Consider the following 72089-nt stretch of genomic DNA (forward strand, 5'->3'; position numbering starts at 1 on the left):
TTTTATAATTGAGAAAAATTAGTTCTTCTGGACACTTGAGAATTGGGAGTGAATCACACACTTATGTAAGAACTCAAAAATAAGCAATGTTGAATGGGGAGATCTGTTCCACTGGTTTCTGCCCCCACTTAAAATAGCGGCTATGTGAGTGTGGGATAGAACTGAGCAGGATCAAACTAGCAGTACATAGCAAAGGAAGGATTAGTAGCTTTAGCGTTTTACAATGGTTTCTTGCAGCAAGATTTGTTTTTTGGATGCAGATGCTTGCTTTCTGTATTGCCTTTAAAAAGCTCAAACACTTGGGGAAAGACAAGGACTTTCCTAATATTGGGGGATTATAAGAAGGATAGACTTAGTGGACACTAAGAATAAGTTTATGCTGCATGAATCTCAGTGACCAGTTAGGTCCCACAGAGTTGGCCTTCTCTGGGTCCCGTCAGCTAGACAATGCTGTCTGGTGGGGCCCAGGAGCCTTCTCTGTGGTGGCCCTGGCCCTCTGGAATCAGCTCCCTCCAGAGATTCTCACTGCCCCCACCCTCCTTGCCTTTCGCAAGAGCCTCAAAACTAATTCATGTCTCTAGGCATGGGGCAATTAGGTCAAGCCCCCTTCCTCTGTTTACAAGATGTAATGTGTGGTTGTAAATGAATTGGCTGACTGATTTTATTATATATGGGATTTTAGTAGTAATTTTTTATTATTAGATTTGTTGTGTTGTTTTATATCCGAGTCTTCGGAGAAGGGCGGCATACAAATCTAAATAATAATAATAATAATAATAATAATAATAATAATAGATAAATAGATAAAATAATAATAATAATAATTATTATTATTATTTTATCTATTTATCTATTTATCTATTTATCTATTTACTTATTTACTTATTTACTTACTTACTTACTTACTTACTTACTTACTTACTTACTTACTTACTTACTTACTTATTTAAAAGATCTTTGGTATTAGAAATGATAATACTGGCCCTTCAGGTGATGACCAGAACTTCTAACATTAGTAAGCACTGGCTATGCTGGTTGTGGCTGATGGAGATTGAAGACCACTAAAATCTATAGAATTTCAGGTTATTGACCTTCTCAGGTTATCTACCTTTCTAGTTCCATGATGACGAACCTATGGCAAGGATTCCATAGGTGGCTAGCGGCGCCCTCTATTGCCTCAATTCAACTCTGCCTCAATTCAACTCAACTCTCAGGATGATGGAGAAGAACAACAGAGAGGTTAGCGTAGAAATGTGTGATCAGTAGCTGCATATAGCTTTCTGATTTGCCACTGTTTATCATCCTTCTGTCCATTTTATTGTATAGTTACTAGATTAGATGAAATAATACCTGCATGTGTGCCTCCCACTGGTTGACTAGTCATTGGGTCTCTGCTGTGTGTCTGTGTGAGGGGCATGTGCAGGGGGTCACACATTCATGCATGGGGGGGGATGTGTGCAGGGGAGGTCACTAGTAATGGGCAGCCATAATTTTTACTGCCACGCTGTGGGTGTGGCTTATTTTGTGGGCGTGGCTTAATGATCATGTGACTGAGTGGGGAGTGGCTTGCCGGCCATGTGACCAGGTGGGAGTGGCTTGAACGATCATCATCGTTCAAGTGAACTGTTAAGTCCTCTACTTACAACCTCACCAGTGTCGCTCGCTGGGGTGACAATTTGCTTTACGTTTCCTGTGCTCTCCTTCCTGGGTCGCTACCCTGCCTCAGGCTGGGTAGCTAGGCGAACGGGTGCTACCAGAAGCATAAATGCTGCCAGCGCGGCTTCCACCCACGTCTTCTGCTTGCACTTCAGGCGGGAGGTGGCCGCGTGAGGCTGGAAGGGAGCCAGGCAGGAGAGAGGGAAGCTTGTCCAAGGCCAGGAAGGAGGAAAGAGGAAAAAAGCAAGGAGCGCAGACACAGCAGTAGCAGCAGCACAGAAAAAAAGCACCAGTAATCCAGGAAGTAACAACCGCCAATCAGCTGGAGCTGTGCAGGCAGCTTCATTCCCGCCGGTGGAACTGTGTTCCACCTCGTCCTGTCTGTTGCTCACCCCTGGAGGTCACACACACATTTGGGTGGGGCACATGCAGAGGTCACACACACATGCATGGGGGATGGGGCATGTGTAGGGGTGAGTGTACATTGCAATTTGGAGATTCGGGCATGCACAGGCACTCCATCCAGAAAAGGTTAGCCATCATTACCTAGTCATTACCCAAGGAATGAAGTAGGTGGCAATATAAATCATAAGGGTCTGAATGTTGAGTGATGCCTACATTTGAATTTTGAATTGTCCTCATATGGGAACCTAAAAGAACTAAAGCTCCTCGTTGCTTTGAATTTTGGAGTTGAAAAAGCAACTGTGTTTTTGACATACAAGAAATGTTTAAAGAAAACCAGCACAGGGGGCCAGATTAGCCCTCTCACTGAATTACAGTGAATTAATTTTTATCTTTGGGGATAAAGTAGACTAATCAGCGGGCAATTCATGAACCGATCGCCCTAATTTTAGTTTGAAAAGGGAAATGTAGGCATGCTAGCAATTGCCCTGGGGGAAAAAAATAATGTAGTGAAGAAAGCCTCCGTAGGAAGCAGATGCTGAGATGGTAGAGGGCAATTCATCATCAGCCCCTAGCTGTGAGAGATGAAGTTGGATTCAAAAGGGTCTGAACTTGCAAGATGGAAAGTTTTAATTAACGTTGCAGGGGAGTTTTGCTAAGCGGGATGCACTTCGAAGTGAGCATTGTAGATCAAATAAAGCACAAGGAAATGGATAGTAAAGCACTATAATACGTTCCATGCAAAATCACCCGTGTATTTCCACTTTCAGCTAATTATGAGGAAAGCAAATCCTTTAGAACAGTGTTTCCCAATCTTGGCAACTTGAAGATATCCCTATGTTGGAAATGCAAGAAGAATCAGGGAACATACTATCATTTATGGTGGACTTGTACATACGCCCAAAAATTTTGGACACAAATTAAAAGAATAATGGACCAAGTCATATCGACAAAGATCACAATCAAACCAGAACTGTTCCTCCTAGGCATTTTTAGGCAGAAATTAAACAAAGAAGACAGATACCTTATTATCCAAATACTGACGGCCGCCAGGCTAACACACGCACAATACAGTTTTCCCTCGATTTTCGCGGGTTCGAACTTCGCGGAATGTCTATACCACGGTTTTTCAAAAATATTAATTTAAAAATACTTTGTGGGGTTTTTCCCTATACCACGGTTTTTCCTGCCTGATGATGTCATATGTCATCGCCAAACTTTCGTCTGCCTTTAATAAATATTTTTTTTAATAAACTTTAATAAATAAACATGGTGAGTAATAATCTAAATGGTTGCTAAGGGAATGGAAAATTGCAATTTAGGGGTTTAAAGTGTTAAGGGAAGGCTTGTGATACTGTTCATAGCCAAAAATGGTGTATTTACTTCCGCATCTCTACTTTGCGGAAATTCGACTTTCGCGGGCGGTCTCGGAACGCATCCCCCGCGAAAATCGAGGGAACACTGTATTGGAAAAAAGAAGACACCCCGACAAACTTAACCATTATTAGTAAAATCATGGAATGCGCTGAATTATCAAAAATAACAACGGAAATACAAAACAAAAACGATTCAGAGTTCTACAAGGCCTGGGAGAAATGGTACAGATGGTTATCTAATTTTAAAAACAATAAAACAAAAACCAATCAAAATTTCTCAACATAAATTAAAAGAAAGATATTATTAACAGAAATTCTGACCAAAATCAATACAATCCCTGTCTGAGTTCAATCCACTCGATAACTACTAACAACTTACCAATATCATAACTCACAAATATCCCCTACTTATAAAACTAACAAACATAACCAAACTAAGTCGTCACAATACATATTCCTGCTAGTTTGCAAGTAATACCCCCCCTTCCTTTTTTTCTTCTTTTTTTTCCTTTTTCTCTTTCTTTTCTTTCCTATCTCACCTCCTAAACTACTTTTCTTCCCTACGTTGCTCCTAAACTACTATATTTTATAGATATAAGATTATGCAAATACAAATATTGAATACAAAACAATTATCTATAGACAAATGTTTGAAATGAATATACAACAACATATATATGCTGCTGTATAAAAAGATTGTTTACCCCATCTCCCTCCTATTTCTCCTTTTGTACTCCCATCCCTCTTTCCCATTCTTAATAAATTAATAAAGTATATTTTTAAAAAAAGAAGAAGATATCTGGACTTCAACTCCCAGAATTCCCCAGCCAGCATTCGCTGGCTGGGGAATTCTGGGAGTTGAAGTCCAGATATCTTCAAGTTGCCAAGGTTGGGAAACACTGCTTTAGAACCATTCCCTACTAGGGAAGCAACTGCCTTGCAGAGGGGTTTTTTTTCTTCTTCTTCCAAGATTTATTTCTCAGTCGAACGTGAGTTCTCTCCCTCTTCCTTTCCCCTCTTTGGACAGTGCTAACGTCACCAGGCATGTCAGAAAGAGAAACAAGAGAATAGATATTTGGCTACTTGAGGCAGGATATACTGTTCATCATTTAAAGTAGCACGAAAGCAACACGATCCAGTGTTGCAGTTTCTCCCTCCCTCTCTCCATTTTACCTTCATGATTCCCAAGAGCTTTTTCAAGAAGACAGGTGATGCTGTTACTTTCCACAGATCTACGTCAGCAATCACACAGCACGTGGCCTGCTTGTCTGCTTTTTCATGTACAGTACTTCATTTTGCTTCACCACTGTGGTAGATGCCGGGATCAGCACATCACAGAAGAAAAGGGCACATATTTAACAAGCACATCTAGATTAAAAAGTTTGAGTAGTCATTCTCAGTCCACTGCCCTCCAGCTACCTTTGACTCCATTTGAGGCCAGGATGCTGCAACAATGGAAAGATAAGATTCCTATCTCATCATTCCTATCATCCTTTTCCTCCCACTTAGGACTGTATGACTGTAACTTGTTGCTTGCATCCTAAGATTTTTATTAATATTGATTGTTTCTTCATTGCTTATTTGTTTTTTGTTTTGTTTTTTAAAATATTTTTATTGAATATATACATTAAAAACAGGGTACAGAAAAGCAAAGGGAATATATATAAGGTACATTCTAACATTTATAATTTACTTATATAGTACTCGTAGGTGGGGAAGGAGAAAAGAAGAAAGGGAGGGGGTTGGGGAAGAAGGGAAAGAGATATAAACGGAAGGGGGATAGGAAATTGGAGCAAAAGAGGAGTAGTAAGAAGAGTGTAGAGGGCCAGCGTTAGAGCTGGGGCTTTCATGCTTTGCGGCCTGTGGTTTAAGCACATTGGTGGTGTAGATTTCCCTAAAGTTTTTATCCATATGTTTTTAATGTAATTGTTAGTGCCAACACGTATCAGTGGTTTAAGGGTTTGTTCATTCAGTTTCTTTGTAATTTAAAGTTCGTGTCAATCGATGTTTACAGTTTGTCATTTCAATTTGATATTATGATTTGTGACATAGATTGCTAGTTTTACAAGTTGTTTTTGTTGGATATTTTTCTTGATGAATAATTTTTAAGTAATTTCTTTTTTTTAACAATGGCTTATTTGACCCCTATGACAATCATTAAGTGTTGTACCACATGATTCTTGACAAATGTAAATTTTTCTTTTATGTACACTGAGAGCATATGCACCAAGATAAATTCCTTGTGTGCCCAATCACACTTGGCCAATAAAATTCTATTCTATTCTATTCATAACAATTGGGCAATTTGACTTAAAATTGAGTGGGGAGTAGGAAACTACAGTATATTAACATGAATGGTCTGCTGTATGCATTCAGTGTAATTGTTCTGTGACCGAAAATATGGACGAGCAAAGAAAGGTTAAAAAAAACATTCTTGGAAGACATTTATTCCTTGTTGGGGTCATCGGATGGGGTCAAAACCTGTTATTTCTGGCCATAATCTCTCTGTGTGTTTTCAGTTCCCAGCTAACTTAGCATTTGAAGGATGGATACCGAAGTAGGAGGGTGGTAAAAAAGATTCCAGGACTTAAATAAATCAAGTCATGTCTTTTAAAATTGTTTGCATTCATTTCTTGCATTGCCAGGGTTCCTTCCCCAAACTGGGGCAGTGAGCCCACAATGGTGAGAATGGTGTTCCATGGACTTCAACTCACATGAGTGTTGTACCTCATGATTCTTGACAAATGTATATTTTCTTTTATGTACACTGAGAGCATATGCACCAAAGAAAAATTCCTTGGGTGTCCAATCACACTTGGCCCATAAAGAATAAAGAAAAGGAAGAATTCAAAGGGGTTGCTTTCATTAGCCCTTCAGTATCTCTCCCCCCTCCTCTTCCAACCCCCATGGAGTTTCCTTAGTTGTAGGCATCAGCAAGGAAAGGTTACATATTCATGGGGATTAAATGTCTAGCAGGTATTGGCCACCTGCTGTGACAAAAGAGGGAAATAATTACAGTGATACCTTGTCTTACAAACTTAATTGGTTCCGGGACAAGGTTCTTAAGGTGAAAAGTTTGTAAGACGAAACAATGTTTCCTATAGGAATCAATGGAAAAGCGATTAATGCGTGCAAGCCCAAAATTCACCCCTTTTGCCAGCCGAAGCGCCCGTTTTTGTGCTGATGGGATTTCCCTGAGGCTCCCCTCCATAGGAAACCCCATCTCTGGACTTCTGTGTTTTTGCAATGCTGCAGGGGAATCCCAGCAGGGGAATCCCAGCATCGCAAAAACAAGTGCTTCGCTGTCAACGGAAGCCCGGAGGTGGGGTTTCCCATGGAGAGGAGCCTCAGAGGAATCCCAGCAGTGCAAAAACGGGTGCTTCGCTGGCAACGGAAGTCCGGAGGTGGGTCATCCCAGCAGCGGCGGTGGGTTTGTAAGGGGAAAATAGTTTGTAAGAAGAGGCAAAAAAATCTTAAACCCCGGGTTTGTATCTCAAAAAGTTTGTATGACGAGGCGTTTGTAAGATGAGGTATTACTGTACTTAATTGGGGTTAGAGCAGAAAGCCTGTCACCTCACAACTGCAAGAGTTAGCTTATTTAAGCAGCCTCTCTTCCAGATGTTGATGAAACAATACAGGTTAATCACAGGACATCCTGAAAGCAAACTCCTCAGAAGTTGTTTTTAAGGTGACAAAAGCCAGCAACCCTTTGGGGTTTCTAGGGAAAGAAGGATGGACTGAAGACATCTCTGCAAAAGTAGAGACAACAATTGCAGTGAAGAACCTGTGAGTAGACCATCTCTTTGTAATTCCTCTTGGGACAAAGAACAGATCACCCAACAGTGAGATCACCCTCTCAGGTTGTTTTGTGATAGAATCCAATGAGGCTGTTCTGTGTAGAACAAAGGGATTTTGTTATGATCTAATCTTCCTAGCTCCTTGCTCTAATGAACACTATATTCAACCTGCCAATTTTCCTGAGATTGAAATAATGAGTAAATACATCTTTGATTCTTTGAAAAGAGCAACATGTTCTGGGGTTCAAGAAAGGCATCCTGACAGTGAGGAGCAATTCTGGTCTCAGCTAGCATTCTCTCTTCTTCTTTCCTTCTTTATTTCACAGTGTTTAGATTAAATACCGGGTTTTTCTAAAGTCTACAGAGTGTTTAAATCACTGCCTATTATAGCTTGTGATCTAGATTTCCATGCATATACATATATCAGTGTTGAACTGAACATAGAGTACAAATCAGAGGTGGGTTCCTCCAGGTTTGGACCAATTTGCCCAAACTGGTAGGGACCTGCTGGTGTTGTCACGATGATGTCATGGAACCAATTCAGTAGATGCCAGTCTGTGGGCTCTGCCATCTTTCTTTCTTTTTTTTAAAAAAAATTCAGATTTCTTTTTTAAGAATTATTATTTTGGGCGGAATTTTTTTCTGGTTTTTTTTTCTTCTGCACATGTGTAGAAGCCGAATTTTCAGCACTGTACATGTTGTGGTTGTTCTGTTTCATAGGCTTCTGATAAATTCCAATATCCGGAAAACTGCTTCTTATTAATAAAACTCACTCTTTATTAAAAACTCAAGCAAAATACAGTAGTACCTCTAGATACGAGCTGCTCCACATGTGAGTATTCCAAGATACGAGCCACGAGGGGAGAGAAATTTCTTTTCGAGACCCGAGCTCAAATTCGGGATACGAGCCAAGCGTCCACTAGGTGGCGCAAGAATCCTTGCTTCTGGTTATCTCGGAGGGGAAAAACAAAGTCTAAAGCCATTTGTTCCAGATACGAGTTGTTCAACATACAAGCTCCCTTCTGGAACAAATTAAACTCGTATCTAGAGGTACTACTATATATGAATGCAAATGCAGGGTTAAAAGTAGCATAGGAGCAGAATTCTATCTCATTTAGAGCCAGCTTTGATCTGGATCAGAGAAGTGTGCCAAACTCAGTCTATCTACATTACTTAGATAACACCCATTCATTTACTCAAAACATATGCATTAGCTCACCAACAACTTTTCCTAGCACAGAAATCCAGCAGATTGTCTTTTGAGGCAGAAATTATGATTTTAGAACTTCTTTTCAAGCACACCCCAGTTTCTCATCTCTTCGATAGAATGAATGTTGGGGTTCGACGCCCTGTTACCCACAACCCCATTCCTTTATATTGCCTGGAAGTGACATCACACCTCAGAGAGCTAAGGCTGTGCATTAATACCTTTTACTCTGGATCTCCTCTCGCCTTCTGGCCATTTTTCTATAGCACGGATTTATCCAATTGTTTTCTCCTAACATGTCTTCCTCACTGTCTGACTGAGACCAATCTCCCAATGTCACATCAGCCCCCTCATGCTCTCCCCAGTCACTTTCTGCCTCACTCTTGCTCTCAACTTCCTCTGGTAGCCCCTCCTGGCCCAGGGTATCCAGAGGGGCCCGGTTCATCCTCTTCAGAATCAGACATGACCTGAGGTGGACAAGGAACACTCACAACAGTGGCCATTTTGTTTTCAGCTTTTTTGAGGGGGGTATTTTTTTGGGGGGGAATTCTTTTTCTGTTTTTTTAATTCTTCTGCACATGCGCAGAAGTCAGGTTTCTGGCACTGTGCATGAAGTCGCCATCTTAGGTTTTACTGTTTGGGGAGAATTTTGGGGGATTTTTTTTGCCACTGAGAATTTTGGGGGATTTTTTTGCCACTGGGAGAGAGTGTACCAGCAGCAAGGTAAGTTAGAACAGATGTAGTTTTCCCTTTTGATGTGTCTACTTCATTTTAATTTCATAGCAATATGAATGTGCCTCAAAATGTCTGACGTATATTTCTGAACATTTTAATTACTTTTATAGTCCATTTTCTGATGGTATTTCAAGACCACATGTCATTTTATCCTCGCAACAACCTTGTGAAGTACTTGGACTTTGAGATACTAATTGGATGAATTACAAATAGAGTATTTTTTCTGAATTTCTCATGTGCATTGAAATTAATTACAAGACCGGATTCTCTTTTCCAAATTGGTTGATTAAAAAAATATTTGGTTAATAAAAGGTTGGTAGGAGAATATTCTCTAGAGAACTTTATAATAATTTCTTCTAAAAGTGAATCTTAAATACTATATTTAGCAGGATGGGCTTCAGCACAGGTCTTAAAGCTAGGAAGACTAAACTTCTGGTTCTACCATGATTGACTGACCCTGATTGGATACTGCAACATTATTCTGGGACACATATATTCATCATTCATTTGTATGTATTATACATATCATTTGGTCTCTATTTTGAACATTCAGAAGTGATCATTCCAGGGGTAAAATTCAGGAGGTTCTGGAGAATCGGTAGCGGAAATTTGGAGTAGTTCAGAGAACAGGGCAATATCGGCTCTGGCTGGCCCCAGAATGGGATGCGAATGGAGATTTTGCAGTATCCTTCCCTTGGCCCATTCACCAAGCCACAGAACCAGTAGGGAAAAATTTTGAATTTCACCCCTGGAGTGCTCCTTGTCCACCTCAGGTCATGTCAGATTCTGAGGAGGATGAGCCAAGTCCTTCTGGATACCCTAGGCCAGGGGAGTTACCAGCTGAAGAAAAAGTTACCTGAGTGAGCCTGAGTAACCACTAGAGGGAGCTGATATGACAATGGAGGAGTGGTCCCAGTCAGATGATGAGGAAGACATTAGAGTAGAAAGTCAGTGGATAGACCCTCGCTATAGAAGATTGCTCAGAAGGCAAGAGGAGTAGAAACATAGAAACATTGAAGACTGACAGCAGAAAAAGACCTCATGATCCATCTAGTCTGCCCTTATACTATTTTTTGTATTTTATCTTAGGATGGATATATGTTTATCCCAGGCATGTTTAAATTCAGTTACTGTGGATTTATCTACCACGTCTGCTGGAAGTTTGTTCCAAGGATCTACTACTCGTTCAGTAAAATAATATTTTCTCATGTTGCTTTTGATCTTTCCCCCAGCTAACTTCAGATTGTGTCCCCTTGTTCTTGTGTTCACTTTCCCATTAAAAACACTTCCCTCCTGGACCTTATTTAACCCTTTAATATATTTAAATGTTTCGATCATGTCCCCCCTTTTCCTTCTGTCCTCCAGACTATACAGATTAAGTCTTTCCTGATACGTTTTATGCTTAAGACCTTCCACCATTCTTGTAGCCTGTCTTTGGACCCGTTCAATTTTGTCAATATCTTTTTGTAGGTGAGGTAGTAGCATAGTAAAAGGTATTAGGTTCTTTGTGGTATGATGTCACTTCCAGGAGTATAAAGGCAAAGGATCTTGGGAAACTGGGTGTGGGGATTCAACATCATTCAATGGAAGAGGTGTGAACTTGAACAAGGCTTTAAAACTGTGATGCCTGCCACAATAAAACTCATTTCTCTGCTGGATGCTTGTTGCCAGGACTCTGGTGAACAAAATTCATATGCTTAAATGATAAATGGACTGTGTTATCTAGGAAAGCTGATTAGGGTGAATTTGGTGCCTTTCCCGGACATTGTTGACATTTAGCTCTAAAGAAACATAGAAACATAGAAGACTGATGGCAGAAAAAAACCACATGGTCCATCTAGTCTGCCCTTATACTATTTCCTGTATTTTATGTTACAATGGATATATGTTTATCCCAGGCATGTTTAAATTCAGTTACTGTGGAATTACCAACCACGTCTGCTGGAAGTTTGTTCCAAGGATCTACTACTCTTTCAGTAAAGAGAAAACATTCCCTTCTACTTGGCCATTTAAAAGCTGCTTTTCGTTATTGTGTGCTTATATCAATAAAGAATTTGATTTATTCATAAAGTAAAGGATTTTTGAGTCGGGGGTTTCGATCCAAGGGTCGTGCCCAGAACAGGATCATTCTACAGATTTGCTACATCCAGCAATGTCCAATCCATAATTATGATACTCAATTTCTTTAATGTGGTTCCTTCACATACAGATACAATTCACAAAAAGGTACATTCTCCATCTCCGCCATTCCACTATATTAAAAAAAAAGAGTTAAGATCAGGAGTAATCTGGTTATCCCCCTTTTATGGACAATGGCCATAATGACTTTATTCATAAGGTATGCAATTCAAACACTTTTTAAAACACAAAATCCTTGTTCCCACTGTGAGCGTATCCTTTTGTTAAAAGGCAAAACCAATTGGCTTCTTAACATAAAAGAATGGTACAGAACAACTGTAGAATTAAAAATAAGCTGCTCAGAAGATTCAAGCCGTACCAGAACTTTGACAATCGAAAAAAGAGAAAGGCAAAAATGGAAGTGCAAAAGGGCCTCTAGATCCCCATGACAACCATCAGCTTGGCAGAGAGCTCTATTGTACTCGCAAACATCCAACCCTGCAGGAAATTCTGCCATATTGGGCTCCCTGGAATGGGCAGTTCACATTCATATTCATGATTTACTTATCTCACTTAGACAGGGAGCAATTCTTAGAATCTACCCTGCAATGTCATTTCCCCACCGCCTTTAATATTGCTCTAAATGCATTCAAGATATTTTTTTATTATTGTTGTGCTCTATTTCTGTAGAGATAGTTATTTCTTATATATATATATAGTGCAACTCCACCTCCTCTTTTATTTGGTCTATTTCTTTTAAATGATTTAAATCCCTCTAGTTGTATATTCCATTTGTCAGTCTCATCCCACCAAGTTTCTGCAGCAATGATATAATATCTTCTCTCATTTACTTGAATTTCTAATTCACCCTGTTTATTCCTCATACTTTGTGCATTGGGGTATAGACTTTTAAGCCCATTTTGACTGACCTTGTGTTTACTGTCTACATGACCCGTGTTGTGCCTGACTGCCCCTACTTTCTTGCCACCTGTTTGATTAATGCACTTGATATGACCCTCACTATTAAATGTTTGGCTTTGCTTGACAGCCGGACTGATAAACTTACCAACACATATCTATGTTGCATGCACTATTAATCATATTAATGTTAGATTGCTGGGGACAGAAATATTCTGTATCAATTAAATTTCTGTCCCTGCTGTTCAGTTTAAATGTTTATCCAGGAAGTCTGTGAATTTAATACCAAGTAGCTCAGTCCCTTTCTTTGATGGATGCAAACCATCTCTTTTGTACAGTTTTTCATTGGACCAGCTGCGGACATCATGACTAATGAAACCAAAGCCTTCCTTTTTACACTAATCCTATAGCCACACATTAAATTCTGTTACACGTTGGCCTTAAAAAAGAGTATCTTTGTTATTAAAGCAAACATTTGTTAATATTAGAAAGAAGACAGTGAAAAAGCCCTTTAAGTTTGGATGGGCAAAGTTTTGATTGGCAAGTGCCAATCATTTTAGAAACGAAGACGTACAAAGTAGGTGTGGCTACTAACAATGTTCCCAGCTCTTACCGGCTTATAAACTCTTTCATTGTTACTGTCTGCTAAGAATGTTTTCCAAACCCTGTCTTTGTAGGATTTTTTTTTTCATTCTCTACTTGCTCCAAATATTTCTTTCCAGGTGCTAATGATATTCCCAGCTCTTAGTGGCTTGCAAGCTCTTTTATTGTTAATTTGTCTGAATAAAGCTTTTTTAAAGCCCTAACCAGGGGATAAAATAATATGCTGAAGTTGACCAGATGAGGGACGCTAGCCAGATGAATACCTGGTAAGCAGATTCTTTTCCCTATTTTCCTCCCCAAAAACTATACTCCAAAAAAATATGGTATATGTTTTCCGTAATAAATAAAACAGTCCCTTCTCTCAAATGAATAAACCAAAAGACCAAAAATCAAAAAGAGAGAAAATAAAAATTGGTACGTTGTGGTTTTCCCCCCTTTCCTATTCATTCCAAAGCCATTCTTATGAAAAGTAGTTTTCAGGTGCCAACATTTATGCAGTAGAAAATGTCAAATACAACTGAGTTCTTAGAACTGATGGAGCAGACTCTGCCTTGACCTTCATTAGTATCACAGGTAAAAGTATTCAGTTTAAGAAGAATGTGTTGAAGGAATTTTTTTTAAAAAAGCTTGCAATTCAATTTTGGGTTATCATCATAGTTTCTAATATGTACAGTGATCCCTCGATTTTCGTGATCTCGATCTTCGCGAAACGCTATATCGCGATTTTTCCCACCCGATGACGTCACTCTCTTCCTTCCTTTCTCATCTTTCTTTCTCTCTCTCTTTCTCTATCTTGCTTCTTCCTCTCTCACACTCTTCCTCCCTCTCTCATCTCTTTCTTTCCTTCTCTCTCTTTCTCTATCTCTCCCCCTCTTGCTGGTGGGCGGCGGGCGGCGGGGGGGCGGGCGGGGGCATCAGCGAGGAGCCGGGGTTTCCCCTTTGCGTGGGCGGCGGGGAAACCCCGATCTTCGTCTGCTCGCTGCTGCTGCCGCCGAGCAGATCAGCTGCTGGGCGGCCGCAGCAGCAGCGAGCAGACGAAGATCGGGGTTTCCCCGCCGCCCACGCAAAGGAGAAAGCCCGATTCGGCTCCTCGCTGCTGCCGCCGAGCAGATCAGCTGCTGGGCGGCCGCAGCAGCAGTGAGCAGACGAAGATCGGGGTTTCCCCGCCGCCCACGCAAACTCCACCATCTGTGCATGCGCGGCCATGGAAAAAAGGGCACACATGCGCAGATGGTGTTTTTACTTCCGCAACCCTACATCGTGAAAAATCGATTATCGCGAGGGGTCTTGGAATGGAACCCTCGCGGTAATCGAGGGATCACTGTATTCTGCTTTCTGCCCTACATGTCCAAATTCAGGACAGAAATGAAGGACCAGAAGCAGTTCTTTCTTCATGTATTGGTTGCCGATCGATTTCTGGGCACAATTCAAAGTGTTGGTTATGACCTATAAAGCCCTTCATGGCATCGGACCAGAATACCTCCGGGACCGCCTTCTGCCGCACGAATCCCAGCGACTGGTTAGATCGCACAGAGTTGGCCTTCTCCGGGTCCCGTCGACTAAACAATGTCGTTTGGCGGGACCCAGGAGAAGAGCCTTCTCTGTGGCGGCCACGACCCTCTGGAACCAGCTCCCCCCGGAGATTAGAACTGCCCCCACCCTCCTTGCCTTTCGTAAAGTTCTTAAGACCCATCTCCGCCATCGGGCATGGGGGAACTGACACATCTCCCCCGGGCCTACACAGTTTATACATGGAATGTTTGTGTGTGTGTGTTTGCTTTTAATAATGGGGGTTTTAGTGTTTTTTAAATTATTAGATTTGTTTTTACACTGTTCTTGTTATTGTTGTGAGCCGCCCCGAGTCTACGGAGAGGGGCGGCATACAAATCTAATAAATAATAAATAATAAAAATAATAATAAATAATAATAATAATAATAATAATAATAATAATAATAATAATAATAATAATAGTACCTGGTTAGGGCTGGAAAGAAACTTATTCGGAGAAGTTAGAGCAATGAAAAAACCCCTTCAAAGACTTAGGGCTTGGAAAACATTCTTCGCAGAAAGAAACAATGAAAGAGCCTGCAAGGTAAGACCTGGGAAGATCGTTAGCAGCTAGTTAGGGCTGGGGAGGAAAAAAAAAACTACATTCAGAATATAAGATGCACCCAAACTATCAGCCTCTTTTAGGGAGGAAAATGTGCGTCTTATACTCTGAAAAATACAGTGAAGCAAAAATGTCTCAAATAAGTACTGTAGCAAGTAATTAAAATATTCCACATGTCCAATAACATTGCACAGGAGATAAGAGAGAGCCTCTTTATGCATACTTAACAGAATTATCATGTTCTGGTGCAACGTGTTTTTGGAATTACTCTTGATTTCATAAATTAGGGATTTGCTGTTAAAGAAAATATGAAACACATTTAAAGAGCCTGTTTTTTGTGTGCATCAGGCTCTGGTCAGCACCTCAAGCTGTGAATCTCTGAGAGATGAATAGGATGAGTGATAGAAGAGAGGATTGCAGCCAATGTATGCGCTTTGAGCACGACAAGCAAGTTAAATGGATGCTTTTGTGGTACTATTAACAAGTGTAACAAAAACATCCATGTCCTCAGAGAGAGGCAGCATACAAATCCAATTAATAAAAAAGTTAGAGTCAGTCTACACAAAAGGACATTGCCCAGCTCTCCTAGATCAATGCCACTTCAGGATCCACACAGCCAAGGGTGCTATTCCAGGGGTCCCCATTCCCTGGCCCATTACCAGGCAGTGAACTATTTGGAATTGGGCCATATGAGTGGCTGGCTGAAGTGTGCACACGTGGAGCTTACTTTGCATTAGCAGTGGGCTGGTAGACCCTCGCCAAGCCACAAAGGCCACCATGCCACAAAGGTTGAAGTTATTATTCCATTATTACCATGTGGTTGAAAAACCCCAAATCCTACATCTTTTAACATAGAAAATCAGTTCACTGGAGGGAAAAACGTCTTACCAATATGCTATCTTATATAGCAGTGATGGCGAACCTATGGCACGGGTGCCACAGGTGGCACACAGAGCCATATCCGCTGGCATGCGAGCCTTTGCCAATCTCAGCTCCAACATGCATGTGTGTGCCGACCAACTGATTTTTGACTCGCACAGAGGCTCTGGGAGGGCATTTTTGGCTTCCAGGGACCCTCCAGGGCAGCGGTCCCCAAACTACGGCCCGCAGGCCACATGCGGCCCACTGAGGCCATTTATCCGGCCCACCGGTGAGTGACAAGAGCACAGGGAAAAGAGAGAAAGAAAGAAAAGGGAAAGAGAGGGAGGGAAGGAGAAGTGGAGAGGAATGAAGGAGGGAAGGAAGGAAGGAAGGAGAAATGGAGGGAACGAGGAAGAAAGGAAGGAAGAATGAAATGAATGGAGGGACAGAGGAAGGAAGGTCTGTTTTGGGGTGGGGTAATTTTTTTAAAATTTTTCTCTGAAACTTACAATCAAACAACACAGTGTACCATCTAATTTTCCATGAATAAAATGCAGTGTTTTGTTAGTAACTAATATCAATCATCAAAAAAGTTGCAAAAGTTTTTTTTCCTAATTTTGTCAGCCATTCATTTTACATTCATTTTCTTTTAATTAAATTTCCTCCTTAATGTTCCTTCAAAAAGTGCAACGCCAATTATATTTCTAACTTATTAACCATTATGCCAAAGTGCTTCCTTCTTTCTTTATACATTTTTCATAAGCCAAGAAAACCTTGTATAGCCAATCAGATGTCAACAAAAGAAAATTAAAAACAAAACATAAACATATATGAATTCCAGACCTTCTCCACCCTCTAAATAGTACATTCCCATTTTGTTTTTTACTTTAAAACAAGGTATGTGCAGTGTGCATAGGAATTTGTTCATAGGTTTTTTTTTAATAGTCCAGCCCTCCAACAGTCCGAGGGACAGTGAACTGGCCCCCTGTGTAAAAAGTTTGGAGACCCCTGCTCCAGGGGGATGGGGAAGCCTTTGGACCCTGGGGAGGGCGAAACATGAGGCTACTGGGCCCAACAGAAATTGAGAAACAGGGCGTTTCCAGGCTCCAGGGGGCCTCTGGTGGGGTGGGGGAAGCTGTTTTCGCCCTCTCCAGGCATTGAATTATGGGTGTGGGCATTCGTGCATCCGAGCACATACGCTCTTTCGGCACCCGACGGAAAAAAGGTTTGCCATCACTGTTATACAGGATGGAAAACTAGAGTACCCTTGCAATGTTTCCATTTTAAAAAATAAAATGAGAGTAGAACTGCACCACACTTCATGTGAATAATTTGAAGTATACAGTATGTATACTGTATAATTTAAAGTCTGAAGCCTGTCAGGGTATCGATCCTCTTTGAGCCCATTCCCGATCGTCACATTCTTAACTCTCTGTGCCTCTGCTGTGCCTGCTCTTTCCTGCCACATTCTTCCATAAAGCATGTTTGAAGTAATCATTTCTCTTGGGAGGCAAGCTGCGTAAGCCAGGCTCAGACTTTGACTACATTTGACCTCCTGTCCCCATGCAGAACAAGAGAAAGGAAGCAATAAGCACTCTTTAATTGCATTAGTTACACACATGCTCCGTGAATGCCAGACCAATTAGTGATGTTACTTTCCCCTTCAAAGAGCCAAAAAACATAGCCTGTCATTTAGGAAATGTCAGCAGACTCAAGCATTGTTGACCTGGATGAAACAGCAGGCCTGCCTACCACCTAGTCTATCAGGATGGGAGCAGGCAGGTGAACGGATGGAAATATTTGGTGTTCCAGCTGAATAAATATGCCAATTTCTGCCTAAGGCTCTAAGAGAAATCTGCAATAAATTGAAGCAGGCTGTCAGTTCTACCTCCCATGGATTCTTTTCATAGATGTGAATGACTTTGGCTGCTGCTGGATCATCTCTTGGTTTAAAAGAAAAGCATTGATTTGTCAGGGGGTGGGGAAACCTTATGGCTGCTTGGAACATATTTCAGAAAGGTTTCTGTAGGTTTCTGTTGAAAAGATGAAAAAAATCTTTCATAATAAAGATTTTTTTAAAGATAGCATAATGCTAATTCACTCACTTTACATATGCAAAGTCCAGATTCATTTAGCATCATACCCACCCATCATATGGCCAATGTTATATTATACAATTAAAAATTGCATGGAGATGGTGAGGAGGACAGAGAGAAAATTATATTGGGTAGCTTTTTTTCCCCTCCCTAGGAAAGATCTTAAGATCACAAATTGGTCAGAAGGGTAAGATAAAATGGCAAATATGTATATAAAACATCCAAGCAGGGTGTAAAACATCCAAGTAGTGTCCAGGGGGAAAGCATTTTGAAATTCCCTGTTATTTCCCTGACATTTCCCTGTAACTTGCAATCTAATTAAGGTGCGGTTATAGATGACGTCATACCAAACGGCTAAGCCATGGAGAAATATCAGTAGCTGAGGAAGCAAGTTGTTGCTAGTTATGCTCATTTTTGCTTGACTCCGTCAGGCAGCGTGATCTGGGGATTTTTGCATGATTTTTCCCTGACTTTTAATAGTTTGTTTTTCCCCCTGATTTATTCCGGGGTTTTTTTTCACAAGTTTCCTGTTCCCTCATCTTTCCCAAACCGCCTATTTCCCTGATAATTCCCTGATTTCCCTGATTTCCAGGGTTGCTGGCGTCATGTCCTCACTGATTTTGTCTGGTCTAAAAAGCCCAAGGTTAATGCTTGGATGGGTCAAGGCTGAGATTTTTTAAAAAACCATTCCAGAAGAGAGGAATGACAAACCACTTGGGCACTTTTGCCAAGAAAGGTTCTTGGCAACATCTATGTAATGACTAGATGAGCTTGAAGTTCAAAACATGCTCAAAGTTTTAATGAATCATATCCCCAGGTTTGCAAATATGGATTGTCAGGTACATCTTTTGGCAAGAGTCAGAAAAAAAATGGTACAAACATTAATTCTGGCTGCATTGAAAGGACCAGTAATTTGACAAAACTCTCAGACAGTGGCAACACAGATCCCCCTGCTGTGCTACCTCATTTGTGATGGCAGATGGGGAGATGAACAAATGCTGGGGGTATATGCCAAGAGATGCCAGGTTCTCAGCAGGAAGGTCATACTTTCCGCCCTGCTTAAACAAGGTGGCACTAAGGCAGCTTCTCAAATACAGTGGTACCTCGACATACAAGTTTAATTCGTTCCAGACCCGAGCTTGTAAGTCGATCAACTCGTACCTGGAACAAATGCCTTTAGACTTTGTTTTTCGCGCTGAGATAACTGGAAGCAAGGAGATTCCTGCGCCATCTAGTGGAAGCTCGGCTCGTATCCCGAATTTGAGCTCGGATGTTGAACAGAAATTTCGCTCATGTCGCAGCTCGTAACTTGGAATACTCGCATGTGGAGCAGCTCGTATCTAGAGGTACCACTGTAGTGGGGTGGGACCCCTCGGGGGGTGCAGAGCGATGCCAGGGGGGGACATGTAACCCTGGAAAATGTGTTCTTTTTTTTCTCGCAAGGAGCAGGACATGCATCCTACCGGACTCTTGTACCGGTACCTCCATCGTGTTCCTTGCCAGATGGGCTTTAGAATGGGCTGCCCCAGATTTTCCTTTAGAATGGGCTGCCCCAGATTCAACATCGAGGAACGATGGAATTACAAGTGTCAGGTAGGATGTGCATCTCGTGGTGGGGTGCAATTTGGGAGTGGCAGGTTAGGCAGGGTGAGCCACAAGATGCGCCTTGGTGGAGAGTTGGGTCGGTCACAAAATGTTTACTTCTTCCTGTGGGGGCATAACAGGAAATAATGGAGAAACACTACATTAAGGGAAAACGCTAAAGTCAGATTATTTTACGTGACAACGGCAATTTCAAACTATGTGGGAGAAGGCAATAGTAAACTACTTGTATTTTACAAAGAAAACCATATAGATCAGTGGTTCTCAACCTGGGGGTCGGGACCCCTTTGGGGGTCGAGACCCCTTTGGGGGTCGAATGACCGTTTGACAGGGGTCGCCTAAAACCAGGGGAAAAGACAAATTTCCCATGGTGATAGGAACTAGAAACATAGAAGACTGACGGCAGAAAGAGAACTCATGGTCCATCTAGTCTGCCCTTATACTATTTCCTGTATTTTATCTTACAATGGATATATGTTTATCCCAGGCATGTTTAAATTCAGTTACTGTGGATTTACCAACCACGTCTGCTGGAAGTTTGTTCCAAGGATCTACTACTCTTTCAGTGAAATAATATTTTCTCACGTTGCTTTTGATCTTTCCCCCAACTATTTATTTATTTATTATTTATTTATTTATTATTTGGATTTGTATGCCGCCCCTCTCCGAAAACTCGGGGCGGCTCACAACAAGTGAAAAGACAATCCAATACATAATACAATTAATTAAAATATTATAAATTTAAGAAAAACCCCTATACTAACATACACACACACAAGCATACCATATATAAATTCAACGTGCCCAGGGGAAGATGTTTAGTTTCCCCATGTCTGACGGCAAAGGTGGGTTTTGAGGAGTTTACGGAAGGCAGGAAGAGTAGGGGCAGTTCTGATCTCCGGGGGGAGTTGGTTCCAGAGAGTCGGTGCCGCCACAGAGAAGGCTCTCCCCCTGGGGCCCGCCAACCGACATTGTTTAGTTGACGGGACCCGGAGGAGGCCCACTCTGTGGGACCTAATCGGTCGCTGGGATTCGTGCGACAGAAGGCGGTCTCGGAGATATTCTGGTCCAGTGCCATGAAGGGCTTTAACTAACTTCAGATTGTGTCCCCTTGTTCTTGTGTTCACTTTCCTATTAAAAACACTTCCCTCCTGAACCTTATTTAACTCTTTAACATATTTAAATGTTTCAATCATGACCCCCCTTTTCCTTCTGTCCTCCAGACTATACAGATTGAGTTCATTAAGTCTTTCCTGATACGTTTTGTGCTTAAGACCTTCCACCATTCTTGTAGCCCATCTTTGGACCCGTTCAATTTTGTCAATATCTTTTTGTAGGTGAGGTCTCCAGAACTGAACAGTATTCCAAATGTGGTCTCACCAGCGCTCTATATAAGGGGATCACAATCTCCCTCTTCCTGCTTGTTATACCTCTAGCTATGCAGCCAAGCATCCTACTTGCTTTTCCTACTGCCCGACCACACTGCTCACTACCCCTAAATCCTTCTCTTCTGAAGTTTAAAGCTTCTATTCTGACGCCTTGGAACATATTTTTATAATCCGGCCCATCAGGTGTTTACAGTGGAGGGTGTCCCTTTGCCCTTCCTGCCAATCAGCTTAATACTCTATTGGGAGAATTGGTGCTAGACTTGTGGTTGGGGGTCACCACATGAGGAACTATATTAAAAGGTTGTGGCATTAGAAAGGTTGAGAACCACTAATATAGAGAAATCTATGTGGTCGCTTACTTGGTGGTACGTAATCAATCAACAACAGAGATTAATAGTGATCCAAACCTCTGTACCTGTAATTGGGTAAGCAAGATCATTCCATGTTTATACTGTAGACAACAAGGTTACATTGTTTAACCCCTCTTTCATCCATTTCAGGACAGAGCTGTATGGCACAGTGGTTAGAATGCAGGCTGCCCTGTTTTCCCCAAAACAAGACATCCCCTGATAATAAGCCCAATTGGGCTTTTGAGTGCATGGCAATAAGGCACTTATTTCAGGGTTCAAAAAAAAATATAAGACAGCGTCTTCAGTTTTGGAGAAATTCTGACTGACAGCTGCCAGGCATGATGGTTGCAGTGCCCTGGGTTCACGTGATCACCTTTTGACCAGGAAAGCCAAAAAAGCCAATTCAAAGTGTTGGTTATGACCTATAAAGCCCTTCATGGCATCGGACCAGACTATCTCAGGGACCGCCTTCTGCTGCACGAATCCCAGCGACCAGTTAGGTCCCAGAGTGCGCCTTCTCCGGGTCCCGTCAACTAAACAATGTCGCTTGGCGGGACCCAGGGGAAGAGCCTTCTCTGTGGCGGCCCCGACCCTCTGGAACCAACTCCCCCCCCCCCGAGATTAGAATTGCTCCCATCCTCCTTGCTTTTTGTAAGCTTCTTAAAACCCACCTCTGCCACCAGGCATGGGGAAATTGAGATACTCTTTCCCCCTAGGCCTTTACAATTTTATGCATGGTATGTCTGTATGTATGTTTGGTTTTACAATAGGGGTTTTAACTGTTTATATTGGATTGTCATATGCTGTTTACTACTGTTGTTAGCCGCCCCGAGTCTACGGAGAGGGGTGGCATACAAATCCAATCCAATCCAAACCAAGCCAAGCCAATGGATAACATGGTAGGCATTTTTTCCTGGACGTGGAGCACTTGCTTGAAAAGGTGGGAACTAAGGAGATTCATCTTGTGCACCAAAACCTCATTGTTAGAAACATAGAAGATTGACAGCAGAAAAAGACCTCATGGTCCATCTAGTCTGCCCTTATACTATTTCCTATATTTTATCTTAGGATGGCTATATGCTTATCCCAGGCATGTTTAAATTCAGTTACTGTGGATTTACCAACGTCTGCTGGAAGTTTGTTCCAAGCATCTACTGCTTTCGGTAAAATAATATTTTCTCACATTGCTTCTGATCTTTCCCCCAACTAACCTCAGATTGTGCCCCGTTGTTCTTGTGTTCACTTTCCTATTAAAAACACTTCCCTCCTGAACCTTATTTAACCCTTTAACATATTTAATTGGTTGAATAAGGTTCAGGAGGAAAGTGTTTTTAAGTGGTTTCCTTTCTTGTACTATTTTTAGCATTGCATATTGCTCAGAACCGCTAAGGAGTCAGACAAAACCTTTAACTTGATTAATAAATATAAAACGCATTGCAAATTTTTTAGAACAAGTGCTGGCAAAAGCAGAATGGCTTTATCCAAAAATCTATCAGGCAATAACATTTAAGTGTAATTGTTAAGAAACTGTCACGCCCTGCATAGATCAGCCAAGCTGTACGCTCCTGTAGCTGCAGGACAAGCCTGATCGTATCTGCAGTGCCCAGTCAATATTATTTCACTAAGGAGGAAAGAAGCGCAGGGCAAGCTTTCTCTTCATCCGACAGTTATTCTTTCCTTTATTATGGTAAAGTAATGAACCTTCGTTTTGTTTATGAAGCCAGCAGATTTTGGATTTCTAGCGCCCTCTACTGGCGGCTGAAATTAAAGAGAGAAAGGTTTTAAAGTAGCCCAGCAAAAGGACAGCAGCTCGAAATTAGAGAAAACCACATTTCTGGCTATTCTTTCACCAAACTGCAGCATTACATAACCTTTAAAATATATACAGTGGAACCTCGACATACGAGCAGCTCTACTTACGAGCTACTCGAGATCAGAGCTGGGAGGGGAGCGACATTTTTGTTCGCCTCCCGAGCTCACATTCGGGATACGAGCGCCAAGGAGCTGTCTCCTGAAGCCGAACGCTAACTTCCGCGTTCGGCTTCAGGAGACAGCTGCGAAGCGGCGCGGGTGTTTTAAAACGTCGCAGCCGGCCTGGGGGGCTCGGGGGCTTACCCCCGAGCCCCCCAGGCCGGCTGCGACGTTTTAAAACACCCGCGCCGCTTCGCAGCTGTCTCCTGAAGCCGAACGCTAACTTCCGCGTTCGGCGGCAGTGGTTTTTTTTGTTGTTGCATGGATTAATTGACTTTACATTGTTTCCTATGGGAAACAATGTTTCATCATACGAGCGTTCCGACTTACGAGCCTCCTTCCGGAACCAATTAGTCTCGTAAGTCGGGGTTCTATATACTGTACAGCAGGGGTCCCCAAACTTTTTACACAGGGGGCCAGTTCACTGTCCCTCAGACTGTTGGAGGGCCGGACTATAAAAAAAACTATGAACAAATCTCTATGCACACTGCACATACCTTATTTAAAGTAAAAAACAAAATGGGAAAAAATACAATATTTAAAATAAAGAAGTAATAAGTAATTAATTAAGTAATTAATAATTAAGTAATGAAGTAATTTATACTTCTTTATTAACAAGTAAATTTAAACTTAAATCAACAAACTCCATTTCTCCTTCCTTCCTTCCCACTTCTCTTTTCCCTCTTCCTTTTCTCTCATTTGTTTCATTTTCCTCTCCCTCGTTCTTTCCCTCCATCATTTTCTCATTTTTCTTTCTCTCTCTCTTTCCATCTCTCCCTCTTCCTTTCTCTCCCTCTATCTCTCTTTCTCTTTCTTTTTTTCTCTCCCTCTTTCTTTCTCTCTTCTTTCTCACTCACTCTCTTTAACTCTCCCTTTGTATCTCTCTCCCCTCTCTCCCTTTCTATCTCTCCTCTTCATTTCTCCCTCTCTATCTCTCCCTTTCTTTCTTTCTGTCCCTCTCTTTCTTTCTCTCTTCTCTCTCTCACTCACTCTCTTTAACTCTCCCTCTTTGTATCTCTCACTTTCTCTCTCTCCCCCCTCTTTCTCCCTTTCTATCTCTCTTCATTTCTCTCTCCCTCTCTATCTCTCCCTTTCTTTCTTTTTTTCTGTCCCTCTCTCTTTCTCTCTTTCTCACTCACTCTCTTTAACTCTCCCTCTTTGTATCTCTCACACTTTCTCTCTCTCCCCCCTCTTTCTCCCTTTCTATCTCTCTTCATTTCTCTCTCCCTCTCTATCTCTCCCTTTCTTTCTTTTTTTCTGTCCCTCTCTCTTTCTTTCTTTCTCTCTTTCTCACTCACTCTCTTTAACTCTCCCTCTTTGTATCTCTCACACTTTCTCTCTCTCCCCTCTCTCTTTCTCCCTTTCCTCTTCATTTCTCTCTCCCTCTCTATTTCTCCCTCTTTCTCTCTCTCATTATATCGATCGGTAAAATCTCGTGTGCTGCCGCGGGACGGTTAAAAGACCTCAGCGGGCCGCATCTGGCCCGCGGGCCGTAGTTTGGGGACCGCTGCTGTACAGCATCAACCTGGGAAAATCACGTGTGCATAATACGGGCAATGAACTTCAAGGAAATACAAGCACGAGGGGGAGAAATAAAAGTTCACCTCTGAATTTCCATATGGAAGCCACGTTGCCCCTTCTGCAAAAATAGGCAAACCATTCTTAGAGCATTAATAATTTGCAAACAAAAACAAAACCCCAGAGGACAGTTTCTGGTAGTTATGCACAGAATTCAAAAGACAGTGTAATCCATTGGGATATATCATGTTTTAATGCATACTTGATTAAGCAACTATGGTTTGGTTCACAGACTAAGTCTGAGTAAATCTTTAAAAAATGTGCTTTGGAATACCCGATAATACAAACAAAGGTTTCCATTTTGAACTATTAAGCAATTGTAACTTTGTTCCAACCTTGGGACCACAGCTTTGGAAGTTGAGTGTATGAACTTTCCAAAACTGACCAAGAGTACAATGTGGCTGCTTGAATGAAAGTGATACTTGGTATGTACTCCAGAGATTTTGAAGTGCTCTTAAACTGGCTTTGCACAGTTCTAATATGCATTACACTAAACTGTAAACCAAGATTTACAGGCTGTAACAGCTGGGCGAATTAGTTCAAAACCAAGAGAAAATATGTGACTTCGTAGATTGTCTCATTCATGACTGAGATGAATATTTCCTAGCTGCAAATCTTCCTACGGGGTTTCAGGCAGAAATAGTTTGGATCAATTAGAGAAAACTGTTGGTATAAACAATTTTAAGGTATCATCAAGCCTTCAAATAGTTATGTCTTTGCCCTGGCTTATTTTATTTGTTGAATGCAATGCTGCTGCTTTAGTTATTTCATTAAGTATTAGCAAATATTATAAAATATTTATACAATTTCTCCAATGAAGTATTTATTACTTTATGCACATGTCATAAAATAAAAATAAAATGAAATTGAGTGTTGGTTATGACCTATAAAGCCCTTCATGGCACTGGGCCAGGTTATCTCCGGGACCACCTTCTGCCGCACGAATCCCAGCGACCAATTAGGTCCCACAGAGTGGGCCTTCTCCGGGTCCCGTCAACCAAACAATGTCGTTTGGCGGGACCCAGGGGAAGAGCCTTCTCTGTGGCGGCCCCGGCCCTTTGGAACCAACTCCCCCCAGAGATTAGAATAGCCCCCACCCTTCTTGCCTTTCGTAAGCTTCTTAAAACCCACCTCTGTCGTCAGGCATGGGGGAATTAAGATATTCTTTCCCCCTAGGCTTCTACAATTTATGTATGGTACGTTTGTATGTATGATTGGTTTTAAAATAAGGGTTTTTAGCTACTTTAGTATTGGATTGCCGCATGTTGTTTTTACCACTGTTGTTAGCCACCCCGAGTCTACGGAGAGGGGCGGCATACAAATCCAATAAAATGAAATGAAAGGGTTGGGTCATAACTAAAAGAGGGATTATTATGGGGTGGAATTATGCATGGTCGCTATCTTACAGCAAGAAATCTTGCTTGCACTTTGTAAGGGCAAAGGAAGAAAAATACATCTATACTCTTGAGATGAGATTCTTAACTCACACATTCAAGGAAAGAGTGATGGTGGAAGTATCTTCTTTCCACAACACATCTTTCTACATATTTGTTTCCTGGTCTCCTCCACTGTTGTTCAGCTAATTGCTATTGAAGTATCGCCATCTAAGTCAGGTTGTGCCTTGAAATTCTAACTTCTCAAGGGAGAGATCCGAGCTTTCCGTATGTTCTTTGTTTTCCCTGATTCTCTATCGTTGACCTCAATGGCAGTCACAAGCGATCACAATATAATTTTACTACACCAAGCAATGAGGCTTTCATCAGAGGGAGCAGTTAGCAGAAACACATTAGAGAAAATTAGCTCTGTACTGCTTAACAGTTTTATCTTACCTCTCACACCCTTAACAGAACACTTTCTATTTGTTACAGACATGTTACTTATTAAGTTTCAGTGTGGATAAAAAAAGGTTTTAATATTGTAACAAAATATGAAGGCGACACTTTAACAGGGAAATCGCAACAAATAAAAAGCAAGAGCTATTATTAATCTGTCTCCCTTTTGACCTCTCTGAACAGGGCAATACTCCAGATTATTTTTCTTTGCACTGAAAGGTGTGCTAAAGATATTAGGTGTAAGAAAACAGTAGCAAAAATTTAGTTCCAATTACACGGAGAATGAATCTATTTTAACATTCCAGGAGATGTACAGTATTTTACTTGACACGATAAAGGACTTTGCGTTGCATGCGATGTTGGATCTCGCCACGGCGCATCATAAGCTGCAGCACCTTGTAGATGGAGTGCTCAGGATATTTCTGAGAGGGAAAGAGAAGGGGAAAGGACATTTTGTGAAAACTCACATGCCTAAATGTAACAATCAAACTCGAAGGAGAGCGGTGGATAAATTATGGTGCTAAACTGGAGAATTAATATTGAATTTCTGTATTGAAGCAAATAAAAGAGCTTCATTTTCACCTACATTTTGTATTAAGCACAGTAGATTTATCTATTAGGGGATACAGTGTTCCCTCGATTTTCGCGGGGGATGCGTTCCGAGACCGCCCGTGAAAGTCGAATTTCCGCGAAGTAGAGATGCGGAAGTAAATACACCATTTTTGGCTATGGATAGTATCACAAGCCTTCCCTTAACACTTTAAACCCCTAAATTACCATTTCCCATTCCCTTAACAAATATTTACTCATCATTATTACTGGTACTCACCGTTGAATAAGACCCTTAGTGATCCTGATATTTATAAACATAATTATTTATTAACAATAATAATTATTTTTTTGTTATTTATTTGCAAAAGTTATTAGTTTGGCGATGACGTATGATGTCATTGGGGAGGAAAAACCGTGGTATAGGCTATTCGCGAAGTTCGAACCCGTGAAAATCGAGGGAACACTGTACTTTAGGTACATCTCAACTTTTACCCTTAATTGAACCTGGAATTATGGTTGTAAATTATGCTGGTTATTAAGTGGGTCATCATGTGATGACCCTACTTTAATTTTTTGTGCCAGTGATTGTCCAAAGTGGGTGTTTTTTGCTGGAAAGTGGATGTAAATGCTGGTTTCCAGCAAAAAACATAAATCATGGTCCCGTAGCTGTGGGACGCTGCAACTAGTCATAAATGTGGGCTTGTTTGCCAAGGATCCAAATGCAATAATTTGACCGCAGTGGGGAAATAGCCCAGCTGTCAGAAATTTTAATCTGGGTCATAAATACCATTTTTGGGGGGAAGGGGGTTTGTCATAACTTCAAACTGTCTCTAAGGAACCAGTTACAAGTCAAAGTCTAAATGTATCTTTCCCAACATGAAAGTACATCATCTCCTATGCAAAGGGAGAGCTATTTCTCCATCTATGGTGTTAAATCAGCTATTGAGAAAGTGAAAATTCTGTGCACTCCACTAGTGATGGGCAAACCCAACGGTGTTCGGGTTCGGCAAGTTCGGACGAACTTCGCGCAAAATTCGGCCGAACCCGAACGGTTTGTGGCACCAAAGCTCCACCCCCGGAATCCCATGGTTTTTTATTTTATGGATTTTTAATTTTTATTTATTTTAATTTTTACGAAAAAGGACGCCGCAGCGGCACCGCAAGCAAAGTGAGGTCCTTTCATGAGAAATTTTTATTTTTTATTTTTACATGAAAAGATCCCCCCTTTGCTCCCTTTGAAGGAGCTGGGGAATCCCTCCCACGAAGAGATTCCGGGGGCGGAGCTTTGACATCACATACACCGACAGGTTGCTAAGGACGCCAAGGTAATCACTTCCTGGATTCCATGGAATCCAGGAAGTGATCACTTTGGCGTCCTTAGCAACCTGCCGGTATACGTGATGTCAAAGCTCTGCCCCCGGAATCTCTTCATGGGATTCCCCAGCTCCTTTTGTGCCTCCCTCCTAGCCTCGGTGCCCGGCTCCTCCTCCTCTTCTCAGCAGATGACAGCTGGGCGGTGGCTTTCGCAGTGTTCGGCACGAACACCGAACTAAAGCACAATTTTTTTAAAAAATTCAGGTTCGGGTCCGGCGTGCCGAACACCACAAAATTTGGTATGGACCCGAATTGTGTGGGTTCGGTTCGCCCAACACTCCACTCCACCTATAGCCCTGATCCCTTTGCATTCTCCTTCCAAATTTATGGAAATCCAATTCTCACAATCCTTGGGTCAAAGGACAGGAACAGCTGTGCTAAAACAGTGATGAATAAACATTACGCTGGGCTGAAGCAGACTTCCTTCTATTAAAGCTACAGTATTTCTGCACTTTTAAGACGTGCCCCCCCCCGTCCCAAAAGTGGGCGGAAATGTCTGTGCGTCTTTTAGAGCCAATATTGGGGGTGGCGGTTACAGGACCCCTAGAATGTGTGCCATTGTTTGCCTGGCCAAGTTGAAAGATGTGCAGACCTCATTACCATTTTTTCACACTTTACGAGGCATCAGACCGTAAGACACATGTTAGCATTAGAGGAGGATAACAAGGGGAAAAAATCTGCCTCCCAGCCTCCAACCGATATTCATTTGGCTAGCATCCTTGCAGCAAACAGCCTGGTCAGCTTCAGCATATTAGCGTAGTCCAAGCAGGTGGCTCATCAGCGCTCCGCTTCATTGTGCCCATCACCGGTCAGCTGAGCAACAACTGGATCTCGGCCTCCCATAGCCCCACCAATCAGTGGGCTAGCTGACTGGAAATGCTGCCATTGCTGCCTCCTCTGTGTCTGCTGCCTGTGTTGGGAATGCTGCCAATCAGCTGATTGGCGGTTGGATCAGTCTCCTGGAATACCACCAATCAACTGTTCCATGAAAGGCTCCAGTGTTCCCCAATGGCAGCAGGAGCTCAGATCAACTGATCGGTGGTGGGCACAACAGAACGGAGCCAATGAGCCATGTGCTGGGGCTGCGCTAATGTGCTGAAGCTGACCAGGCTGTTTGTTGCAAGGGCACTAGCTAGATGAATACTGGATGGATGCTGGGAGGCAAAGCCAGAGCCAGATTTTTTTTTTCTTGTTTTCTTCCTCTAAAATTAATGTGCGTCTTATGGTAAGTTATTTATGTTGCTTTTATTTATTTATTTTTATTTATTTATTCGATTTTTATGCCGCCCTTCTCCTTAGATTCAGGGCGGCTTACAACATGTTAGCACTAGCACTGTTTAACAGAGCCAGCCTATTGCCCTCACAATCTGGGTCCTCATTTTACCCACCTCGGAACGATGGAAGGCTGAGTCAACCTTGAGCCGGTGATGAGATTTGAACCGCTGACCTACAGATCTACAGTCAGCTTCAGTGGCCTGCACTACAGCACCCTACCTGCTGCCCTACCCCGGTACTTATAGTGCGAAAAAATGGCAATTAAGTCTGCACATCTTGCAATTTGGCCAGGCAACCAATGGCACACATTTAGGGTTTCCGTATCTTCTTGATAATAAACCTCTTCATTCATGTTACTTTCAAGGCACTGCAAGTACAAGAGATTTGTCAACAGATGAAAGAGCCCTTCCAACTGCCCTTCAGGTAACTTACTTGCTTCACAAAATCCTGGATGATGCTGTGTTCAGATACTTGGGAGCCAATGGCAAAGCGACGCTTGAGCTGTTTCTCAATACGAGACAGCATTTCCTGGTCTTCCTGAGTGGTGAAGCCTTCTACGCCTACAGAGAGGGCATATTACAATTAACACAAGACACACATTTCTTTACAGGAATAATTTGTTCTAACCTTTGATAGCCAATCTAGTCAAAATTTACAGCAGCACATTTTCTATCAGCATGAGGTGTCCTGTTGGATTTCATCAGTTTAAATAAACTGTAATTTAATACAATTGAAGTGGAAGGTTCATACTGTTTATTTTTTGTCTGCTAAGAGTTCCTTTATTAAATTCAATCAGATATAATTATGTTTAGAATGTTAGTATCTCTAAGCTATTTAATATATATTACTGCCGACTTTTTTCTTACAGCAATGTTTAAGGTAAAGAAAATATTGCAGATGGAGATAACAAGCTTAGAAACTAAATTTATTTATATCATTTCCATACTGCCTCAATTGTATTCAGGCTCTTAGCAGTCAACCAAAATCACATTAAAAGGAAAATTTGAGGCAGTACTTCATATCTCATTCTTATACTCCTATATGCCAAAATTGAATTCATAATCTTAATTTTTCAAAGTCAAGCCAGACTGAAAGCCGGGTGGTGATGGTTGGGGGAAGCAATCTACCATTACCTTTGTAAGCCAGTTTATCAACACATGCAATCTCTGGTCAATGAACTCTCTAGTACTGCACAAGCCTCATGCATTTCCTTGGTGAAACTCACCCGAAAGGTTGCCTGACAAAGCAGCATCAAGTGTGGACACCTGGAAGAGCCGCAGGGCTTCTTCAATGTCTGCCTCAGTAGCAAAAGGTTGGAGCTTCATCTTACTGAGAGATTCTGCTATTCGCACAATGGCCTCCAGCTGCCTGTATGGTATGAATGAAAGTGCTCCATTAAAAATAATATAAAAGAAATGGAAAGAACTATGACTAAGAGACGTCTTTTACGTGAACCTTTTTTTCTAATGACACTCTTGAAAGGGGGACTTTTCTTTAGTTTCTGTACTATATAATTCTTATTAAATTTCTCATCTAAAAGAAAAAAAGGAAAAGGGTGAAGCACTAAATCAAATAGAAATACTGACCAGAAATTAAATTTGGACAGGGATCATTTCAGCATGTCTGTTCAAATTCAAGATCTTTCTCTATTCTCTTTATTTTAGGAAATAATACCAACTTCCTGAATCAAGGCAAACGCATCCTGTTTACTTTGGATTTTATATACATTTCTACTATCAAGATATCAGTTCAACGCTGGTCTTTAAAAGTGCTGAAAAAGACCACCATTTGGGGGAAAATATTACAATAAAATATTGATCATAATGTAAGTTCAAATTCCCGCTGTATTCAAATTTCCAGTGGTAATATGTGTATCCAGACATTGCAGGATGCATCAGATGGGGAGACCTCAAGCTCATAAAATTTTATGCCTTTTAATCTCATTTGTTAGCCTGAAAAATCGCACCCAGACTTTCTGATTTATGTGTATCTAGAAACGTGCATGAAATGACAAAAATCTTTTGAACCTGGAACAAACTGTCCCATTTGATGGTTCTGCATTATCTGCTGTGATTCCAGAATTCAGATGAAAACAGAGTAGAGCGAGGCTATTATATGTAACCCCACCTTCTCTCAGTAGATTTTGTGACCTACAGTGATCCCTCGATTAGCACGGTCTCGATTAGTGCGAAACGCTGCAACGCGGTTTTTCAAAAAATATTAATTAAAAAATACTCCACGGTTTTTTTGCTATACCACGGTTTTTCCCACCCGATGACGTCATACGTCATCACCAAGAGTCACTTCTCTGTCTCTTTCTTTCCTGTCACTATGCTTCAATCATTTTCTCATTTCTCTTTTTTCTCCCCTTTTTTCTATCATTTCTCTCTGTCTTTCTTCCACTCTCACACTCTCTTCCTCCCTTCTCTCTCCCCCCCCTCCACTTGCCCACGAGAAGAAAAAAAGCAACCTCTGCCGGGCAGCTCCCCTTGTGCCCCCGCTTTGTGCCTGCCTCTTTTGGGGATTTCTTTTTCTTTTCTTTTTTGCGCTGGCAGCGGGAGCTGTTGGGGAGGGCTCTGCCGGGAAGGCCTCTCAGCTGCAGAGCCGAATGGGGGCGGAGGCAACAGCGGAGCCTGGCGCTGGGGCCATGCGAGGCTGTTCATCCAGGGGGGCGTGGACTGGCAAGTCGCCCTCCTTTCTCTCTCTTTCTCAAGATCGCTTGCCGCTTGCCGCTTGCCTATTGCAGCGAAGGAGGCGAAGCAAGGCTCCAAGCTGCAAAGCGGCAAGCGGCAAGCGATCTTGGAGTTTCCCCTTTGCCTGGGCGGCAGGAAGACCAAGGGAAGGTTCCTTCAGCCGCCCAACACCTGATCCGCTCCGCAGCGCGGCAGCAGCGAGGAGCCGAAGATGGGGTTTCCCCTTTGCCTTTACCCCATCTTCGGCTCCTCGCTGCTTCCGCGCTGCGGAGCAGATCAGCTGTTGGGCGGCTGAAGGAATCTTCCCTTGGTCTTCCCCGCCGCCCACACGCAAACTCCACCATCTGCGCATGTGCGGCCATGAAAAAAATGGCGCACATGCGCAGATGGTGGTTTTTACTTCCGCATCCAGTATAACGCGGAAATCGGTTAGCGCGGGAGGTCTTGGAACGTAACCCCCGCGCTAACCGAGAGATCACTGTATCCCCACTGGTCCATTCATCCCGCTATTCCCAATGCAAAATTCTAATGCAGTATATAGCCAGCGGTGAAATCTAATTACCTTCCCTACTGGTTCGGAGGCGTTTTGCTCACATGCCAATGTTGTGCACTTTGCTTGAGTGCTGTGCATGCATAGAAGGCTTTGCGCAGAGGGTTAAAAAAAGAAAAGAGCAGCGTCTGGGTGGAGCCTCGCGCTGCCACCAATTCTCCGAACTACTGGCAGCCACCGCTACCTAAACACCCGAGCTGGTAGCATTTCATCCCTGTATATTGCCCAGCATGCCTCTCCTCCATCTTCCTAGTATCTTTCCGTCATCTTCGGCTTGTACATGAGCCGAGGTGGCACAGTGGGTAGAGTGCAGTACTGCAGGCCGCTAAAGCTGACTGCTAGATCTGCAGGTCAGTGGTTCAAATCTCATCACTGGCTCACGGTTGACTCAGCCTTCCATCCTTCCGAGGTGGGTAAAATGAGGACCTGGATTGTGTGGGCAATATGCTGGCTCTGTTAAAAAAAGTGCTATTGCTAACATGTTGTAAGCTGCCCTGAGTCTAAGGAGAAGGGTCGCATAAAAAAATATATCAAAACTGTTCTGGTTTCTGGTAGAATTTTAGCTATTACAAGTAACTTTTACTAAATGCAGTATTTCATAAACAAAGAAACTCCATCTTTATTCTCTTCCTTCCGTATTCAAAATACACTTCATACTTGTACATTTCTTGTTCTCCCGTTATCTCTCCTAATTACATTCCTTTGGCATTCCTCCCAGCCTCCTCCGTTCACCAAGATTTATGTACTCACAACATGATTCAAAAACAGCAGAAATGACTAGAAAATAACACAGAATGAGTTTGCTTGCTTGGGACGGGAACACCTTCCATTTTTGTTCTACAACATTGAAACTCCACCCTTCTTCCCCACTGACCCCCTGACGTACCAAATACATCACTCCAGTATTTAACCCATTCCTCCCCTTAATATCTTCTTCCAAACACTTGTTCCTTACGTTTTTGGACCCTTCTGAATTTAGGATCGACCCAGCGAACGTCTGATTCTTCCTCACTAGATTCTGGACTCATAGCAACATCCTGTGGCTGGCCTCCCACCTGTTCTACTACCTGTAACCCCGGGCCCACCACTAATTCAGAAACACTATCTGTATCAGAGTCCTCAAGTTCTTTATCATCCTCCAACTGACCAGGAGTATGTACAACAAAGTCAAATAAATAAATCCTCCCAGTTACCAACATTCTTAGCTTTCTCTGCTCTGCAAATATCAAAACCACTCCTATACAGATCAAAACACTCCTAGTTTGTTGTCTGGACAGGCCAATTTCCCCCTCTATCCCTTGACAAGCAGGTTTCAGTTCAGTCATTGGTTAAACCAGCTTTTTGTACATGGGATAGTTTGTGTACAGAAGACTTTGCACATTCTTATGTATACTTACCGGCGAGACAACTATAACGAAAAAAATAACGTGAACCTTTTTTTCTAATGACACACTTGAAAGAGGGACTTTTCTGTAGTTTCTGTACTATATAACTCTTATTTAATTTCTCATCTAAAACATAGATACATACAGTACTTCCTCTTACCTTACTGTAATAGGAATGTTGGAACGAGACTCGCTTTCTCGTTCATGTTCACGGGTACCACTGCGCATAAGGATATAGCGGTTCTTCAATTTCTCTGCAGCTTCTGCAGAGAGGCGAGGACCACATTTCCTATGGAAACAAATACAAAAATCTTAGTGCGCACACCCACACATAGACATATATTCATATGTACACATACACCATAAATACGAGAATATTTCATCTCACCAAATTTTTAATTCTTTCAAACTCTCACAAACCAAAATTGTAAACACTAGCAAGCCATAATGTAGTTCAGGAAGTTGTGTGAAGACATGCACTGTGGCTTATTAAACAAACCACTGTTAGAACACCTTAATATGAACTTAAGTCTCCAGTTTATGCTCAATTTATGAAATCAAAGTGGACTTTCTCAAGTAGTGATTTTCTAATAACATGCCTTTTCTTCTCTAGCATCTTCTGGAAGCTTATAGCATCATGAAACCTTTTAAGAATAGTTAAGTGGGCTTCTCATCTACATGCCTTATTGTGGAAGACTACACTAGGGGCCCTTGAGAGAAGGAATTTTTGCCGCTGAAGTGTCAAAATTTTGATTTTGCTTCAGCACTGAGCTGAAGACCTTTTGAATCTCTAGAACCAAAGCAAAGCCCTGTTTTTATTAATCTGAAGCATGCTTGAAAGATTTCCAACACTCTTTCCATGTAATTACTGCTACAATCGTCTTACTCACGCTCTGCAGTAGGCAATCAGCTTCTTCAGTTTATGCAGCTCAATCTCACCCTCGACTGCCTGTGTCTGGGTTAAGGCACTTACATGTAGTGACATAACGTGCTTGGCCAGGGTCTAGGGAACAACAAATAACAAATTAACTAGAAAGGGGGGGAAAACCACTGAAACTGCCTTCCACACCTACTTTTTTGAAGCCTGCAAGAGATCTGCCATTATCATACCTTTAAAAAAGCACTGACTGCTCTTTTTATGGGAGTAAAAAAGGTAATTAAACCTTATTCTGCCCTTTATATAGTCATTGGAGAGCAATTTAGGGTATGTTTATACAACACATAGAGTCACCAGCTAGGCAATTAAACTTTATTGGACTCATTCATATATCATGTGAATCTACACATGACATTCATATATCATGTGAATCTACACTGTTCAAAAAAAATAAAAATAAAGGGAACACTTAAAAAGCACAATATAACTCCAAGTAAATCAAACTTCTGTGAAATCAAACTGTCCACTTAAGAAACAACACTGATTGACAATCAATTTCACATGCTGTTGTGCACATTCAACTTTGTACAGAACAAAATATTCAATGAGAGTGATACCTCGTCTTACAAACGCCTCGTCATACAAACTTTTCGAGATACAAACCCGGAGTTTAATATTTTTTTGCCTCTTCGTACAAACTATTTTCACCTTACAAACCCACCGCCACCGCTGGGATGCCCCGCCTCCGGACTTCCGTTGCCAGCGAAGCACCCGTTTTTGTGCTGCTGGGATTCCCCTGAGGCTCCCTTCCATGGGAAACCCCACCTTCGGACTTCTGTGTTTTTGCGATGCTGCTGAGGAATCCCAACATCGCAAAAACGAGCACTTCGCTGGCAATGGAAATCTGGAGGTGGGGTTTCCCAGCAAGGGGAGCCTCAGTGAAATCACAGCATTGCAAAAACACAGAGGTCCGGAGGTGGGGTTTTGAGGACTTCCTTTTTTTTTGCGATGCTGCGATTTCACTGATGCTCCCTTCGCTGGGAAACCTCACCTCCGGACTTCCGTTGCCAGCGAAGCGCTCGTTTTTGCGATGCTGGGATTCCCCTGCTGTGATTCCCTTGCAGCATTGCAAAAACACAGAAGTCCGGAGGTGGGGGTTTCCCGTGGAGGGGATCCTCAGGGGAATCCCAGAGCACAAAAACGGGTGCTTCGGCTGGCAAAAGGAGTGAATTTTGGGCTTGCACCCATTAATCGCTTTTCCATTGATTCCTATGGAAAACATTGTTTCGTCTTACAAACTTTTCACCTTAAGAACCTCATCCCGGAACCAATTAAGTTTTTAAGACAAGGTATCACTGTATTTCATTCATTCAGATCTAGGATGTATTATTTGAGTGTTCCCTTTATCTTTTGAGCAGTATATATAGAATTGATTAAATAGATTAGTTATGCTAATCTTGGGCAAGTGTAATATGAAAGCACAGTCTATAAATCTTGTAGATTTTATAAATAATTATACCAGTTTCCAGGGCAGAGATAACATTTGAATACAATAGGAACATATTTGCAAAACGCTTTCTACCTTCTAAATGCTAGCTTTGTTTTATAAGGAAGTGTAAAATCTTTGTTAAAATCTCTAAATGGTTAGACACTATAGAATTGCACTCCTTATCTAACTCTTAAATGGGAAGTATTCTGTTATATAAAAGAAATGGAATATAGGCTGTCACAAAATCACATTGTTTCTACAGTTTTAAAAAAATGAATTTCCCCCACACACACCTTCCCACATTGTACTGAGCTATTCAAACAACCCACCATGTCTCTTTCCTCGTTGTGCTCATCTTTGACAATGAAGATCATATCAAATCGGGACAGAATCGTGGGCATGAAGTCTATGTTTTCGTCTCCTTTAGTTTCATCCCAGCGTCCAAACACAGAATTTGCAGCTGCTAACACAGAGCAGCGTGAATTTAGGGTAGTGGTGATACCAGCCTGCATGATTGCACAAAGGAAAAACCTGTATTAACCATCACGTAGTACAGTCAAAATGATGGGACTTAATGCAAATTCTTACCATACTGGGCCTACAGTTTAGAAAAACAGAAAGTTAGAGTAAGACACAAATCAGCCTGGAACACTTCCATCATGTTCTATTAAAAAGTGTAGTAATCTATACCCAATGGCCCACAGTGAGGCAGTCTTAACTCTCTATACAAAAGCTGAACCTATTTAATTATTGTCAGGGTTAGGGACCAAATGGGAACCTAAGTCTCTGTAAAAATTTAAAAAATATTCACTTCCTACTTTAAACTTTACAACAAAGGAAATAATAAAAAATTTCTTCCGTGCCCAGTGTTGCAACCATATAATTTCATTTCATTTCATTTCATTGGATTTGTATGCTGCCCCTCTCTGTAGACTCGGGGCGGCTAACAACAGTAATAAAAACAACGTGCGACAATCCAATACTAAAGAAGCTAAAAACCCTTATTTTAAAACCAATCATACATACGTACCATACATAAATTGTGGAAGCCTAGGAGGAAAGAATATCTTAATTCCCGCATGCCTGACGACAAAGGTGGGTTTTAAGAAGCTTGCGAAAGGCAAGAAGGGTGGGGGCTATTCTAATCTCTGGGGGGAGTTGGTTCCAGAGGGCCGGGGCCATCACAGAGAAGGCTCTTCCCCTGGGTCCCGTCAAACGACATTGTTTAGTTGACGGGACCCAGAGAAGGCCAACTCTGGGACCTAACTGGTCGCTGGGATTCGTGCAGCAGAAGGCGGGCCCGGAGATAACCTAGCCCGGTGCCATGAAGGGATTTATAGGTCATAACCAACACTTTGAATTGTGACCGGAAACTGATCGGCAACCAATGCAGACTGCGGAGTGTTGGTGTGACCTGGGCATATTTAGGAAAGCCCATGATTGCTCTCGCAGCTGCATTCTGCATGATCTGAAGTTTCCGAACACTTTTCAAAGGTAGCCCCACGTAGAGAGCGTTACAGTAGTCGAGCCTCGAGGTGATGAGGGCATGAGTGACTGTGAGCAGTGACTCCCGATCCAAATTGGGCCGCAACTGGTGCACCAGGCGAACCTGGGCAAACGCCCCCCTCGCCACAGCTTTATGCTCACTGTGGTCCTGGACAGGGTGCAAAGGAAAAACAAAGCCCTTGGCACAAAAAATGCTGTTCAGTCCTGATAAGGAAGAACAAACTCAATCTCATTTGATATTTTAAGGCTGGCTTAAACAGCCCCCAGCCTATTTGCTAAATAAAACCTTCAAGCCTACAGATATGACTGACTGGCTACTCTCCTAACTCTTACAGTTTCTGATTTTAAAAAGAAACTTTTGATCTTCAGTTCCTTTGAATAGTTTTAACTTGTAAAGTGTTACATTTATTTTCAATTAAAATCAACTGAGAATCTAACTGCTCTGCAATGAATTTCCAATAGTTTGTATAAATGCCTAAAAGTCTTCAGGCAAGTAAACAGAATGGTCAATTTCATGCTTTGCAGTCACCTACTTGCTACTTTGCACCCACCACCGCCACCCCCATTTTGCAATTTATCTAGAGTCAATTTCACCCTGGGTCAGAAGTAAATAGTCCCTAGTTTAAAGCCATGTAAATGAACAAAAGAAAATGCACTGAAAAAAATAACTGTGGGGATTTCTCAGAAGCTGGTATGATAAATTCACCTTGGCAATGGAGATGGTCTGCTGCTCCATAGCTTCATGGATAGCCACTCTGTCATCTTCACGCATCTTTTTCAAAGAGGGAGGAAACAACAGGTTAAATTTCCATATATAGACGAAAAGGGGAGTTGGTCTTACTTGAATGCCTTTTCTCGGTGGGTTGCGGGATAGTTTTGAAATAATATTTAAAGCAATAGCCAATTGTATGTTGTTTTATGAAAGCTGGTATCCAGAGTAAAGTTGGTAGCTCACTTTCAGCACCAATTAAATGAATACATTTTTGAGTTTAAACTGGTTTGGGGGTTTTTAAATTACAAAACTTTTACTATTTTCCTTTTATTTAAAAAAAACATGAATGCATATACAGTGTTCCCTCGATTTTTGCGGGGGATACGTTCTGAGACTGCCCGCGAAAGTCGAATTTCCGCGAAGTAGAAATGCGGAAGTAAATACACAATTTTTGGCTATGGACAGTATCACAAGCCTTCTCTTAACACTTTAAATCTCTAAATTACCACTTCCCATTCCCTTAACAACCATTTACTCACCATTATTACTGGTACCCCATTGAATAGTGATCCTGATATTTATAAACATAATTACAGTGATCCCTTGGTTAGCGCGGGGGTTACGTTCCAAGACCTCCCGCGCTAACCGATTTCCGCGTTATACCGGATGCGGAAGTAAAAACCACCATCTGCGCATGTGCGCCATTTTTTTCATGGCCGCACATGCGCAGATGGTGGAGTTTGCGTGTGGGCGGCGGGGAAGACCAAGGGAAGTTTCCTTCAGCCGCCCAACAGCTGATCTGCTCCGCAGCGCGGAAGCAGCGAGGAGCCGAAGATGGGGTAAAGGCAAAGGGGAAACCCCATCTTCGGCTCCTCGCTGCTGCCGCGCTGCGGAGCGGATCAGGTGTTGGGCGGCTGAAGGAAACTTCCCTTGGTCTTCCTGCCGCCCAGGCAAAGGGGAAACTCCAAGATCGCTTGCCGCTTGCCGCTTTGCAGCTTGGAGCCTTGCTTCGCCTCCTTCGCTGCAATAGGCAAGCGGCAAGCGGCAAGCGATCTTGAGAAAGAGAGAGAAAGGAGGGCGACTTGCCAGTCCACGCCCCCCTGGATGAACAGCCTCGCATGGCCCCAGCGCCGGGCTCCGCTGTTGCCTCCGCCCCCATTCGGCTCTGCAGCTGAGAGGCCTTCCCGGCAGAGCCCTCCCCAACAGCTCCCGCTGCCAGCGCAAAAAAGAAAAGAAAAAGAAATCCCCAAAAGAGGCAGGCACAAAGCGGGGGCACAAGGGGAGCTGCCTGGCAGAGGTTGCTTTTTTTCTTCTCGTGGGCAAGTGGAGGGGGGGAGAGAGAAGGGAGGAAGAGAGTGTGAGAGAGGAAGAAAGAGAGAGAGAAATGATAGAAAAAAGGGGAGAAAAAAGAGAAATGAGAAAATGATTGAAGCATAGTGACAGGAAAGAAAGAGAAAGAGACAGAGAAGTGACTCTTGGTGATGACGTATGACGTCATCGGGTGGGAAAAACCGTGGTATAGCAAAAAAAACGTGGAGTATTTTTTAATTAATATTTTTTGAAAAACCGCGTTGCAGCGTTTCGCACTAATCGAGACCGTGCTAATCGAGGGATCACTGTATTTATTAACAATAATATTTTTTTTGTTATTTATTTGCAAAAATTATTAGTTTAGCGATGATGTTTGACGTCATTGGGCAGGAAAAACTGTGGTATAGAAAAAAAACCCCATGAAGTATTTTTTAATTAAGATTTTTTGAAAAACCGTGGTATAGGCTATCCGCGAAGTTTGAACCCGCGAAAATCGAGGGAACACTGTATTTATATAACACTCTCTTCTTAATGTGATGCACAGTCCTAGACTTATCACCATAATTCTGAACTGAAATGCAATCATAGTGATTGTTTCTATGTTTCTATGTTGTTAAATGGGTCACCATGTGACCACATCTGCTTTTATGACAATTTTTCTGCAGTTGTTAAGCAAACATCATGGTCATTAACAAATCCATTATACACAGGAGACCAGGGATCCCCAAAGTTGGCAACTTTAAGACTTGTGGACTTCAACTCCAAGAATGTTCAAGCCAGCATAGCTCGCTGAAACATTCTGGGAGTTGAAGTCCACATGTCTTAAAGTTGCCAACTTTGAAGACCTCTGCAATAGACCAAAGTAAATGCCAAAAACTGGCATAAAATGTGACCACAGGATGTCGCAAATGCCTATAAATGTGAGCCAACTGCCAAGGCCCAAAATGTGATCACTCAATCGTGGGGGTGCAGGTGTGCATGACTGTTGGAACTTCAAAATCGGGTTATAAGTAGCATTGGGGAGGTCCATTATAATTTCAAATTGTTGCTAAGTGACTGCTCCAAAGATATATGTTTTTCCCAAGAGGCAACTGGACATTCTGTTTTTTCTTTGAAGGCGTTTCACTTTTCTCCAAAAAGCTTCTTCAGCTCCAACTGGATGAGAAGCTAAACATCTTCAAAGAAAAACAAGGAAGTTCCAGCTGCCTCTTGAAAAAACAACTTTGGGACAACCATGGCTTGGATGACTGAGAATCTACATAGACATTTGCTAAGTGACTGGTTGTTAAGCAAGAACCAACTGTATTCCAATATTAAAGTCCAATCAAAACACACACACACACACACCACACATATCTCTTGGCAGTACAGTGATCCCTCGAGTTTCACGATCTCGATCTTCGCGAAACGCTATATCGCGATTTTTAAAAAAATATTAATTAAAAAAAAAAACCACTTCCGCGTTTGGCTTTGGGAGTCAGCTGGGAAGCGGCGCGGCTGTTTTAAAAGGTCGCAGCCGGCCTGGGGGGCTTCCCAGCACCCCCCCGAACCCCCAACCTGGGTCTTCCCGGCCGCCCACGCAAAGGGGAAACCCCGGCTCCTCGCTGATGCCCGCCGCTCGCCCACCCGCCAGCAAGAGGGGGAAGACCCAGGGAAGGTTCCTTCGGCCGCCCAACAGCTGATCTGCTCGGTAGCGCAGCAGCAGCAGCGAGGAGCCGAATCGGGGTTTCCCCTTTGCGTGGGCGGTGGGGAACGCAAACTCCACCATCTACGCATGCGCGGCCATAGAAAAAAAAGGGCGCGCATGCGCAGATGGTGTTTTTACTTCCGCAACCCTACATCGCGAAAAATCGATTATCGCGAGGGGTCTTGGAACGGAACCCTCGCGATAATAGAGGGATCACTGTATTACAATAGAGGTTTTTGTTAACCCATCTGTACCTTGTCAAACTCATCAATGCAAACCACTCCTCCATCAGCCAAGACCATGGCTCCACCTTCTACAAAGAAGCTCCGAGTAGCTGGGTCTTTGATCACCGAGGCAGTCAGACCAGCTGCACTGCTGCCTTTCCCTGAAGTATAGACCTGAAAAAGTGGGGAGGGGGGGAGTAGACCATGTAATACTTCTCAAATATTCTACAGGTCAGAAATAATAATAATAATAATAATAATAATAATTATTATTATTATTATTATTATTAATTAGATTTGTATGCCGCCCCTCTCCGTAGACTCGGGGTGGCTTACAGCAATGATAAAAACAATATATAATAACAAATCTAATAGTTAGAATCTAAAATAACAATAATACATTTAAAAAGTCTAAAAAACAAGGAACCCCAATATATAAAAACATACATACAGTCATATCATACACAAATAACTACATAGGCAGGGGGAGATGTTTCAGTTCCCCCACGCTTGACGGCAGAGGTGGGTTTTAAGGAGTTTACGAAAGGCAAGGAGGGTGGGGGCAGTTCTAATCTCTGGAGGGAGCTGATTCCAGAGGGTCGGAGCTGCCACAGAGAAGGCTCTTCCCCTGGGTCCCGCCAAATGACATTGTTTAGTTGACGGGACCCGGAGCAGACCAACTCTGTGGGATCTAACTGGTCGCTGGGATTCGTGCAGCAGAAGGCAGTCTCGCAGATACCCTGGTCCGGTGCCATGAAGGGCTTTATAGGTGATGACCAATACTTTGAATTGTGACCGGAAACTGATTGGCAACCAATGCAGACTGCGGAGTGTTGGAGTAACATGGGCATATTTGGGGAAGCCCATGATTGCTCTCGCAGCTGCATTCTGCACGATCTGAAGTTTCCGAACACTCTTCAAAGGTAGCCCCATGTAGAGAGCGTTACAGTAGTCGAGCCTCGAGGTGATGAGGGCATGAGTGACTGTGAGCAGTGACTCCCGGTTTAAATAGGGCCGCAACTGGTGCACCAGGCGAACCTGGGCAAACGCCCCCTTCGCCACAGCTGAAAGATGTTTTTCTAATGTGAGCTGTGGATCGAGGAGGACGCCCAAGTTGCGGACCCTCTCTGAGGGGGTCAATACTCTCCCCCCCCCCAGAACTACTTCTTGATAGCAAAAGGAGAGAAAAAAGCTGCTAATTCTGAAATGGTTTCCCATTTAACTTGCTCCATTGATGTGGAATATGCCTTTCTATAACTTAAATTTGTATTGTGAAACATAATTCAAACCTTGACTTTCTTTTAAATGACAAATTATAGATTTCTAGATTCAAGCTGCCTTTTTATGTATAACACAGGATGATGGGCGTAACTAATACACTGTGTCCTATTTCCCCCACAACAACCCTATAAGAAGGGCTGGGCTGAGAGTAATAGGCCCCAAATTACCCAGCCAATTTTCATACTTAACAAGAAAACTGGATCTTAGTCTCCTGGTCAGTTCCATTATGTCAAACTAGCTCACTATGTAAAATCCCTGTCTTCACTTTTACTATTTAAGGAAGGGACTACAGTTACAAAGGTCTCAAGCTCCCACATTAGCCAAGTAGAAATTCTTAATAAAATATATTAAGGATTCTACCTTCAACTCTTCATTCCCTTGATATTTGACATACATTATTATTAATCTTTGACCACTCGGCTATAGGTAGTACATCATTCTGGATTGTTATCAATCTTATAAATGCATCTCACAACCAGCAGTTTCCCCAATTATACCCCCAATCTTCCATGTACAAGTCAATAAATAATTTAATTTAATTTAATTTTTGATTTATATGCTGCCCAATCCTGTGGGATTCAGGGTGGCTTACAGCAATAAAATAATACAATAGGTCAAATGTAAAACATTAAAAAACAGTAAAACCAATTAAACTATTTGCTTTCCCAAATATGCCCACGTTACACCAACACTCCGCAGTCTGCATTGGTTGCCGGTCAGTTTCCGGTCACAATTCAAAGTGTTGGTTATGACCTATAAAGCCCTTCATGGCACCGGACCAGATTATCTCAGGGACCGCCTTCTGCTGCACGAATCCCAGCGACCAGTTAGGTCCCACAGAGTTGGCCTTCTCCGGCTCCCGTCAACTAAACAATGTCGTTTGGCGGGACCCAGGGGAAGAGCCTTCTTTGTGGCGGCCCCGGCCCTCTGGAATCAACTCCCCCCAGAGATTAGAATTGCCCCCACCCTCCTTGCCTTTCGTAAGCTTTTTAAAACCCACCTCTGCCGCCAGGCATGGGGGAACTGAGATATTCTTTCCCCCTAGGCCTTTACAATTTTATGCATGGTATTTTTGTATGTATGTTTGGTTTTATAATAAGGGTTTTTTAGTTGTTTTAGTATTGGATTGTTACCTGCTGTTTTTATTATTGTTGTTAGCCGCCCCGAGTCTGCGGAGAGGGGCGGCATACAAATCCAATAAATAAATAAAATAAATAAATAAAAACCCCTAAACTAAGCTATACAATCATACGCACATATATACTAAACAAATCACAAATAGATTTCTCAAATAATACAATCTCTGATACTAGTCAAGAGTTTATGAAATAAAATCAGAAAACAAGATTAATGATCTTTTAAATGAGTGGAATGACAATGTACAATTCTAATAATTACAATGATATGCCAATGGATCAGGTAGTGCACATAGGTGCCCTACAAGCTACTTACTCCTATTGGTGAACATCTTTCTACAAATTTTAAGAGCTGAGACTTGGCAGTTCCAGGGTCTCCCAGCATGAGCAAATTAATATCCCCTCTACGTGTTAACCCGTCTGGAAGCCTGTAAATTGAGAGAAACTGATCAGAGACTGAATATGAACTGTTCGTTTGAAAGCCTCTCCCTATGAAATAAAATATCACTGAAATGACTAGGAAGCAGCTGGAGTAATTGCTTGGAGCTTTGCAAACAGGCAATTCTGCACTCCTTATTAACATTTCATTAATCCCCAAATATCAAACAGGTCTCATCACAAATTGGATCTGCTGAGACTTTTCTAAGGGAACTTATCCTATCTGATTCCAACCAAGTGTGCTTTCTTCCAGCACTCTACAAGTTTTAACAGCAGAGGTGGGAAAATTTAAATCTTCAGCTGATTGCCAATTCTAACATCTTATGGCAAGAGAAGTAGAAGACATCTAGAAGGTCACAGAATTACCTGTGGATTAGAGAGCAATGTTTATCATTCTATCCAACAAGCCTTCATTGTCTAGCTCAGTGGTTCTCAAAGAATGGTCTGGGAACCCCTGAAGTTCAGAGACCCATCATATGGTTTGCAAAGTCAAATAAAATTTCAATTTTTTTCAGTTTTTATTTCTAATACAGTAAATACTGATTGTTATAACCAGCAGTGGGTTGCTACTGGTTCACTCCAGTTGGGCAAACCAGTAGCAGTGGTGGTGTCTGTTCTGCCTGACTGGGCTCAGGCAATTCGTAACAGTCCAAGGGAAAGAAATCAAACACACACGTGCTCTTCTAATCAGCAAACTTGTATTAAACAAACAAAAAAGGGTTAACCAAAACAGTTCCTTAGTGTCAGGAAATAATGATAGTGCAAGGCGTAATTCAGCCAAATACAAAACACAGGAGAAAGCAAACAAAGACAACCTGCACGGAGCAGAAACGTTTCAGGAGTCCTTTGAATCTTTAGAGCAAACAGCAAGTCCCAGAGTGCCTGAAAAGGCTGGGTTGAAATTCAAAGGCACGGAACAGAAACTTCAGAGCAGGAACCACCAAGTCACACAGATAAACAGCCATAGTTTGCCTTGTGCCTCTGTTCCCTTTTATACCTTTAACCCTCATTAAGGGAACCACACCCAGCCCTCAGTATAAGAACCACACCCAGCCTAGGTACTACTCTGATCACCTGTAATAATCCTTCAAGTGAGCCCTCCTTTGCATGGCTCTTCGGCTACACATGTCTATGAATTGGTCTGCAGAGGAATCCAAGGAAGAGAGACTGCATGCCAAATCCCCTGGGCTGTCTGCTGGGTCCTGCGTGCTGTCTGCCAACTCCTCTGAACCAGTGGCCTCATCCTCATGGCTGTCTGCCATGTCTTCCTGGCTCTCAGCCAGGCTTTCGCACTCACTTTGTGCTGCATCTCTCCCATCTGTGGGAGCAACGGCTGGCCCAAGCCCAAACACAACAGTGTCGTACTCTATGCATGCACAGAAGTGTCACTATTGGTTATAACCAACAGAAACCAAAGTTATTTTTGAAAAATTGTTTTTAGAAAGTTAAGAGATCCCGAGACCAAAATCTTAGAGAAGCAGTAGTTAAAAACAGAAACAAAAATTTTGGTACTCATCCAATCGTGCTGATGTACCTTTCTCTGCAAGACTATTTTGGTCCCATTTGCCAACAATAATCACTCAAATTTGCCATTTGAGATATTTTTCTCTTTAGAGGCTTCCTAAGAGTAGTTATTAAGAACATCAAAGCTCAAAGAGAATTGGAAATGGACAGAGGTAGCCATACTTTCCCCTTCCATTCTAATTCAGTAAAAGAAAACACCGTGTAACAGATAGTTGCGCTTTCCCTTTCATGTATTGATGGGTAAACAGCACCATTTTCTATCCCAGGAATAGTTATGATAAAAGTAAGGAAAATCTTAAGTATATAAAAAGGCTGCTTCACAGTAAGATAAAACAAGCATAAGCCTGTATGACTTTCTTTCTTAATGGTACCCCTTTACCTCTCTTGCCAATTACCTCTTTCGAGAGCCTCCAAAAAGCATGCATGCAATTGCCTTCTTGATGTCATTACTACCATAGATGGAAGGAGCAATGCTTTTGGCAATCTTATCATAAATATTGGGCATGGAAGCCAAATGCCGAAACTCCTCCTCTTCCTGAGGGGTCACAGAGCCACTGACACTGCGCCCTAAAGAAAAACAGATAAATACTGAAAGGTTAGGATAAATTCTCTCGTCACTTAATGTAAGCACACCAAACCAGCTTGTACAGTTGTTCTGATATAATTATAACAAAAATAATACATCTTACATAATGCATTATCAGTCATACTAACAAAGTACTGTTGATATTAGACATGACTATTTTGAGAAGTGCCACCAATCATCTGTATTAAATCAGGGTATCCAGGGGGAAAGCATTTCGAAAACCCTTGATATTTCCCTGACATTTCCCTGTAACTTGCAATCTAGTTAAAGCGCGGGCGTAGATGACGTCATACCAAATGGCTAAACCATGGAGAAATATCAGTAGCTGAGGAAGTACAGTAGTCCCTCACCTATCGCTGGTGTTACGTTCCAGACCTGGCCGCGATAGGTGAAATCCGCGATGGGGAATTTATCGACTGATAGTACTTATTTAAGTATTTATATTGTAATTGTTTGGTAAGTTTTCATTGTTTTAAGTGTTTATAAACCCTTCCCACACAGTATTTATTTTAGATACAGTATTTAAATACAGTATTTACAATTTTAGTTTTTTGTTTTTTTTTAAACCTGCCAATCGAGTTTGGCGGGCTGTTTAAATCTGCCGATCGGCTTCCTCAGAAACCCGCGATGAAGTGAAGCCGCAGTAGGTGAAGCGCGGTACAGCGAGGGACTACTGTAAGTTGTTGCCACAGTTATGCTCATTTTTGCATAATGAGCCGGGGTGGCGCAGCAGGTAGAGTGCTGTACTGCAGGCCACTGAAGCAGACTTGTACATCTGTAGGTTAGCGGTTCAAATCTCATCACCGGCTCAAGGTTGACTCAGCCTTCCATCCTTCCGAGGTGGGTAAAATGAGGACCCAGATTGTGGGGCCAATAGCCTAGCTCTGTTAAAAAAGTGCTATTGCTAACATGTTGTAAGCCGCCCTGAGTCTAAGGAGAAGGGCGGCATAAAAATCAAATAAATAAATAAATAAATAAATGACTCTGCCAGGCAGTGCGATCTGTTTGGGTTTTTTACATGATTTTCCCCTGACTTTTAAACATTTTAATACAGTTTGTTTCCCCCCCCCCTGATTTATTCTGCTTTTTTCACTAATTCCCTAATATTTCCCGAACTGCCATTTTCCCTGATAATTCCATTTTCCAGGTTTGCTGGACATCCTGTAAATAGTCTTAAATTCCCAGATTAATGTTGGTTTCAATCTGATATGGACTACATTAGAAAGAAAGAATAGATAAGATAAGAATAGATAAGAGTCAGTAAGTCTCAGGTCAAAACAATACATGTTCTCTTTTGACCAGTATGTTCCGTAGTCAAAAGAACAGGAGCGCAAAAAAAAGTATGGCCTGACTCAAAACCTCACATAAGACCCAGGCTTCCAAATTAAAGCTTTACCTGAGCCTTCAGTGTCTACTTGGATTCCTACCACACGGACATAGGAGCTCCGGATGCCAACTCCAACATTGTTACGGCTCTTGATCTTTGTGAGGCCTGCTTTTTTGATTGAGTAAACGCCTATGATGGTAACTCTGTTCCCAGGGACAACTTTGTCACACAGATATCTGGGAAATTAAGAACAAGGGAGGAAGAAAAAGCAATTTAAAATGGAACAGAAAGCGTAACCCATGAACACTGACTATGATTTTGCTAATGGCAGGTGCTGCCTGCTTACAAAAACCTTGAGCATCACAAAACATGGATAGGTGCCACTAACAACTGAATTTACGCCCATCTATTTAGCTAATTCGGTTTTCCATATTACGTATTGAAACAACCAAATTCTGTCTTAAGCATGAACACAAGCATCTAAAAGTTTTAACCATGGATACGACAACATCTCCACCCCATGTCCAGCCAACGAAGCAGTGGAAGTGATGTGCCGGTGCCTGGAGGATGTTGGGGCCTGGATGAGTGTCAACAAACTCAAACTCAACCCAGACAAGACGGAGTGGCTGTGGGTCTTGCCTCCCAAGGACAATTCCATCTGTCCGTCCATTACCCTGGGGGGAAAATCACTGACCCCCTCAGAGAAGGTTCGCAACTTGGGCGTCCTCCTCGATCCACAGCTCACATTAGAGAAACACCTTTCAGCTGTGGCGAGGGGGGCGTTTGCCCAGGTTCACCTTGTGCACCAGTTGCGAGCCTACTTGGACCGGGAGTCACTGCTCAGTCACTCATGCCCTCATCACCTCGAGGCTCGACTACTGTAACGCTCTCTACATGGGGCTACCTTTGAAAAATGTTCGGAAACTTCAGATCATGCAGAATGCATCTGCGAGAGCAATCATGGGCTTTCCCAAATATGCCCATGTTACACCAACACTCTGCAGTCTGCATTGGTTGCCGATCAGTTTCTGGTCACAATTCAAAGTGTTGGTTATGACCTATAAAGCCCTTCATGGCACCAGACCAGATTATCTTAGGGACCGCCTTCTGCTGCATGAATCCCACCGACCAGTTAGGTCCCACAGAGTGGATCTTCTCTGGGTTCCATCATCTAAGCCAGTGATTTTCAACCTTTTTTGAGCCGCGGCACATTTTTTACATTTACAAAATCCTGGGGCACACCACCAACCAAAATGACACAAAATGACATCCTAAGACACTCTCCTCTCTTTTTCCATCCCTGTCTCCTCCCCACCCTTGTGTGTGTGTGTGTGTATACACACTCTTGAACCATTTCCAAAAACAGGTGATGGCTGGGGGGTTTTCTCTCTTATTCTTTGGGTGCTTTTTATCATATGCTTTAAATCAAGAGTCACTTCTCTCTCTCTTTTGTTTCTCTCTCTTTCCTCTCATTCTCTGTCTCAATCATTTTCTCGTTTCTCTTTTTTCCTCCCCTTTTTGCTCATTTCTCTCTCTCTCTCCCTTCCTCTCCTTTTCTCTCTCTTGCTTTCTTTCTCTCTCTCTCCTCTTGCCTTCTTTCTCTCACACTCTTGCTTTCTCTCTCTTTCTCTCTTTTCTTTCTCTCTCACACTCTTTCTCTCTCTCTCTCTTTCTCACTCTCACTCTCTCAGCAAAAAGTTGCGAGACCGGAACCTGAGCTTCCTTCTTCGTGGCACACCTGACCATGTCTCGCGGCACACTGGTTGAAAAATACTGATCTAAGCAATGTCGTTTGGCGGGACCCAGGGGAAGAGCCTTCTCTGTGGCGGCCCCGGCCCTCTGGAACCAACTCCCCCCAGAGATTAGAATTGCCCCCACCCTCCTTGCCTTTCGTAAGCTACTTAAAACCCACCTCTGCCGTCAGGCATGGGGGAATTGAGATCCTCTTTCCCCTAGGCCTTTACAATTCTATGCATGGTATGTATGTTTGGTTTTTATATTAATGGGTTTTTAATCGTTTGTAGTATTAGATTACTATTGTACACTGTTTTATTGTTGCTGTTAGCCGCCCCGAGTCTCCGGAGAGGGGCGGCATACAAATCTAATAAATAAATAAATAAAATAAATAAGACATCCTTCGGGATTGGGCGGCATACAAATTTAATCAAATAAATAAATAAATAAACATATCATCTTTGGGTTTTTCTATTTGATTGAGTCTCTTGTTGCACCACAGTCCTATCCTGCTGAAAGAATCTGGAGGCATCACCTGTCACAATAGAGCTGCATGTGCCGAGGCAATTCTCCATGAGGAACAGCATCAGGAGACTCTTGAAGCTTCAATGTCTGGAAATCCACACATTTACATTTGTCTGGAACAATGAAATATGGGTCCAAAGGACATTTTGCTAGGTTAGTCTGTTCCCTGAAAGAAAGAGAGTTCAGGTAAAGTGGAAACAATTTTACTATTTTACAATGTCTGTCTCAATCATTCTCATAAGACTTTGGTATTATGGAAACTATATAATGGAAACTGCAGTTTAATGTTTCTAAATGTAAAATAATGCACTTGGGGAAAAGGAATCCTCAATCTGAGTATTGTATTGGCAGTTCTGTGTTAGCAAAAACTTCAGAAGAGAAGGATTTAGGGGTCATGATTTCTGACATTGAACAGTGCGGTCAGGCGGTAGGGAAAGTTAGTAGAATGCTTGGTTGCATAGCTAGAAGTATAACAAGCAGGAAGAGGGAGATTGTGATCCCGCTGTATAGAGCGCTGGGAAGACCACATTTGGAATACTGTGTTCAGTTCTGGAGACCTCACCTACAAAAAGATATTGATAAAATTGAACGGGTCCAAAGACGAGCTACAAAAATGGTGGAAGGTCTTAAGCATAAAATGTATCAGGAAAGACTTAATGAACTCAATCTGCATAGTCTGGAGGACAGAAGGGAAAGGGAGGACCTGATCGAAACATTTAAATATTTTAAAGGGTTAAATAAGGTTCAGGAGGGAAGTGTTTTTAATAGGAAAGTGAACACAAGAACAACGGGGCATAATCTGAGGTTAGTTGGGGGAAAGATCAGAAGCAATGTGAGAAAATATTATTTTACTGAAATAGTAGATCCTTGGAACAAACTTCCAGCAGACATGGTTTGTCAATCCACAGTAACTGAATTTAAACATGCCTGGGATAAACATATATCCATCCAAGGTAAAGAATACAGGAAATAGTATAAGGGCAGACTAGATGGACCATGAGGTCTTTTTCTGCTGTCAATCTTCTATGTTTCTATTATAAATTTTGGAAATACCAAAACTATGGGCACCATATTTGTCCACAGTTATCTAAAATAAACTTTTAATTTGTGTATCTTAGATGCAAATGGAATCCACATGTCCACTAAACTTTAACCCAAATTCTTGCAGTTGTATCAAGAGTTGGCTAATTAAATAATACCAGCCATTTCATTGCCAGTGTTGTAGTGTTCAATCTTATATTTCATCACTACACTGCATTAAAATGGAACTCTATTTTGCCTATCACCTTGTTTGGAAATTCAGAGTTTTTTATGAACCCAGTTTGGGTTTATTAGATACATTTTAATCTTTCTGGGGCACAGAAATAGTCTTAAAGCAAAAGTGTTTTTAATTGATCTGTGCAGACTTCAAATTAGTTTTTTTCCAAGAATTTTTTTTTTCAAAGCTGAATGTAATCTTAACCAAGCAAGCATCTTCAAAATGTTTTTGCACTAGAACTCTCCCAAAACTTTACTAAGATGTTTGTGGCTAATAAGAATTAATCAAAATACCTGTATGGCATAAAATGTGCCCAACCTTGCCTTAAATCAGGGATCAGCAGCCTTAAACACCCAAAGAGCCATAAAGGTCCTAACAGGAAGCCCCCAATTCAATTCTGGAGCTGACCGGACGTCCGTTTCCTCCACCATAGAGTCTGCTCCTAGCGTGGCATCTTTTTTCTCTTCCTGTCCTAACTAAAAGCCCTATCAATTATGGAGCTGACCAGAAAACCTGCCCCTTGGCATAGTCTCCGTGCTTTTCCCCTCCCTAACTGCAAGCTTTTGCCCCTTGGCATAGTCTCCGTGCTTTTCCCCTCCCTAACTGCAAGCTCCTCTCAAAATTGTGGTGCCAACTGGCAAAAGGGAGCTGCAGTAAGATGAAAGAGCCACATGCAGCTCGAGCCACGGATTGCTGACCCCTGTTGTGTTTGGGCCTGGGCCAGCCGTTGCTCCCACAGATGGGAGAGACGCGGCACACACTGAATGCAAAAGCCTGGCTGATAGCCAGGAAGATGTGGCAGACAGCCAGGAGGACGAGGCCATTGGTACGCAGGATTCAGCAGACAGCCCAGGGGATTTGACATACAGTCCCTCAGACAGTCTTTCGTCTCTGGATTCTTCTGCAGATCAATATATTGATCTGCGTAGCAGAAGAGCTATGCAGAGAAGGGATCGACTGAAGGAGTATTACAAGTCATCATCGTAGCACCTGGGCTGGGCATGGTTCTTATACTGAGGGCTGGGTGTGGTTTCCTTAATGAGGGCTAAAGGGATAAAAGGGAACACAGGCCCAAGGCAAACTGTGGCTGTTTATCTGTGTTATTTTGTGGTTCCTGCTCTGAAGTTTCTGTTCCGTGCCATTGGAGTTTTCAACCCAGCTTTTTCAGACAAGTGGGAGGTGAAAACTCTGGGACTTGCTGTTTGCTTCAGATTCAAAAGGACTCCTGAAACGTCTTTGCTCATTCCAGGTTGTCTTTGTTTGTTTTTTCCTGTGTTTTTGTATGCGGCTGAAGTAAGCCTTGCACTATCATTGTTTTTGGACACTAAGAACTGTTTTGAGTAACCCTTTTTTGTTTATTTAATACAAGTTTGCTGATTAGCAGAGCACGTGTGTTTGATTTCTTTTCCTTGGACTATTACGCATTGCCTGAGCCAGTCAGGCAGAACAACCCCTGCCTTAAATGAAAGGAAATAAATATAATAAAGGCTATACTCTTAAGAAAATTATGAGAATAATTCTAATGAAGCCTTATAAGGCAGTGGTTCTCAACCTGGAGGTTGGGACCCCTTGGGGGGTGTCGAACGACCATTTCACAGGGATCGCCTTAGATCATGGGAAAAGACAAATTTCCCATGGTGTTAGGAACTAAAGCTTCTATTCTGGCGCCTTGGAACAATCCGACCAATCGGGCATTTACAGTGAGGGTGTTCTTCTGACCTTCCTGTCAATCAGCTTAAAGTCTGTTGGGAGAATTGGCACTAGACTTATGGTTGGGGATCACCACAACATGAGGAACTGTATTAAGGGGAAGCAGCATTAGAATGGTTGAGAACCACTATTATAGGGCATACTAGTGAGAAAGTACACTGCTAAAAATAAAGGGAACACTCAAATAACACATCCTAGATCTGAATGAATGAAATATTCGCATTGAATACTTTGTTCTGTACAAAGTTGAATGTGTTGACAACATGTGAAATTGATTGTCAATCAGTGTTGCTTCCTAAGTGGACAGTTTGATTTCACAGAAGTTTGATTTACTTGCAAGTTATATTGTATTGTTTAAGAGTTCCCTTTATTTTTTTGAGCAGTATATATATTTATATATAGGAGTTATCTGTAAACAAATGCAAAACAATATAATTGTATCATATTCATATGTATATTGTATATATGTAGATTATCTCAGGGACCGCCTTCTGCTGCACGAATCCCAGCGACCAGTTAGGTCCCACAGAGTGGATCTTCTCCGGGTCCCGTCAACTAAACAATGTCGCTTGGCGGGACCCAGGGGAAGAGCCTTCTCTGTGGCGGCCCCGGCCCTCTGGAACCAACTCCCCCCCAGAGATTAGAATTTCCCCCACCCTCCTCGCCTTTTGTAAGCTACTTAAAACCCACCTCTGCCGTCAGGCATGGGGGAATTGAGATTGTCTTTCCCCCTAGGCCTTTACAATTCTATGCATGGTATGTATGTATGTATGTTTGGTTTTTATATTAATGGGTTTTTAATCGGTTTTAGTATTAGATTACTATTGTACAGTTTTATTGTTGCTGTTAGCCGCCCCGAGTCTCCGGAGAGGGGCGGCATACAAATCCAATAAATAAATAAAATAAATAAAATAAATATTACTCAAAAGTAAATTTCACTAAAATCTGAAAGGAAATTCCATGCATTCCCTTACGTGTTGCACTTCCGAGGAAGAGCATATCCTTCCAGGCCTGGACGTAAAGCTATGTTAGGTATTACATTCCGGCAAGTGCGGCATTGGATGGTGATCTTGGTTGCTTTGGCTCTCACAGGAGTCGCAGCAATAATGATTCCTGGGATCTTCACCAAATGTGACATCTGTTCAGACTTCAAAATAAACAAGGAAAAATTACAACCATCATGAAACCTGCAAAATAATATTTTACCCCCCCCACACACACACACCAAAGATCTAGAAATCTAAATCTCTTTCCCACAGTCACTACAAAATATTCATAATATAATGTTCCAATTATGTTGGAATATTATATCCAGTGTATCCAATTAGGAGATACAAAAATAAAAATTAGTCATATAAAAACATATCATACATGTATTATTTATTGCAACCCAAGAACATAGGTCTTAGATTCCACATTTAAATGAACTTCAGAATGAATTATTCCTGCTTTCTGAATCTACAAGTTTCCTTTGTTTCCTACTGTAAAACATCTGCACATATTTCAGTAAAATTTTATCTGTAGCCATCCCCTCCAACATCTGGAATAGTCAGAAGATTCAATGTATGTATAAAGGCCTCTTCCATAATGTCCAGTAACTATTTTGATATCTTCTGATTTTTTTTCAAAAAATTGAAAGGCACCTGGAGGCAATTAAATTGCCCTGACAAGAAATGTGTGTGCATAGTTTATTGTAATTAATGACTAGGTAAAACAAAGAACATAAATATTACTTTTCATATAAATATAACAAAATTATAAATGAAAGTTGGTGTTGAACTAGTTTTTAAGATTTTTATTCTGCCTTTAAAAGAAATTCAAAGCAGCAAACATTCTTAATATTCCTTCATTCTCCTCCTTTTCCCCCACAACTCTGTGAAATGGGTTGGGCCAAGAGAATGACTGGTCCAATGTCATCCAGCCAATTTTCATGTTTAAAGCTGGACTAGAACTCATAGATTTCTAATTTTTAGAACAGCATATATCAAACTGTCCCTCCACCAAAATAGAATGGTTTTGATATAACTTTTCTTTCACATTTTAGAGTAAACATAGATCACAGCTGCAAAGATTCCTTAAGGCAGCCATCAATATAAAGAAATTCTAAACAATAAACTAGAAAGGAAATCATTACACTTTATTGGCAAAATTGAGCTAATAGAGATTTTTATTACAATATTACAGCAATGCTGGCAAATGTAGAGGGGACCTTCATTAGCTCAACAAAACTATAGCTCCTACCACATTTTGAGTGAATCTTTAAAAAAGTAGCCTATTTCAAATTGAGCTTCTTCTCAACTTCAAATTTCTTGGAAACAGCATGACAATGATTTTCAGTTTGATTCTTCTAAGGTTTTACCTCTCAAACTAAGCTACGGTACAAACAGAGGTTTCTGCAGGGTGTGGTAAAAAAAAAGATGGTGGTCTTAAGTGCAATGCACATAAAATTTTTTGTAGAACTTTGATTACACCTTTGTGGGTGATATTTTTATTTCCGTTTTACCATATTCTACAGATATCTCTGGCTACAGATCTGCAGTTTCCTGAAACCTTTTCTATTCAAACACTAATCAGGTCTGACCACGTTTAGCTTTATGAAATCAGCCATAATTCATAAGGCTGAGGATTTTACTCACCTTGAGATTTCGGATGTTGGATGGATTGGCATCTGATCTGAGCATAACTTGAATATCCTGAAGGGTCTCCTCTCCTGTTGGCCGAGGACGTGTTACTTCGTCAGCTACCTCTTTTGCAGCTTCTTCCAGCTAGGAAAAGAATGAAGTTGCTTAAAACATAGGGAGAAAGGCATTCACTTTTTCTTAAAGAAAAATTGAACAGAAATAGCTGTCCAGAAAAGTAGTCTAATCGTAGAACATTAACTTTCAGTTAGAAAAGTAACAAATGGAGGGAATTCTAAAATAGGGCATATCTAGTTAATAATACTGTGGAATACTGATACATAAAAAGGCAGAAAGGGAATAGTTCAGTAATATAACAGTCTTTACAGGCAGAAAACCTCAGGATTAGTAGCCCACATTTCTAGCTGGGCAATGAAAGATTCCAGTTTGAAAACCAGAAGAGATGCTGTCATCAATATTAAGCTTGATGGGCCAGCAGTCTGAATCTCTACAAGGCATCATTCCATAATCTAACTGCAACCTCCCATATTTCTCCCATATTGTATATAGGTACCAGCTGAAGATGCTCCACAGGCTGCTTGTATATATGGTTTGCCATATCTTCATTAAAGCTTGCCAAATCTTCTATTTCCACCTCAATCCAATATTGTCCAACATTATAATGACGTTTGAGCTCATCTCTTTCAATATAGTGGAAGAAAAAAAAAGATATCTATGAATATACTTATTGGAATAACATTCACAACTATGCACAAATCTGCACAACTGTAGGGAAAATTATCTTATTTTGATATACTGTACTTACCAACACTTCAAACATATTTCAAATTAAAATGCTATAAACAACTGTTTTAAGTTTTCCAAAAGATTAACGGCACCTGTATTTGAAAGAGAAGCCAGTCCGGTCTGTTCCAATGCGATAATTCCTTAAAAACTCTTTGAACTGCTTCTGCACATGGGACTTTCGAACTTGCCCTTCATCTGCAACTGGGTCTCCACCAAAGCTATCGCTGTAGAAAATTCCAGGGTCATCAAAACCAGACATGCTGAATATCTGGGGGGAAGAAGGAGAATGGAGCTGACAGATAATAATAAGATAGAGTAGAATATTGGGCAAGTGTGATTGGACACACAAGGGATTTGTCTTTTGTGCATATGCTCTCAGTGTACATAAAAGAAAAGATACATTTGTCAAGAGGCAGAAGATACAACAGTTAATGATTGTCATAGGTTACAAATAAGCAATCAGGATACATTGCAAATATAGGTTTCATTGCTTACGTTAAGTCTAGATCAGCTGGAAGTTGGCAGCATTTAATTTAATAATTACAATTAAGCCAGAGATCCAGTTTAAAGTATCATGAAAAATACTTCTAAGCATGTGCAAAGTGTATATCCTACAGGTCTTATACAAGACAGCATCTTCTTTTGCACCATTTCCCCCTTTCTCTATGGCAGAGATGCGTAGCTTATGATTTTCTGTTGCAAAGCAGTAATTAGAGCCATATGAATGAGTTACCTTGCAGCCAGATGAATAGATGGATGGATAGGCAGGTGATGTAATTCTGTAAGGGGCGTGCATAAGCACACCATAGTGACTACCGTCCCTGTCTTACCATCCCCATCTATTCATAACACATCATTTACTCATAACCATGCTTATATATTCACAGTCATGTTTATACTTTGCATGTAATCATTTATTTATTTAATTTATTTGTCAGACATGTATAGTATAGTAGTAGTTTGTATAAACATAACCTGAGTAAAAAGTAAAAAGAGGACAATGGGACGGTAGGCACCAGGATGCGTTTATGAGCCTTGGTTGCGCAATGGTTAGAGTGCAGTACAGCAAGCTGCTTCTGCTGACTGCAGTTCACCAGTTCGAATCTCACCAGGTTCAGGGTTGACTCAGCCTTCCATCCTTCTAAGGTGGGTAAAATGAGGACCCAGATTGTTGGGGGCAATATATGCTGATTCTGTAAACCGCTTAGAGAGGGCTGTAAAAGCACTGTTAAGCGGTATATAAGTCTAAGTGCTATTGCTATGCACGCACCACTGTGCTTCCATAAGTTCAGGCATATATGCATATATGCTTGACAAAATAAATAAATAAATTTCAGCAACAGGACGAGAGTTTCAAGTTCCCTATGACTAATAACGGCAAGATTTGTGATTTCCCATTGAAAAACTGCAGGCAGGAATTGTCCTTTATTTTGAAGGGCACCTTATTAACCAGCCAATTTCGAGTCAATTGACCCAGCCATTTATGTCATACTTCTCCAAGTTAGAATAGAACATAATTCTTTATTGGCCAAGTGTGATTGGACACACAAGGAGTTTGTCTTTGCTGCCTATGCTCCCAGTGTACATAAAAGAAAATATAGATTTGTCAAGAATCATGTGGTGCAATACTTAATTATTGTCATAGGGGTTAAATAACCAATGATGAAACAATCAATATTAATAAAAATCTTAGGATACAAGCAACAATCATAGTAACTTGGGAGGAGGATACGAGTCGTGCAAAAGTTGGTTTTGAGATATACAAGAAATGTTTGGAGCAACATTGTTTCAGAAAGGGTTACTAATGAACATCGCCTCTCCTGAACTCTGGTTAAGCAGCAGCCCAAGATCATACAAAGCGGGTATGGCTCTAAACGCGCGCCCCTGACCCCAGCGCCCCTCACCTGCCTCTGCAGCCGTAGAGAGAGAAAACCCCTCGCAGAACGATTCGGTCGGTCCCTAGAACTCTGGGAGACGTTTTCGCGGCAAAAAAGTGATAAAAAAATTCTTCTGCATTCGCCGGCAGTTACGCGCTGCGCTTTGCGCGCTGTGATTGGTTCAAGGATAGCAGGGCATATGCCGATTGGCTAAAAAATTTGTCCTTTAAGCTCACTCTCTAACAGCGGCAGCAAGCTCCGAAAGCCATTGGAGGTGACCTAAATCAGGGCACGCCTCTTTGCCAACTTTTCCTTTTACCGGATTGGTCAGCCGTCCGCTAGAGGAACTTTTTTTTTTGGCGCCAAAACATTGCTTGCAGCGGAAAAGGAAGATTTTAAAATGGCGGCTGTGGCTCGAAACAGGAGGGGGTCGACGCTTTTCGTCGGGTGGTGTTTTTTGTTTTGTTTTTTGCGAAATTCGCCACCGCGTTCGCGTGTAGTTTTTGTTGCCCTTGGTACCTATGGAAGAACATAGTCCTGTAAATAAAACGTGCCATTTCCAAGCCAAAATGTATGAGAAGATGCACCTGCTGATTTTGTTTTGCGACTACCCTAAAGTAAAAGATGAGTGTGTGTGTGTGTGTGTGTGTGTATGTAAAAGATTGAAAGCAGAATTGGAGAGATATCTGCCCGTTACACGTGTTAGACCAACGTTATTTAAAGGCATAAAAACAAATGCAAAATTAAGAAAAAAATATTAAAGTGAACTAAAAGTGCAAGACAATTAAAAAAACTTAATAAAATTATTTTTAAAAAATAAATTTTTTAATAATAAATCAGTGCATTAGAGTTTTAAGTGTATTATGTATGATCAATTATCAATATTAAGTAATGTTTTAATACTAATAAACTAATACTTCATGATTGATTTATTGTATTTATATGTCGCTCACTCCAAAACAGACTGAGCGGCTAACTAGGAATAAATACAACAATAAAACAGTTAAAATCTAATAATATAAATCAACAATACAACAAAACAGCAATAACATTTTTAAAAAACCGTACATACTTGCAATCAATCTAATTCCTGGCCTGCGGCAAAAGCCAGGTCTAAGGGCTTTCTGGAAGATAAATAGAATGGAGATAGTGTGATTCTCTGGGGGCAGTTGGTTCCAAAGAGGTGGAGCTGCCACAGAGAAGGCTCTTTCCCAAGGTCCCACCAACCAACATTGTTTGGCGGACGGGACCTGGAGAAGGCCAACTCTGTGAGCCCTTACTGGCCACAGCGAGGTATGAGGGAGGAGGCAGTCCTGTAAATAGTCTGGCCCTGAGCCATTTAGGGCTTTAAAGGTGATAGCCTTAAAACTTTAATGCTAAGTTTAGATTATACAGTGGTATCTCTACTTAAGCACTTAATGTTGTGAGCCTCTCCAGGTCTTCGGAGCAGGGCGGCATACAAATCTAATGATGATTATAATAATAATAATAATAATAATCATCATCATCATCATCTTGGAATTTGGGTGGGAGGAGGAGGAGGAAGAAGAGGAAGTCACTGCCGAAGGAAGAAGGTGAAGTGAAGGGAATCAAAAAATCCAAAACTTTAAGGCTTAAAAAAAAGAGGGACTCTGAGGCAGCGAGGAGGAGCACGCGCCTCCCATACACCCAGTGTGAGGTTGCCTCCCATACACTGGGCCAGAGAGAGAAACCCAGGCACGCGAGAGGGGGGAAGCTCCCGCTCCTTTGACTGAAAGCCGGCTGCCGCTGCTGCTACCTGCTTCCTCTTCGTTCCCATGCTGAAGGGCTCCCTCTCCTCTCACTTACTTGCTTTGTAGCCGGCGCCTTTCCTTCACTGTGGTGATTTCCTCGGTTTGGCTGAAGCTGAGTTGATCCGGCCAGGGGGAAGCACCCCCTTTTGCCTTTCTGTGCCCAGACGTTCTGGGAGGCAATCTCGTGCCATGTGTATGGGAGGCAGGGCAAGGGAGTCACCACAGCGAAGTGGTTTATTCCCTCTCCAAGCGCCCAGAGAAAGGAAAACGCTCCTTTCACTCTGGGCTGCCCAGAGCGAAGGGAGCATTTCTTTTCTCTGTGCACTGGCAGAGGTTTATTCCCTCTCCAAGCGCCCAGAGAAAGGAAAATGCTTCATTCGCTCTGGATTGCCAAAGCCTCCTTAAGCGCCACCAAAAGGCTCCTCTGGCAGCCCAGAAAACCCCGAGATGGCCGTGATTAAAGGGGGACTGGCAGGAAACTTGCTGGGTCTTCGTGCCACTCTAGAATTTCCTGGGGAAATTTTTCCGGGCTTGGGTTCTTAAGGAGAAAATGGTTCTTAAGAAGAGGCAAAAAAATCTTGAACACCCGGTTCTTATCTAGAAAAGTTCTTAAGTAGAAGCGTTCTTAGGTAGAGGTACCACTGTATTTGTATCTTGATTTCAGGCTGCCTAGCCATAAATAAAATTGATTGATTAAAATGCAAGAAAAGGGAAAAATAGAAAATTAAGCAAAAAGATACAAAGTGGCTCCTGATTTTTACAGCACTTATAAGTACAATTATAACTGTGCTAACTAGAAACACTGCATGTATTACACACTTAAATATACAGTGATCTCTCGATTAGCGCGGGGGTTACGTTCCAAGACCTCCCGCGCTAACCGATTTCCGCGTTATACTGGATGCGGAAGTAAAACCACCATCTGCGCATGTGCGCCATTTTTTTTCATGGCCGCACATGCGCAGATGGTGGAGTTTGCGTGTGGGCGGCGGGGAAGACCAAGGGAAGATTCCTTCAGCCGCCCAACAGCTGATCTGCTCCGCAGCGCGGAAGCAGCGAGGAGCCGAAGATGGGGTAAAGGCAAAGGGGAAACCCCATCTTCGGCTCCTCGCTGCTGCCGCGCTGCGGAGCGGATCAGGTGTTGGGCGGCTGAAGGAACCTTCCCTTGGTCTTCCCGCCAGATCGCTGACGGAATGCTGAGCCTCCCGTTCTCCCCCACCTCGCCCCTTCCGGTTTCGGCGGTTTCGCAGCGCTGGCTGTCAACTTTGCTTTTTAGCACTGGGGAGGCAAGTCAGCTCCTGCCCAGTTTTAAAAAGAAAAGTTGACAGCCAGCGATTGTTCCGCTGCCGCCAGCATGGCCTGGCTGGCAGCGGAAGATGTAACCTTCGCAACCTCGGAGAGCTTCCTGGGCATGAAAGCTCACGAAAACCAGGAAGCTCTCTGAGGTTGCGAAGGAGCCCACGATCACTCGGCTGCGGGTGGCAGGAAAGCGAATGTCACGGGGCTGGGCTCGGCTCCCCCAGCCCCGCCGCGGAAGGCTCCATTCTGTTCCCTGCCGGCCCGATTGAGCGGCCGGCGGTCTAAATAAAAAAAAATTTATTTTTTAATATTTTTTTTTTAAATAATATTTTTTGAAAAACCGCGTTGCAGCGTTTCGCGCTAATCGAGAACGCGCAAGTCGAGGGACCACTGTACATTGTTTTTTGTTTTTTTGTTGATGTATTGTGTATTTGTTGTGCACTGCCTGAGTCATACTTTCTGAATTGAGTAGCCTTATAATCTTGAAATAAATTAAACCGGCCTATCACCTCTTCCACTTTCACATGGAAAGAAAAAAAGATAGGATGGGAAAGAGTAGTGAGGATAATGGCATGTGAATCTCTGCAGAATTTTATGGATGCTATAAGTTATTGTTGAATTAAAAATTCATTTTCAGATAGAATTTAATGGGAAAACTCATTAAAAGATTGTAAGGCAGTTTCTTCAGTCTTTTGCAGCATGATATTTTTTAGTTTTCTGTATAATTGGGGGCACTTTCTTTGCTAAACAAATATTCTAATTTCCTAGGAAACAGGGTTTGTGTAATCACATTAGGTTGTTTGTATAGTTGTATAGTTTGCTATGTTCTGTAAAACCAGATATGGTTGTATAAATTGATAATTGCTTTGCATGAGTTTGGCCAATTTAATCAAATGAGTACAGATAGACTTTGTAAAATAATTGTCCTTTTTAGTGACCATTTGAAGTTGTGATGGTGCTGAAAAAGTAACTATTTATTAATTAGACTTTTAAATTGTCATTTTTCAATGAAAACGTGATGATTAGTATTAACATTTAGGACCATTGGAAAGTGATGTGATGTGATCGCCATTTGTATACTTCACATCTGTCTTCCAACAAGTAGAGTCAATGGAAAGAAGTGCTGGTAAGTCCTTATCACTTGAAGTCTCACTTAATGACATGGTGACTCTTTAACAAGTCACATAAATTACTTGTTAAGGTTATGTGATAAGTCACATAAATAATTGCAAGTCAAATTTAGTTAAAGGTTTAATATAAATATAAATAATGTAATATTGAATTAGTTTTGGGAGAAGGATGGCAAATAAAGTTAGCATTTGATATTGAAATATATTATTTTAAACATATAAATTCAATGAAATCAAGAATCAACTGAATAGCTAAAGGAGCTAGAATTAAAGAATACTATTGTATGTCTATATACTCCATGTTTGTGCCCATGAGGGTATTTTTATTATTTTTCATGGATGTGAATATGAACTGGATGCTAATTTGTAATTAATCAAGATCACTATGAGATTTTATTAATGCCAGTGTTCTTTCTAGGAAATAAAAATATTCTTGTGTTTAACTACATATACAACTAATATCTTTATTGCTACCTGAGCAAGTGTCCCTACCTCATATATTTTAAGCTTTATTATAATTTTAGTAAATATATTCTAGACTTTAAAAAAGGCATAACAAAATGATTTTTTCCTGAATCTGTCTAAAATATGATAAAATGGCCCTTCCTAAATTAGCCAATGACATTAAGGCAATAAGCCGTTGAGAAGTATGGACTGCTGGACTCTGAAACATAAACAGCTGTTATAGAGATCACATGTTATGACTTTTCAATAAATGCCTTTTCAATATTGACTTTTAAAACATTTTATAATAATTATTGTACTGAATGATATAATTATCTTCCCAAACACAGGGATAAATGAGCTTTATAGTAGAGTACTGATTAACCTATTTCTTTCAGTTATATAACTCAGTGTGGAAGGGCAAACATTCTTCAAACAATCTGATAAACACATAAAAGTACACAGTTGCGTTAACTTAAAGAAACTTTAATGAAAGTACATATAACTTAAAAGTACAAAGTACAAATACAATAACATTTTCTTCTATTCCTGAAAGTCATTGCTAAGGCAAATCTGCTTTAAAGTAGTAGAAGTGTATCACATAAAGTGTAAGTACTCTATTACGTTTTAGGACCAAAAAAAAGAAGCAATGCAACATATACTATATAGAAAATCTTACACAGAAACACTGGACAAAATATCACAGCTTGATTTATTCCTCACATATTCCAGATGGCAGAAAAAGAAGTTATCATTCTTTTCTTATCTTGGCTTCTTATTGGTTTAATGGCATGTTATAAAGTGGCATTTCAGGTTCGTTAGAGAAATGTATTTGACACCACCTTCTTTTAAAAAGCTGTTGGTAACAACAGTACCTAGACCTGGAGAAATAGTCAGGCTCAGCGCTTCCAGTATTTATTTATTTATTTATTTATTTATTTATTTATTTATTTATTTATTTATTTATTTATTTATTTATTAGATTTGTATGCTGCCCCTCTCCGTAGACTCGGGGCGGCTTACAACATACACAACAAATCTAATAAATTTTAAAAACATTAAAAAAACCCATTATTAAACCAGACATACACACAGACATACCATACATAAATTCTATAGGCCCGGGGGATGGGGGGAATACCTCAATTCCCCCATGCCTGACGGCAGAGGTGAGTTTTAAGGAGTTTACGGAAGGCAAGGAGGGTGGGGGCAGTTCTAATCTCCCGGGGGAGCTGGTTCCAGAGAGTCGGGGCTGCCTAATGCAAGATAACCTAAATCTCCAACCCTCTTTTTTTTTTTTTTTTTACAAAACTGCATTAGTTCAGGAATAGGCAAGTAGTAATAAAAGTGCTTAAGTTCTTTTCAGTTCATAGAACGTACAAGCCCACAACAACTGTTGTTGCTAAGAAGAAAAGAGCGAGAGTCCAACGCAAGAGTGGGCTGCTAGGTGGCAGGTCTGTATGCTTCATCTGTGCTTGACTTTTTTCCTTTGGCACTGTATTAAGAAAACAAAAATGGTTCAGAATGAAAACCAGCTGGAACAGAAAGGTTGTATTACTAAATCATTAAGCACAACAATGTTTTAGTCATAGCATCACTAAATACCTAGTATCTAGTAGTTCTGCAAAGTAAAGCATACTGCAGTAACATTGCAAAGTTTATGAGTCAATATTTATTATTATTATTATTTATTTATTATTTAGATTTGTATGCCGCCCCTCTCCAGAGACTCGGGGCGGCTCACAACAAGACACAACAATTCATAACAAATCCAAATAACTTTAAAATATTTAAAAAAGAACCCCATTTTTCTAACAAACACACACACAAACATACCATGCATAAATTGTACATGCCCGGGGGAGGTGTTTCAGTTTCCCCATGCCTAACGACAAAGGTGGGTTTTAAGGAGTTTACGGAAGGCAGGGAGAGTAAGGGCAGTTCTAATCTCTGGGGGGAGTTGGTTCCAGAGAGTCGGGGCCACCACAGAGAAGGCTCTTCCCCTGGGGCCTGCCAACCGACATTGTTTAGTTGACGGGACCCAGAGAAGGCCCACTCTGTGGGACCTAATTATACCTAATAATTATTGTACAATATATTACAACCGTGTGGACTTAAATTGTATGATAGACAACCATTTGGTGGTTGTAGCTTTTAAATGAATTAACTATGAGAGTGTGATGAGGAAATGCACAATATGTAAGCAAGAACAACCATGAAAAGTTAAGTATAATCTTATAGTTATGCAATCAAATATATGAACATAAATTCATAACAAGGCATGGTGATATCAGCATGGTAAATATGTGCATCATGATATCACAAAAATGATGAAATTATTCAATATATGTGACAAAATGCCCCTGTCATTCTCTCTGGGGATTATTGTATGTAATATTTTTGACATGCATTCTTTGATAGAACTTCACTTGTATAGAGTATAGATGTAAACTATTTTTCCATCTCTTTTTCATATCACTACTGGTAATTCAAAATGTTCCATGTTTAACTTATGGCTTATAGTACCAAACAGAGATAATTTAGATGCACAGGGGAAAGTAGGTGGCAAGGGAAGGTGTGAAAATAATTCTAAGCGGGCATATTTTATAATATATACTGATTTTTCAATTATCCAGGGTAAAATCAAACAGAAAATCAATTACAGTACTGAATGTTAATGAATATTTTTTTTCATTATGGTTGCAAAAACAATATGAAAGCTAAAATAATTTCTTACTTTGTGTTCTGTTGCTTCCTGTTGTGTGAAAATCTAATTTGGATTTCCCAAGATGATTGTCCTGTGGAGGCTTGCCTTGATTCACCAACTTTTGCAGCTCCTGAAATACCTGAGAAAAATGAATCATAGTTTAATTGAGAAGTATTATTTTTCTTCATTCCTGAATTTAGATTTTGTGAGACCCATTATAAGGAATTTAGAAAGTCTCCTTATCTTCCAAGCTTCCTACTTCAGTGTAACTTTTGATATAGAAAGCAACACAGAAAATGGATGTTTAATATGTTCAACGATTGCCATGTACTTTGCAATAATGGATATGAATATAATTTGAATATGAAATGCTATAAATCTAATGTATAAATAAAATAGATAAAAATTGGTTCTTCCTGTAGATATGTTCCTATCTGTAGGTAAAGAAAATGTATTTGCAATACCAGTAACGAGAGGAGAAAAAGAAAAGGCTCCAACTCATTTCTCCTAATCAAATATATAATACTTTATTTGTATCAATGGAATTTTAACTTCCTCTGTATGGAACATATTGGCCATGAGATCATCAATTAATTACATAAATTTAATTTTAAATTCTATATTGCAAAGTGTCTCTATTTTTGGAAATACTGCATAACTATAATAAATAATCTATCATTTTTTTGGACTATAAGATATACCGGTGTATAAGATGCACAAAGAGGTAAGAAAACAAAAAAGGTTTTTGCCTCCCTGGGCCTGTTTCAGCCTATTTTTGCAAAAAGCAGGTTGCACAGAGGGTTTGGGTGGTCTGCAGAGTGCTCCTGGGGGCCAGGGAGGGCAAAAATGCTGTTTTAGTGAAAAATAGGGGGAAATGGGCCCATTTTTGCAAAAAACAGGGTGCACAAAGTGCTCCTAAGAGCTGGGGGAGGCAAAAAATGCTCCCATTTTTGCAAAATAGAGGTACATATTTTTTCAAAAATGGGTGTTTTTGCCCTTCCCACCCCTGAGCATTTTGCAGGCTTCCCAAACTCTCTGCACACCCTGTTGTGAAAAACTGGCCCATTTTTCATAAAATTGGGACCAACGGGGCAGGGCTTTGGGAGGCCAAAAATGGCTGTATCCTGTGTATAAGACACACCAACATTTCCACCCTGTTGGGGGGGGGGGGTGCATCTTATACTGTACTCTGAAAAGTACAATAATTCCCCTTTTTAAAATGTCTGTGTTAATAGCCATGACCACATCTTAGAAAAATAAAATTCAGTAGTTAACAATACATAATATGAGGATGTATTTTTTAAAATATGTCTTGAATCATCCAAATTTCATTTTCTTTGACTGTCTTAACGTTCTGGTATTATGAAACATTTATAATATTAGTGCACTATAGTTTTCTCTATCTTTTGAGATAAAGATGCTCTTAACATTGTACTTTTTCTCAGTAGAGCTGCTATAACTCCTTTGTCCTTTCCCACAATGTTCTTTGAGATATAATAGCTTAATATCTTAATAATATTCAATTGATATTAAATGATATAAAATATGGTGAAAGAACCCAGGCTGAATTTAAATAAGGATTTTTGATATATTTGAATACCATCTATATTTCCCAGGGATTTCCCCCCCCCCTTTTCATGAAGTCTGTGCTCCTTTGTAAAAATGAAACTAATTCATTTGTAGGATCCTGCTGCATTTTAAGAACGTGGTAATACATTAATCACTTATTATTGTTTAGACCGGTTGATTCTAATAGAACAGGTTGTTTTATTTGAGAGAGTAACGTTTTAAAATGCATCCTAATTATTTCTATTATACCCAGACTACAGCATCATAATAATCTTTCCTACAATTTTGTTCGGTATTAAACCGGAGAAAAGTTCTATGAAAATCATAGCATTGTTCACCCCATTGTTACTGTTTTTGACAAATCATTCTTTTCAGTATACCAGATAAAACAACAATCAATGTTTAAGTAGGAAAATTGTACTTCTTAAAATTACTTATTTCTTTGGTTTGCAAAAACTAAATATACAGTATGTGACTAATTACTCACTTCAATATTCAAAAGAAAAGATTTTCTGGCCTCTTCAACAATTTTCTCAATAGTAGAAGAATCCATGGGGATACTGTTCATCCGAGCTCTATAAAGCTGTTTAAATTTGCTGATGTTGGTGATTCCAGAGAAATTGAAGAAAGACAGCCCTTTTCCATTATTGGACAAATTGAGAGATTTCTGGGCAATCTTCTTCAGAATTTGGCCACCAGACAAATCTCCCAGGTATCTAGTGTAAGCATGGGCCACTAAAAGTTCAGGTTCATGCTGGCCCACATGATGTATCCTATCCACATATTTTTGAGTTGCCTCCAGATACTGGATGTCTTTCTTCCATGTGGGACCATAGAAATATTCCAGATCGTCTTCCAGTGCAGCTGTGCGATTCAATTCATTGGGGAAATAAACAGGTGCATAGACTGGATTGTCCTTGTTCCTTTCAGACTCTTCCTCCAAGGCCACATAGATGTAATACAGAGAACCCAAATAAAGCTGAAACAAAGACAGGGAGGAAAAGGAAAACAGTTACAAAACCTCTCTTTAGTCGTAAATGTTTATTATTTATTTGATTTGACATTTAGCTTCACCTTCCTATTAAAAAAAGCCATAGTGTTCATGATTTTTGAATTCCAATTTTAAGTTTAAAAAAAGGCTGCTAGGAACCAATTCAGTTTTGTTAACATTTGATGTCTGGGCAATTTTATTTGATCGTCTACAAATTGTGTTCCGTTTCATGTCATTTGGAATGGTTACAATGTGACCTTTTATATTGGCATTCATTTCTCTAGCTGCATGTAGGTTTCAAAATCTTCAGCCTTAAATAGGTTGAATCCAGTAGTATTGCCTCACTGATTTGAGAAAAAGTTGTGGAATACCATATGTATTAAATTTGATTAGTCTTCCCTTGTTGACTGTTTCAATCCCAATTATAGATATTCTACAGGAAATATAATCAAGTTCCTAAAACTAACAGATTTCAACACTGGAAAAGATTCAACCTACACTGGCAATGTTCTTGATAAAATCAATGGGTTGTAAGTAGTATAGAAAATTTGTAGTGATTTTCCTTATCCATTGTGACTTTCCATAAAAAGGTTCTACTGCTACAAATGGTCCTACAACCCTGTGTGGAGAAGTTTGATATGCTAGAGTAGATAAGACAAATTAGAGACAAACTAGGCTCTCATTTTATTCTAGCATTATTTTCCGACAGTGCAAGATACAACCAAACTTTTAAAATTTACAGAAACTTTTTACGAAAAAAGACTTCAGGTGTTGTTTTTCCAGTGCCATTTTTAAAAATGTTTTTCGATAAAATACTTTGTGTAATATTGGGTCTAAATACATTTGATCAGAAAACCAAAATTAGATATCTTTTAAATATTAACCAAATTCCACGGAACATTTATTTAGTTTTGATAAGAGAGCTACCAGTAGTTTCACAACAATTTGAGGAAACTACTGTGTTTAGAGGTTACAAGAAAATGAAGATTACTAGAAAATAGTTTGAATATGCAAATAAGGGAAGGAAGTTGGCTGCAACTACAGTGATACCTCGTCTTACAAACGCCTCGTCATACAAACTTTTTGAGATACAAACCCAGGGTTTAAGATTTTTTTGCCTCTTCTTACAAACTATTTTCACCTTACAAACCCACTGCCGCTGCTGGGATGCCCTGCTTCCGGACTTCCGTTGCCAGTGAAGCACCCATTTTTGCGCTGCTGGGATTTCCTTGAGGCTCCCCTCCATGGGAAACCCCACCTCCGGACTGCCGTGTTTTTGTGATGCTGCAGGGGAATCCCAGCAGGAAGTCCGGAGGTGGGGTTTTGCAGTGAGGGGAGCCTCAGCGAAATCGCAGCATCGCGAAAACACAGAGGTCCGGAGGTGGGGTTTCGAGGACTTCAATGTTTTTGTGATGCTGAGGTGGGTTTCCAATGGAGGGGAGCCTCAGGGAAATCCCAGGAGCGCAAAAACGGGCGCTTCGGCTGGCAAAAGGGGTGAATTTTGGGCTTGCACGCATTAATTGCTTTTCCATTGATTCCTATGGGAAACATTGTTTCGTCTTACAAACTTTTCACCTTAAGAACCTCGTCCCGGAACCAATTAAGTTTGTAAGACAAGGTATCACTGTATTAGAATCCTTTTTTTATCCAAGAGTTGGTGCCCCTTCTACTTGCATTTTCCATTTGGCTCCACCTTGAGCCCAGTATTTCACACTTGGCAGATCCTGCAGTATTATGGAAATTAATGGATGAAACCTTTAATCTAGGTGTCTGAAGTAGAATGTATTTGTCTTGAGGTTAGTGTCTGTAGTTTCGTCTGTTGCAGTTCTTTCTTTTTTTTTTTACTGTGCCTTGTCTTTATATTGTGAGTTGTCTACTTCTCAAAAGTAGCTGATCATCCTAAACAGTAAAACAGCCCTATCCAGTTGGGATGACTCCTCAAAAGATTCAACTCCCTATAATTCCCAGCCTGTATAATTACTATAGCTGGATGAAGATGAAAAAGTAATAGTCTGATATAACTTGAAGATTCTCCTTTGAGAAATAAAATGTTGTAGTAGGTACTAGCTGAGAATTAAGGAAAGGAAAACCTGAGAGATATGGTTGATGTTGCTGCTTAATCAGCAGTTTTAGAAGGGTAGTAAATCTTTGTCAGCTTTAGGAGATTATTCATAGTGAATTTAATGTGTTGCTATTTTTTCTGGAACCTCTAAAACTAAGCAATTTTAAAAAATAAAATAATTGTTCCCGGATTTTTTAAAAACTATCTATTAAAACTTCTGTGTGGAAATGACAAATTTTAATGAATCACTGAAATTTCCCTAACTAGTTAGCTGGTAACCAGCAACTTGGGGTGGGGGGGGGGATCATTTGAACAAAATAGAATGTAGTGTCCTGATTCTATTTGCTTTCTCATTATTTGTTCTTACACTGAAAAATAACAACAGAGTCAATCATTATATACTTGGATTGTGTATGATTTAGACCTGATGTTACACAACCATACACACATATCAAAACTTATTTACATTTTTTCTAGATAATAATGGAGTTTTGAATAATTATGTTAATTATGTGACTTGTTTATACTTGCCCCTCACTCAATCTAGTTTATTAGAGAACAGCTAATCAACAAAGAAAAAAAAATCTAAAAATCTTATTTGCTAGAAGTATTTTGATCAATTCAGGTTAATCTCCAAGAATTTTATTTGTACTGCCATCACTTCCATTTTACTTTAGTAAAAATGTTCTGCCTTATTTTCGCCTCTGTTGGTTTTATTAGTTGTGCATCCATTATCCATTCAGCATTTATATCTAATGACTATTTCTAATGGGAATAGTTTAGCAATTGTACCTGAAAATGAATACAGTACTCAGGTTTTTGCTCATTTCTTTGGTTACCTATACTAATACATTGCAAAAATGCATATGTTCTCATCCAAAAATGAATCTTGGATTGTGTCTTCCCACCTTCTATACTGTGATTTCAACATAAAACTGTAAACTATGATTTACACTATCATTTTCCTTTCTTTTTTCTTTTAGAACTTCTTCAATTCACTTTAAATATATTATGCAAATACAACAAACATATAATGTGTGATTTCTTGTTGAACACT

At 41.0% G+C, this 72089-nt stretch overlaps 2 protein-coding genes across 3 annotated transcripts in view; both read right to left on the reverse strand.

Annotated features, from left to right (window-relative positions):
* Positions 1-26655: 26655 nt before the first annotated feature.
* Positions 26656-60348, reverse strand: MCM5 (minichromosome maintenance complex component 5). Of its 2 annotated transcripts, XM_070756208.1 has the most exons (18): positions 60131-60348; positions 59086-59577; positions 57274-57449; positions 56949-57075; positions 56393-56521; positions 54731-54903; positions 50799-50954; positions 48599-48765; positions 47012-47183; positions 44971-45082; positions 42268-42411; positions 39010-39075; positions 37127-37303; positions 35322-35434; positions 34592-34720; positions 31029-31171; positions 30236-30363; positions 26656-27024 (listed from the first exon to the last, which is right to left on the reverse strand). In XM_070756208.1, exons 3-18 carry the CDS (start codon positions 57438-57440, stop codon positions 26923-26925), a joined length of 2205 nt encoding a protein of 734 aa, XP_070612309.1. In that variant the 5' UTR covers positions 57441-57449; positions 59086-59577; positions 60131-60348; the 3' UTR covers positions 26656-26922. The 2 variants fall into 2 exon arrangements, with proteins under 2 accessions (XP_070612309.1, XP_070612311.1); XM_070756210.1 differs by lacking the exon at positions 60131-60348 and having other exon boundaries at positions 59090-59211.
* A 3825-nt stretch (positions 60349-64173) lies between these two features.
* Positions 64174-72089, reverse strand: part of HMOX1 (heme oxygenase 1) — a 9589-nt gene continuing 1673 nt past the window's right edge. The window contains exons 3-6 of the mRNA XM_070756219.1: positions 68467-68958; positions 66441-66549; positions 64667-65198; positions 64174-64614 (exon numbers count right to left, since the gene is read on the reverse strand). Coding sequence (XP_070612320.1) covers positions 65071-65198; positions 66441-66549; positions 68467-68958 — 729 coding nt within the window. The 3' untranslated portion in view covers positions 64174-64614; positions 64667-65070. The remainder of the gene's footprint in view (positions 64615-64666; positions 65199-66440; positions 66550-68466; positions 68959-72089) is intronic.

Source organism: Erythrolamprus reginae, chromosome 6 (assembly GCF_031021105.1).
Source record: "Erythrolamprus reginae isolate rEryReg1 chromosome 6, rEryReg1.hap1, whole genome shotgun sequence".
Classification (NCBI taxonomy): domain Eukaryota; kingdom Metazoa; phylum Chordata; class Lepidosauria; order Squamata; family Dipsadidae; genus Erythrolamprus; species Erythrolamprus reginae.

Coding starts and splice junctions, on each gene's coding strand:
- MCM5 (XM_070756208.1), bottom strand. CDS start 57,440: ATGTCTGGTTTTGATGACCCTGGAATTTTCTACAGCGATAGCTTTGGT. Junction 56,522..56,948: donor CTGTGGAGCATCTTCAGCTG/GTACCTATATAC, acceptor TTCTTTTCCTAG/CTGGAAGAAGCTGCAAAAGA. Junction 35,435..37,126: donor ACAACGAGGAAAGAGACATG/GTGGGTTGTTTG, acceptor GTTGTTCCCTAG/ACCCTGGCCAAGCACGTTAT.